The sequence below is a fragment of the Passer montanus genome, unplaced genomic scaffold (genome assembly GCF_014805655.1).
Source record: "Passer montanus isolate IOZ18808 unplaced genomic scaffold, ASM1480565v1 scaffold14, whole genome shotgun sequence".
NCBI classification, from domain to species: Eukaryota; Metazoa; Chordata; class Aves; order Passeriformes; family Passeridae; genus Passer; species Passer montanus.
In genome coordinates, this window is record NW_024360941.1 from 13,916,838 (window position 1) to 13,988,926 (window position 72,089).

Here is a 72,089-nt window from a genome sequence, read left to right on the forward strand (position 1 = left end):
GAACAGAACATCCACAACTTCTCTGGGCAGCCTGTTCCAGGGTCTCACCATCCTCACAGTAAAGAATTTCTTTTCAACTTTTAATCTAAATCCCTCCTTTTTAGTTTCAAATTATTCCTTCTTGTCCTATCACTAACTGGCTGCGTAAAAGGTCCCTATTTTTATGAGCCCTTTTAAAGTACTGGAAGGCCTTAACGAGGTCTCCCTGCAGCCTTCTCTTTTCCACACTGAACAATCCCAGAGCTCTCAGCCTGTGTTCATGAGAGAGGCGTTCCAGTTCCCTGAGCATCTCCATGGCTCTCCTCTGGACCCACTCCAAAGGCCCACATCTTTGTGCTGGGAACTCCAAAGCTGGACCCAGCACTACAGATGGAGTCTTATGAGAGCAGCCCAGAGAGAGAGTCAGACTCACCTCCCTCTGTCCATGCAATTCAGGGTGTGATTGTCTTTCTGGTCTGCAAGTGCGCATTGCTGGTTCATGTCCAGCCTCTCATCTCCAAATCCTTCTCTGCACGACTGCTCACAATGAGTTCTTCCAGTCTGTATTCATGTTTGGGATTGCTCTGGCCCATGTCAATAAAATGGGGTAAAAAACATAAAGAAAAATATTTATATTCATAATGTGATGAGGATTTTAGTCAAGTAAAGGCTGTAGGTCCAAATTTCTATGTAGTCTGGTAGATTAAAAAAAAATTCTACTTGTACCTGTAGAGGACTTATAGTTGCTGGCCACCATATCTGCATTGACCACTAAGGATTTTATTCAGCAGCTAGCCACTAGCATCCAATAGTATTTTAGATGCCTTAGAATATCAGGCTGAGGACTGATTAAGGGACTGGACCCTGTGTTTGTGGAAAGCTCAGATGTTTGAATTAGACACTTTGTAGTTCATGGGATGTTTTGTGTCATTGCAAAAGACAAGAGCTGCCTTTAGTTAGCTATCCAAATTGAGGACAAAAGTGTGAGAAACATTTAACTTTTAAGATAAATGCTGAAAATCTAATTGTTATTTTTATGTCATTGTAAATAAAAGGAATGCACACAATATTTTCTAATGTTCATATTATATAATGGGAGTATAGAGGAAAAAAGGTGATGATAATTATTCTGTAAAAGTTATAAAAGCATTATAGTGAGCACTACTGACAAACTGTAGATCTTTCCAGTTTATTTTCTAAAGCAAAGTTCATTTCAAGTAAAATCACTTCTTTTTCCTGTTTATGAATAATAGCTAGTCAAAATCAAATGAAACTGTTTCCAAATGGATAAAACTGAAGATGGAATTCAAAGTAATCACTCAGAGCTAATAAGATTTGATCTGTAATCTGGGATACTGGCTATTTGCTGCAGATCTTTTCCTCTCATAGGACTAACTACAGCACACTGAAAAAAATAATGTAATCTTGGTTGACCTTTAGAAGGAATGTGTTTCACCCCTGAAAAGTAGCTAAACTTTTTCTGGCATATATTTCTTTCAGACATATACCAGTTTGGATGCTATCAGCAAAAGAATTATTTAATTCAAGGAAAGTTTGTACCTTTTAACTACAACTCAAAGAAACACTTTTCACACTGCCTAAAATATAGGTAAAAAAATAAATGCTGTTTCTAGTAGAGAGGCTATTCTGTCATTGACACAATGCTCTTCAATGACTTTTAGTATTTAACCTTAGCACTAGACATCTCCTTTCCAGTTGCATACATATCATTAACTTTAGTGCCTTTCATTAACCAGTGCACTGGTTTTGCATGGCCAAGCTTTGTTAAACAGGGGGACTACAGGGGTGGCTTCTGTGAGAAGGTGCCAGAAGCTTCCTCCATGTCCAGCAGAGCCAATCCCTGGGAGCTCCAAAGATGGATGAGCTGGTCAAGGCTGGGCCAGCTGGAAACAGTGGCAATGCCTCTGTAATAACACATATAAGAAGAATTAAAAACAGTATTGCACAGGTGTAATTGCAGCCAGAGAAGAGCGAGGTGAGAATAAGCTAGAGGAACAGCTCTGCAGACCCCCGGGGTCAGTGGAGAAGGAGGGTCAGGAGGTGCTCCTGGTGCCAGAGCTGAGATTCCCCTGCATCTCGAGCAGACCATGGTGAGTGAGGCAGTTCCCCCCTGCAGCCCATGGAGATCCCTGGGGATGCAGAGATCCACACTGGAGTGGGTGAATGCCTGAGAGGAGGCTGTGCCCCCATGGGAGAGCTGGGAAGAGAGGACCCCACACTGGATCAGCCTGTCCATGAAGGACTGCACTCCATGGAAAGGTGATCCACACTGCAGATGTTTTGGGAGAACTGCTGGCATGGGATGGATTGACATTGTAGCAGTTCACAGAGAGCTAATGCTCATGAGATGGACTCATGTTACAGAAGTTCATGGAGAGCTATCTCCCATGGGAGAGGACCCCATGATGAAGAAGAGGAAGGATTCCTCTCCCTGAACTGCAGGAGAAACAATGCATGATGAACTGGCCATAACCACCATTCTCTGTCTCCCTATGCCAATGGGGAAGGAGGTAGAGCTGGGAAGGAAGGACGGGTTGAGGGAAGCTGTTTGGAGGTTTTATCTCATCCTGCTTTGATTTTGTCAGCAATAAATTCAGTTAATATCTCTAATTGGAGCCTGTTTTGCTTGTGATGGTATTTGGTGAGTGATCTCTCCATATCTGAACTCATTAACCCTTTGTTTTATTTTCTCTCCCCTCTCCATCTGGAAGAGGGGAGTGAGAACAGCTTTGCACCCAGACAGAGTCAACCCACTACACAGGTAACAGGATAGTGAAGAACATACATATATAGAAGTATGGATAACTCTGAAACAACAGACCATTGCTGCAAAACTCAAAAGTGTCTTATCCCAGAAGAAAATCCTCCTACATGAATGTATCAATCAGACTAACAATTAAAATATGGATAACAGATTTAAAAATAGATTTACTCTGCAAAGGGGAAGGACTGTCTGAAAAGATAAATTCTGTGTATCTGAGCAGTCTTAGAGACAGAAGTTTCAGTACAGTTTAAGCAAATTTCCTATTTACTTTGCTCTAGTCTTCATTGTGAATCTTTCCGAAAAAGAAATAGAAACCAAATTTTTCAACAATTTTTAAATAAAACTGAAGTAGAAGATGCACTCCAGGAGTTGTATAATGTACTCCAGCTGCAAGCAGACATTCAATCCTTGGAACCAGACTACAAGAGGTCTGAAGCTAAAAAATTAAATAAAATGAAAATTCTTACACACAGACACCATACATGTAGGCATGAATTTTAGGAACTGCTAAGGGGCTCTAAGAAAGTTTTTATAAAGTGATATTAAGTTCTAATATTTGAATAATCCTAAAGGCAAGAGGAACTACTGCATTCTTCCTACATGCAAGAAGACATGACTGTATAATATCATCAAACCATTTTTTAACACTGATAGTTGACAAAATGTCAATTCTTGATCTTTATGTTAATATTAACCTGTGACTGAACAGTCTCCCTTGTGCCCAAGATAACTGGGATCACGGGATTCCAGTTGGTGAAGTAGCCCTTTGAGGTAGTAGCTTTAATCAATTATGATTTAAAAGCTGTTCAGGAGCTTGGCATTGTAGAAGTATTTCTATTTTATTGCTCAACAGAGATCCTATCCATCTATTAAAAATGCATGATAATACTTCTCAATTAACTAAAAGGACAAGTCCATCTCTTCTGTTTAACAAATATTTTATGTAATGTAAATATCTTTACATTTGAAGATAAACTGACTACATTTAAAATTAGAAAATAAAGGAATATGCTTCAGTTCTTACCTGAGTATTTTTTTCCTTAGTAACTGAAAAAAATAGTGGAATTAACTTCAGATATGATAAATGAGATTCTAAATAAATAAGAGGTGGGCTTAAAATTCTATCTGATTTTCTGAATTCTTGAGGAACATGAAACATTAATTTTACATATTGATTCAAAGAGGAAGTGCAATTATTCAAAATCTGTAGACCTGCATACATTCAGCTATGTATCTGGCTCACTGTCTTCAAAGCAGTCTGGGGAGCAGTTTCTAACTCTTGGACTAATACTATGAACAGATTTCCAGAAATTGGGCCAGTCTTTACTGGGGAGTCTAAATACCTTCCTGCAAGCCTGCTGGTGATTACCAGTTGTACGCATGTGCATGGAGTAAGCACTCAAAGCCTTATTTATAACTCTAGGGATTCTTCTGAGATTCTTCCATTCACTGTCAAATCTCCTTGCCTTTTATTTTGGAAGCTGTACATGACAGCAAACTGAAGGTCTTGCAAACATGACTTTTATGCATGACAATGAAATAAGTAAAAAAGACTGGAAAATACGTAATATTTCCAGATGTTGCAAAAGCATGAAAAAAAGAAGTCTGTCTTCAAGAACCTTGGTACAAGATCACTTATAAAAATGTACTAGATAGCTCACAAAAATCTGGTAATTGGTAAGTAACTTCCCCTTTCTTTGTTATCAGTGCACTTTTCAACTGGAAATAACCCAGATGAGATGCTGACTCTAGCCCTATTGCTTTAGCATACTTTTTGCACTGATGTAGTGTCACTTTTGAAATTAAGCCAGGCTAAAATAAGCCCCACTTTTCTGGCTTAGAAAATCTGGCTCCCCTAACCTCATCACTACCTGAGCTGGGATTGGTGTAGCCTTTGGCAAGCACAAATGAGACTTTTCACCCAAATACCTGACTATATATTTAAGTCGATCACATGCACACATACATACATTTGCCAAATACTTTTGATTTTAATGGTGTATTATATAAAACTATATTTAAAATTCAGCTTCATATCCTTTTCCTTATTTTCATTCTGTCTGTGTAAAAACTCTACTGTTTAAAAATATTTCTCCCTACAGGAAAAATTATCCGTGAACCTTTTGCTGTCCATCTCCCTTGAGATATAATAAAGACATGATAAAGATACCATACTCATTATTTTCAAATCTGTAGAAATAGTATTAATTTTATACACTTAGTTAAAAATGTTGGTTTAGGATGTTGGAGGGAGTGTTGTTTTTTGGGGTTTTTTTTACTGTTAGAGTACTGCCTAGTGAGAATGCTACACTGGACAAGAGTGAGCTTCCATTCCTTGTTCATACTGATTCATACTGAGTTTCAGCTGCAATATCAAATCTGTGCACTTCATCATTTTAGTATTAGTAATTTCTACACAAACCTAGCCTTCATTTTAGCATCAATATTTTCAAATTATTTATTTTAAAACTGCATTTTATAGTTGCTGGGAGATTCTGGGAAGTATTGATCAAAAAGGGAATGTATAAATCAATGAAAGAAGCTCATATGTAGCAGAAATCATTTCAAATAGTATCTGTTTCAGGCCCACACAGTACCTGACACAGGTGTTGTACTGTGAAACCAGTACAAAACAGGTAAAACAGCATAAAATAAGTACACATAAAAATATTATGAAAGCCTAGAGAACTTTAAGATTTCAAATATCTTATATAAAAAATGTATGAGTTCTAAATTACACATTACAGAACCTGAAATGCAGAACATGCACAGACACATATATGTTGGTATAAAATGTTCTGAACAAAGAGATTCGTGCCACTGAAGAAACAACTGGTCAATTCAGAGCCAGAATTGTGGTTCTGATGAGGGGACTTAGAAAAAGAGAAGGTTGACTACAGAACTGTAGTGTTTTTGCATCACATATTCTGGCAGAGTGGAAACCGAAGGTTATCAACTACTTGTTCAGTTAATACTGGTGTCCCCATTGGATGACCATGTGCAGAGAACACCAAACTTATCAGTGGTACAGAATCACTTTTTAACATTATGTACATCCAACCTTAACAGAGTTTTGGCTGTTGTTATGTCTACTGATAACTGCTGAGGTTTTGGCTTCATCTGCCTTCTAGTGATTTGCTCATTATTTGTAAGTATAATTTACAGGAGGAAAAAGAAAACCTCATCAACACATTTTCATTTTTCAAAGACAGCAACAATGCTGGGTAATGGCAGCTTATTTTCCTTTAAGAATGCTTTGAGATTTGCATTTTTAAATAATTTCACAAAATTTAATAGAACTTTAAAATGTATTCCGTAATTAAGAATTAGGAGAAGAAAATATTGCGAGTGCTGAAAAAAAGAAATCCAAATTAGAGTCAAAACTGAAACATTAATTAATGGAATCACATAAACAGAGAATCATAGAACCATAGGATACTTTGGTGTAAAAGGGACCTCCAAAGATCCTCTAGTCCACCCCTCCTGCAATGGGCAGGGACATCTTCAGTCACCCAGGTTTCTCAGAGTCATGTCGAGTTACTGAGTGATTTGTTTCCAAAAAATAGTGTAGTAGAATGAAAAAGATTCAAACTGTTGGGCCAAAACTTCTGAATGTTTCATGTCATGGGTTCATTAAAAATGGGTTTATTTTCTATTCTGAAGAAAAACTTTTAATTTAATTGGATCCATCGAAGGAAAAGGACAATTCTGTCTTTCTCTCCTTTATTTTAATCTGTTTAGGGCTCGCTTTACATGGTCATCCAACAGAAACACCAGTATTAATTGAACAAGTGGTTGACAGGCCTCATTTTTCATGCTTTCATAATCTGTGATACAAAAATCTGTGATACAAAATTATTTCTAAATCTTCTTCTTTAAAGTCCAAAGAGCTTTACTTTTCAAAGTAATTAAATATTCTTTTTCAGATATTAAAATTTCAAGGAACTTTAGTCAACCTAGGAAACTTATAACCTCCTAAAATACATATGACCCCTTAGAAAAGCTGGATCAGCACAAAGGGCTTGAATGTTAATGATAACATTCTTGATTTTGATGATGACCACATCACCACATTCAGTTTGAAGTATCAAAAAAATCACTTTCTGAGAAGATGTGGCATAATACAGAAAATCATCAGCACCATATAGAGAACTTAAATCCTTTAGATATTCTGGATAACTACCTTTAATCCAATCCTAATTAAGGACAGTGGTTACATTAATCAGGAAAAATGCTGAATGCCACTACATTTCAGATTTGTTTTGTTCATAAAAGGAGAACTAGCAGTACACATAGCAAAGAAAGAAAGGAATGAACACACAGACAAATAACAGAATGAATGGAAGACCAAAGAGAGGAATGAAAGAAAGATATCATTGGGAGAATATTAAGAGCCTGAATTTCCCCACATGGACAATCATAAACATCTTGATAACAGGATGAAATTTGGGTAGAATAAAGATAGAGGTAAATGAATGAAACGGATGGTAACTGGATTCTAAGACTGAACATATCTAGCACATATGAGAGCATTCCACAAAAATTATTCTGTATTTCTTTTCATATTTTCATAATGCCATTGTCTGAATTTGGAAGCAGATACTCTATGGTTCTGTGCAATAATCAGTTGCAACAAACATTGTCAAAATAACAAGAAAACATGTCTCTCCATCAGTAACAGCTGTGGCAGAGATCAAGTATTATCCTCCTAAATTTAGTCCACACACTAGTGCTTTGCACTGCCCCAGCTAGGCAAGCATTTGTGTGTCTGGAGATGCCAGGTTAATGCACAGCTTAGAGTGTGAATTTATCCTGTCTTAGGTGACTGGGAGAGTGAGATGTATTGAGTAGCTGTATTGAGCTTAAAAGCATAGGAGAAGGTGAATGAAAAATAGGAAGGTAAGGAATAAAGTAAGAAATAAGAAAGGCTAGAAAATGAAAGAACTGTATTCATGTGTACTAAACGTGTGCCAAGTCACTTGCCATTAGGCACAGTAAAAATTAGGAAGGACGTCATTGTCCATCTGACTCCATTTATCTGATAATCAACACATTTTATACTCATAGTCCTAAGCTCTCATTTTAAATCCACATTAGTGAGACAATCAGGCTGTTTTATCCTTGCCTTATGGACCTTGCCAAGAGAAGTCATTTTCTCACATCATTTGCTGCAGTATCAGTCTATTGTTTCATACTGATCAGTCTGGTAAAGTACTGCCTCTATCTCACCTGTTACTTTAAATTATACAGATGAATAAACTAAAGTGGTTTGACACTCCAGTATTCACTTTTTGGCTGAGGAATACACTTCTGATTGTCAGTAACCAAAACAAAATATTAACATGGTTTCAAAATACTAATTAATTTAACACAACTATTTTTTTATACTGATCACTTAGTTTCATACCTATCACAGTTTTCTTATGCTCTTCTCTATCTTTTATTATTCCAAGTATTTCAGCTTGTGTGTGAAATGCACATCATTATCATCTTTTTTTTTTAAACAAACACAGTGAGGTCCATTTTGACCTTTAAATCAATGAGAGTTATTCCAGAAGCAGCAGTCTTGTGTGACTTTTTTTGGGGAGACTTGTGTTTCATGCATACAGGGTTTGCTACTGTTGAGCCTCAGACTTCTGGTCTCCATCTCAAGTTTTAAAGCACATTACGGTATGCTGCGTGTGCCGACCCCAGCTAAAACCATGCCAGCATTTCCATAATAAAAGCTCTCATTTCCAGAAGTTCCAACTGTACAGTCAGCTGTAAAAATGTGCAGTTGGCTAAAATTGGATATATGGGATTTCAATCTGGAATTAATACAAATTTTAAAAAAACATTTCACTTGATTCCTGAAGTTCTTTAAAAAGTACCAGTTTGTGAGATCACTTATTGTCCTCTCACCTTGTAAACAAAAAAGCAGTTCAGGCTTTTAAACATAGTTATATAACCCTGACTAGCCTGCATTTTCTTCCACAGAATTCTTGCTTTATATCTTAGACATGAGTATGTCTTTTTCACATACACAACACAGGTGACCATGTGCAGTTTTTTAAAGAATTTAAAATTAACACACTGTCATCCTACCTAAACAGATCACTGCTACTGGTGTTTTTATCTCATCAGAATCATACTACTGCAAAATCAGGGATGTGTACATCAATAGATAATAGATAATTGTTTCATGGCAATGGGCAGACTCACAATGCACTTTCTCTTAAAGCAGTTGTGACAACCTTGTTGTTTTTGCATTGTTTACTGTGTTTTATGCAGTTCTTTTGCTTAGAATAAAGTTAGAATAAAGAATAAAGAATAAAGAAATTTATCTTATAATAAAGAAATAAATAACTCTAAATAATAACCTTAGTTGTGGCAGGTCTTCCTGTTTTGCTGTATAATTCCATGTCTGCCTGCCTCAATGGTCCCATGTCATGCATCTTGCCTGCCTAAATGCCAATTTTTGTCTAAGGCAATGTACTTTCTTTACAAGGATATCATTGTATCTTTGGCAAGGATATCTGTAATTTATCCATCCAAGAATCTAATGTATATAAGTTTCAAAGAATACATTGCATTAATTCTGCTAGCAGACAGATGAGAATGTGCATCCCTTCCATAGCCCTCCCCACAGCCTGTGACTCTTCTGCAGCTGTGGAGCAGATTTAGAAATAAGGGTCTAGTGATACCTGGACCCCACAGTTTGTGCAAAGAAAGCAAAGAGAAACTGTCTGCTTGTTCAGCAACACCAAATCTTAGTCTTTCCACACTACTGTGAAATTAGAAGGAAATGATGGATTTTTTTATCTACATTATGAAAAAGAAAATATGTGAATTAGAAGAATATATGAGTCAGCGAGTGTCCTGGTGTTAATTGTGCTATAATTGTGTGCTGAGTCTGTCACAGAGATTTAAAAACAGGTCATTCCTTCAGCATCAATTGTCATTACACCTGAACACATGTTCCACAATTCTTTCTTGTTGAGAGAAAAAGCACAGTTACATGTGGGAAAAATCAAGGTTAAAGCAATCTAGGTCAGCATAATAAAACTACTTAAAACATCTCTTACTGATAAGGCAAATGAGCTGCAAGCAAAATATTTTTATCTACCAAATAATTTATTTCACTAATGTCAGTGAAAATGTGCAGATATAATGCAGAGAATTTGGAGGTGCCCCTTGTTTCTTCTAAGAATGTTAAAAGGAAAGAAAATTAAAAAAAATATGGGCAAGACCCCTGGTTTACATAATCTTAGTGTATATCTATTAGGGAGTTTCAGATAAAGCAGCCAACCATATAAAACAACAAAGATCAGAACACTGCCCTGCCAAATCAAACTAGCCCATTTACTTACTTTGTGCAAAATACAAAATTGAATTGGGCTGTTACTATAAAAAGAAATTAGTTAAAATTCTGAATCTTTATGATGGCTTCTGATTTCTCTTCCACAAGCTGAAATCTATGAAGCATTTTGCTTCATAGCATCCAAAAAAGTGAATTATACTACAGAGCCTAAAATATAAAATACATGAAGAGGCAAAGCTAGAGATTCCATGCTGGTGAGAGAAAATGTGTTTCATAGCTCAAGTGAAAACTATTTGTCAGTTGTATAATATCAATAGAACACTAAAGCATTTTTTAAGTATGAAGACTGCTCCTGGTTTTCGAGCTCAGTTCAAATACAATGACCATTATCATCTCATTATGTTCCACTTTTTCAGGACTGAGTGAAGGTCCAGAATCCTTAGAGTTATGTGTGTTATTTCCTGTTCTTGGACGTGCAGTCTGTAAGCAAGACTTTGCTTTTCTTTTAGGGAAAAGTGGGAGAAAGGAAAAGGAAAGGCAAACCAAGCATTCTTCAAGAATTTAAATATATGTCTGCTATCCATCTGCTGCTTGTGCAGGGTTAGAGAATGAATAAAAATCGTAGAAATCCATAAAAATCATTACCCTTTGCTTGCCCTTTTGTAAAAGCAAAAATTCTGGGAGAATGGACAACAAGATGTGGAAAAACACTCCTTATGAGCTAGGACCAGCAGAAGATACACTGCTACCCGTGGATAAAGTAGATGTGAGGATTCCACTCCTTGATATTTTAATGAAACAAGAAAGAATTTCATAGGAGAGCAAAACTGGACTTAGACCACATTTTAGTACCCTTGGGGGGAGGTCCCAGAGAGACAGAAGGGATACACATTTTAAATAACATAAAATGTAACAGCATCTTATGTATCTATTGCTGTGTGATAGTTAAACTCTGTGTTTCAGGAAAGAATCACATGGAAATAGGTTTGCAGGCCACTGGTACATCACTAAAAACTAACGGGCATCCATGAGTTAGGAGCTAACGCTGCAGAAAGAATCAGTATCTCCATACACCCTACAGCTATGCCGGAATTATATGTTACTGGACACTGGTACATGGCTAATTCTGCATAAAATACAACCATTTTAATACAATTTCTGCTTGCAATTTGAATCCCTTAGCTGGTGTCTGCAAAATCCTTTATTGGTAGCTAAAGGCAAACAACCATCTCCTCTCAAGCCTATGCATAAAACAGGACTTTTTTGGGGAAAAAAAACCAGTCAGGAAGAAAACAGAAACAATATTTTGTCTTCTAATCTTTTAGTCTGTACAGAAATACATAAAATATCCTATAAAGCACCAATACTCCATGACTATGTGGGTTGGGTGGGAGATTAGGGAGCAACAGTTTTTAAAGAGAAAAACACTGACCCTATTAGAGTTAATTGAGGGAAAACTCATCAGTTTTAAAGGACTCAAGACTTCCCTTGAATTCTCTTACTCTTGCTAGTCAAGTAATTTACTTTTGCAACCTCTAGAGAACTTTGTTATTGTAGTATACATTTTTATATAAATATCCTCCCCAAATATTAATAGCATAGTACTCATTTATGTTGCTACAGAAAACTCTCTTTTTATTGTGTAACATTGATATTTATATTAACTCCTCTTTCTGTACTGTTAGTAGGAGTATAGGGTTGGGCTCTTTCAGGAAAGCTCAAAATAACAAGAAGCAATCTAAGAAAACAGACTCCAGCATTTCAAATATCACCAACAAACAATGGACACATCACTATCAGGAAAGCATGGACAATATCTACGTGTTTTAAAACTGAATGTTAGATTTTGCATAGATTTAGAACATTCTACTTTGTTGTATAAAAGTGTTATTTTGCCCAGCAAGATAAAATTCTAACCAAACAGTCTTTGGAAAAACAGAAGAATCTTTAACATTTGATCAAGCTAAATACATTTTTCTCATGCATAAGCGATCTACAAGTAACTGGATGTGCTAATTTATTTTCAATTGAAATTATGGACATTAAAATAATTTCTTTAGATTATTTTTTATTTTTACTGGTATGTGCATGCAGGAAATTCCAATAACTCTTTTTAACTTTTTGTCTTCTCTTCCCTGTTCTTCCACTGCCTGTTTTTTCTGTTTGAACAGAAAAAAAACATGGGAGTAACAAGTCAGAATAGAAGAGAGAAGGAAGGTTTCTTTGAAAGTCTTTAAGTAGAAGTTTTGCATAATTTGGTATTTTAAATCTCTAAATGTAAAATAATAACCTGAAAGTATGTAAAAGAAATAAATGTTGAGGAACCTGTTGAATGTTTTGAACAGTTACTGTACTTATCAAGTGATATTTGCTGGTAGTAAGTCAAAGATCTTAGTATGGCTGCAGTATTCCCTCAGTGTCTTCACTTGAATGAAGCTCTGTTCACCTCTCACTAATTAGGCAGATTTATTCTCAGGAGTAAAACTAACAGATAAATATATGAACATGAAAAATTGTGTGAGGAAAACCTTTCATTTTCTTTGGAGCTGGGTACCACTGAAAAGGACTGTATTAAATCTCTCAATAGGGAAAAAATGGAACAGTGCAAATCACTGCATGGCAAACAGCTTAGAATCAAACCTCCATTCCTCTGGAACCGAAAATGGAAATTCCCTGGAACTAGACTGGCCAACTGAGCCCCAGTTCAGCAGAGTATTTTTGAGGTGTTGTTACTCCAGTGTAAGCAAAACATAACTGCAGACACTCAGGCCTGTTCTGTGTACTTTATTCTGGTTTGTTGTCTCTCTTACCTGATAACTCTCCTTACAGTGCCTGGCTTTTTCTCCTTCTCAATAAACCTGTCCTGAGTTGGCAGCTGTTTTACCTTTCTCCCTCTTTACTTTCTGCCTGCATTTGAAGACCCTTTGATGTCTGTGCACAAAAGATAAATGTTGATCCCCTGCAACCCAGGAGTAGCAGGCTTCAGTAAGACACACTCTGCACTAGTCTCAGCTGGGAGAGGGAGGAATTCTCTTCTTAAAAACAAGATTTGCTTTAAAAGAGAAAAACATCTCTGGAAATACTTTCCCCTCTAGCCCATCTCTTGTAAGCATACAAGGGCATTTGGCATTTTCTTGTTCTCTAGTTCTGTGTCTTAAAAGAGAAATATTTTTGTTTTCTACTATGTGTGACAACAAACAAAATACCAGCATCAAGAATATTTATTGTCACTATTGTGATTCCTCTCAGTAGGTACATATTAAATAGCATATGTTCTAAATCAATGGACATGAAAGGAATTTAATTTCATTATGGAGGAAAGTCCTGAGAAAGAATTCTGAAATAAATATTTCAGTCTAATTAAGAAATTCTGGTGAAAGAATAGATGTTACTTAAAGGCTTACATTTTCATTAGCTGTAAGAAAATTTCAGTGGAACTCCTGTAACAGTTAATCCTACTCACACTCCCTACCTGTAGGTTATTTTGGAACTTCTGCAATAACAGAAAAAGGGAAATTTTCCTTACTTCTCTGACAAACATGTGTGGTACACAAAGAGGAAAAAAAAGAGCAAAAACCCTACATGTTTGTTTAACTCTTAAGTCCACCAGTCATCATCATTCTGCTTGTTTCAGCTCTTTACTGCATAATTGTTTTTACTGCAAAGCTTTTCCAATAGTAGGGGGGAAATCTGCCAAAACAGACTCTAGTGTGAATCATCCCAGTCAATCAGAAAACACCCAAGAAACTTTTCTTTCTATCTGCCACTGAAATATTAATAATACAAATACGCTACAGGTAAAGGTTAAAAGAAATATAGTTTGCAATTCTTTCAGTGGTTCCATCTATCTATAAGACACGTAGTCTATATTTTGATGAATATTCATTCACAGAAAAAAAAAAGAAAATTATCCAGAAAGTCTGGTTTCAGAAATTAATTTTTAATTTAATTTTTAAATTCTGAAAGTAAACATATCAATAGTAAACAATAATATTCTTAATTATTATATGGAAATATTCACAGTATACTGCACATATGTAATTGCTATGGCGCATTACATACTACAGATATACATGTATATGTGCAAACATATGTACTAGGAATGCATGCATTGTATCTAGAATAAAGATTTTGAAAATAATTGGTCACATCCATTATCATCCCTAAGTGATTAATGCGAGATTTTATTGGTGGGTGTGTTTATTTTCTTATCCTAATAGACAGTATGTATAAAAGTAGTTTATTAGTGTTCACACTGATGTAAAATACCATATTCAGTAAAAAAAGATGGTGTAACAGGACTCTGAATGACAAGGACATTGTTTGCTATCCTAACTGTAATGATCTAATACCTGTCTGCTGGCAACTGGGCTGGTCTTACACTCCTTTTCCCTTTCTTGCCCTCACAGATGGGTTCCATCATTGTTCCTGTATTCATCTACCAGTGTTAGTCTACCTTTCTGGTTGGCTGACCACAGCTAATAGGATAAAACTACATCTTTGACAAGAAGAAAATAAGTTGCAGAAAGAAAGAATAAATGCCAGGACTATGGGGGAGATTTCAGAGAACATGTAGCTTATTAAAGATGATGCAAATGTTCATGAAGTGTTTCTTTCTAATGAAAAAAGCTTGAGCTGTAAGTTATGGGAAAAAGAAGTCTCTGGCAGAGAACTCCCAGCAAGCTGTGTGAGAAGAGAAGACAAAGACCTCTATAGTCTGATTTTAAGGGAAATACACCAGATGCTGTTAATGCAGTTTTTTGGGTTTTTTTCCCCTCAGCATCCAAAGGAGTTTGTCATGGTGACTAAATCCAGTAATTTCTAACATTTCAGGTAAAGTAAAGTAGTAGTTCTCATGCTTCTAAGTGTTTTGATTCAGGTCTAAGCAATATCTGAATGTCCACCTATATGATTTGTGAGTTAATGTTTTTGCTGGCAAAACAACAAAATGAATAATCTTTTCAACTCTGCTTGGCCCATACGTTACAGTATTACATGTACACTATATATGCATACATAAATGTTTAGGTACATAACAGATGGCATACAAATCTGTACAAACACACACAAAAGTATAAATATATTTTAATTCTAAAAATCCCCCCTTATACTCATCCTAATCAGATAAGGACATGTTTGTGATGTACCCATAGGTCCTTCATTAAATGGGTCAAGTTGAGCCTTACATTTCCTGCCACTGTCGACAGCTGCCTCAGGTGTGTCTAAGCCCAGCTTTAGAGAGACTGCAAGTTAGTCTTTATGTCCTTACAGAGGAAAGGCTGAGAACATGAACCCAGTGTAAAACAACACTGACAATTTTCTCAGCTCTGTCATAGGTATAAAAAGGTCTGGAAACCATTTCACTGTAATTGCCTAACTGTGGCTGTTTGGTAGCATCAAGAATTAAGCAGTTTTGCAAAATTCCTGAAAACTTTAACTATTGCAGAGAATTTTGAACATAATTTAAAAGGGTCTGGAGAAGCAGTTGGAGTAGATTTGACCATAATCAATATTTTAAAAATATTTCAGTTTCTCAGGAACTGAAGATTCACAAAAATTCTAATCATCTCAGTTAACATCATCTAAGTTAACAGCATTTTTAAATCAGTTTTTGATAAGAACTACTAAATGGCTTGCCTAACATAGAAAAACTTGTGCTATATGTTTGGTCTCAGTTCTGCCAAAACTTCACTTTTGAGACAACCTTTTATAGTTTCCTTTGTTCAAAACCACAAGAAAATCTGGGGGCAAATCCAATATTTAGAGTCATGTAGTTCTATCTTCTGTACTTCTTTAGCTACATAATATTTTTTTCTATTGTATAGAGCCCACTAATTGCATTTGCTCTTTCAAGAGTGGCTTTTTAGTCTTGCTGTGAAAATGTTGCACAATAGATATCCCAATACATTTCTTGACAGAACATTCTAACTTCAAATTGCTTTTGAAGTTCCTTTGATTTTAATAAATTATACACACTACCATGAAAATAAGGTAGTAAAAGTAATTCCAGTTGGTTTGCATGTGAAGAGTCACTAAAGTCAATTAAAGGACCAATGATTTTTTGATTTTCTATGTAAAGAATGGTGTATAAATGATAATTGTAGGCTTGGGTTTATGTAATGAAAAGTCTAATTTTAGATATAATCCAGTTAAATCAAAGGATCATCATAAATCTCTTTTTTTCTGATTCTTTTGAAACTGACAAAAATACATAAAAAGTTATAAACAAATGCATTCATGGAAGCCTTAAGAAGTACTACATGTTGAAAAAGCTGCAGACATCAGAGGAACATCAACAAAGCATCGTAGGAAAAAATAAACAAAGTGATCCATCCTAAAAATGTAATGTATTTATGAATTCTAAACGTTTTCTGATACTTAACAGAAGGTTAAAGCAGGTTAAATTGTAGAAAACAGGCAGAATTTTTGCAGGAAAAAGAAATGCAATCTTGAAAGGTTATACAGCACAAAAACCCCCAGCATATTTTTTCCGATTATATAAAAATCCTGATAGTCAAATACATAGTTGCTTTACATCATTGAAAAGGAGATAAAGATCTCTTCCTGTATAGCACTGATTCAACACATGATGCACACTTTAGGGCACCTCAACAAAAGAAGCTTGTCAAGAAATTGGAGGAAATGGTTAAGTGACTAGAAGGTTTTACAGTGTATCTGGGCCAATACACAGTAAAGATACAGGTATGAATATCTTATAAACGCTACAGTACATTCATAAATCTTACTAGGCTACTACAGAAGACCGAAGATTGATAACTGTTTGAAAAGAGTGAAATCTTTGCTCATGTCACTCAGATCAATGTCGTTCTCAGAGTAAGACACTTCACAGGAAGCAGCAGAGGTAGAATTGATCTTAACACATATAAAACATTGTAATTGCATTCGTCATTGAAAAAAAAGAAAAAACTAGACAACAGAACATTTAAAAAAAAAATCGTCTGATCGTCCAAGTTAACTTGAGAAAAACAAACAAACCAACCCAAAGCAATATATCATAACTCAAAAAAGTCCTCTGAGATTGACCAAAGGTAGCCTTCCCATAATGAAGTGTTCTGGTGTTTGTACTATATCCTGATCTCAGATTCTCCTTTACCCAGCTTTCTGGTTTTATACCCACTCATAGTTTCTGTGCACATATCATGTACCTTGCTCATTACTTTGACTTGTTCCTTTCTATACACACAGCCAATAGGTTTACTGATTTTCGAAAATATATAGAATACAATTTTTTTTCTCTTTGTAGGCAACCCAAGATGTCACTATCTCAGATTTATTTTATTCACAGACAGACAATGCTTGGAGTCAAATTTCCTTTATTTGTTGTCAGACTAGCTCATGCGTTTCATTTGAAATATTAGGTGGAAACAAATAATGTGTATAAAATATTAATAATCTCACTGCTGTGCATTCATTATTTCAATAAGTAAAAAAATGAAGCATAAAAATCAAATATAATGAGACCATTACGGAAGAAGAAACAAGGTAATCAATTTCTAATATATAACACCACTACAATGATATTAGCTGTAATTTAAACAAAGTAATCTGCTTTTGTTTGATATGCAAAATGCAGATGAGACATTTTAGTAATGCTCCCATCTCACATCAGTGATGTTAATGAGGAGATGATAAGGTTAATAAATATTTTATTTTATTATAGTGGGGTTTTTTAAAATTGCATTTTGGCTTGACAATTCCTTTGCAAACTTGACTTCACAAATGCCACTTCAGATAAAACTAAACTTTTCCTTTCACAGACACAAACAGAAATTTATATTATACTTGCATTTTTCCTGAAGTAGCCATTCAATATCAGAACCACATTTTAGCTCTGAATATATGATAAATCATATAGCTGGAACCTGCTAATACACTTACCAATGCTTGAGAGGTAAATTACTATTAAAATAAGTGGTCAAATGTAAATTCCCATACTAGTAATAATTTATCCTGTATTTGAGTTGCATTTTAGGTCATATTTTATCCTCTGAGGAAAAAAGAATACTGTATGCTAATATCTACAATTAGGCTTGAATTTACAGAATCAAAATTTCAGTAAAAATTAATGAATAGAGCAATACATAAAATACACAGAAATTAAAACAAGAAAGAAAACCCAGGTAAGGAAGTCTTTGCATTCAATTTTTTTATTGTCTTCTAAGACAACCAAATTCTCATCTCTAGCATGGACTAAAATTAAAATAAAATATATGAAATAACATACAATACACCACCTCTATAAATTGTAATGATTATTCTTGGGGATAAGGATCTTTTAAGGAAAAGTTTCAGTAGATTTATAAGAGTTGCAAAGACAAAAATAGGTAACAATAACAGAAGGGTCATTGTGCCCCTGAACACTTGTCAGTGAAAAAAGACAACATCTATGCCCTAACGAGCTGACACAACATATTAAATCTAAAAGGGGCTGCAGTTGGATCTTTTTCTGAAGAATAGCTGTAAAGGAAATTCTGGAGTAAATTTTAATATTTCCATTCTATTTTGAAAAGATATTTCTTTTTAAGGTTTTAATATACTTAGAATGCATATTCAAGTGCATGAATGCACATCTGAACCAAAAATCTGAGGGCAATTTTTATTCAGCAAGAGTTTCATCACTATCTTCAGCAGTGGTAAACAGGAATAGTTTCTAAAGCTTTAGTTCTAAACTTCTGAGGATCAGGCTTCATTTATCAAACTATTTATTCCAGTTTCAAGCCTTCACATTTTCCATGGGAAATTAAATAATATATAATCTAAAACTAAATAATATATAATCTAAATCTAAAACTTTGAGTGACATCTACTATTTTCTTCAAATCAAGCTTCCTGAAGATAAACTGGAAGCTTACGAAGTTATATCAGCTACATCAGCTCAAAACCTCTTAAAATGGTACCTACACTAAACAACATTAAAGTAACAGGTGGTATGGAGTATATCCAAAACACAAATTTAACTGCAAATGAGCTTTTTTCAGTTCATAGCTGACAATAACCATCTGGAATGGCATCATCTGTGATGCTAACTAGTTTTAACACAAAGTCTGCTCTCTGCTTCAATTTGGAATTGGTAATCAGAGAAGCAGTTAAAAGTTTAGTGTTGGTCTGTTGTTATTACAGCTTTCTTCTTGAATCTTAAGAAATATTTAAGGTGTGTTTTAAACAATCTCTTCAATAGTTCTGATAGATACATATAGAGAGATAGAAATAAAGGTAGATAGATAGATAGATAGATAGATAGATAGATAGATAGATAGATATCATAGATACAGAGCTTAATGAATTTCAGAATGATTTTATAGCCATTTCTAGAAGCTTGTTATTCTAGCAATTCAAGCCTAGGCTTTCTGGGCTAAAAATAAACAGGAAGAATTTGTGTTTAAATTTGTCTTTGGTGTCCTTTCTATCTTTTTTCAAGGCCACCCAACGTACTGCTTTGTGTCCACTGCTGGAACTTCATACGTAAATTCACCAAGCACAATTTAGGCTTCTGTGGACTGATGCTGATAACTTCATTCTACCCCTTTTTGACCTCTGGGTTAGACTACCGAAAGCTTTATTTTATTATGCTGTTTGTGTTCCTACTAACACAAAAAGGTGTTGAAAGCATTTTAAGCTACACTAAGCAGCCTCAATTTAGTCTGATAGTCTTTGGGGAGTTAGTTCAATACCTATTGTCAAACATTTATTACATTTTATAATTGCAATAGCTTCCAGCATACTCTGAAACATGTTTATATGACTCACTGACCCCAGATTTTCCTGTTCACAGGGAAAGAGTTTTATGTTCTATACTACAAAGTGGTATCGCACATCTACTTTTAATTTGTGTCTCACTTCCATGCTAGTTGGGAATTCATTCAGAGACAGCATTCATTGCTGGTTCAATAAACTTGGAAATAAGGAAAGCAAAAATCTGAACTCCATTTTCTTTCTTTTCTTTTTTTCCCTTTCTTTTTTTTAACTCTAATTAACCCTAGCTCAAACTGGCAGAGTGATTTTGTCTGTGGCACTTCTTCAGAAGTTAGAGGGAAGCATGAGTTTGCATGAAAGGTACTACAGAAGCTTGGTTAGTATTTTGCTGTCACATGAACACCTTGGCTGTGTATTGCCAGCACAAACACTCAGATGAAAGCGTTTCTTGAACTCAGCTTAACACAGTGTCTGTGATAGCCCCACCACTTAAGCATCACAAAACACAGCACCCATCCTTTGGGGTGGTCAAAGAAATAAATAAGCACAGTACAAATGAATAGTGCTGGTCTAGGCACTACATTTAAAACATAAGTCTGTGAGATAGTAGAAATTGAGGGAAATCCAAGCTAAGCTCTTTTCTTTTACTCTTTCATACTCTCTCTCTCTTTCTCTTAGAAAAAAAGCCTTAAAGTAACTGAAAAAACACTGCTTGACAAGAAAAGTCTAGCTAGACACTTGAACCTCTATTTACCATAAAATGACCCCAAAGGAAAAGAAATAATAACAAAGAATAAAGATCCTTATGTCTCTTTAAAAAGATCTGTCTCCCAAAACAGGCTATGAGGTCCCTAGTAAGGCAACACAGCAATTGCCACTGGCTTACACTTAAAACTCCAGTGTAAAGACCTTTATTGATATAACCTGTTTATAGGTTTATAACCTGTCAATATAACCTGACATTTATCTTCTTATATTAGAAAAATATGAAGATAAATGTCAGACATTTAACAACATTTCTAATTCTGGACCTGATTAAAAAGAATTAATGTCTGTAGAGAAATGCAATAGACCTCTGGTTTATTAAGACCAAACACTTCAGCATGCTGTAGTCTGTGTATTACATTGACACCCATAAAATACCAGTAGCCTGTGGTTTGTGTGACTAATCCAATAATGAGAACAACCAGTCAAATAAGACTTTGAAAATATTCAAAAGAGAGAAAATATGTTCAAGGACAACAGATATTTTTAAAATAAGAGCTACAAAGCTGGATAATTTAAAAACACAATTATAAACATTAAAGGAAATAATAATTTATCATAACAAAACAGAGGAAGGGATTTAGAAGTGGGATCTCAATTTAGGTGCAGAAAATAGTAGAACACAGTTCAGGAATAAAAATTATTTTCTTGTCCAAATAAAAATCATGAGTAATTAAGATATCTGATTTAAGAACTAAATCAGAAAAAAACTATGAACACAGAAGGAAACACCTGCATTATTTTGAGTAAAAAGGACTTTTTATAATTTTAAAAGAGATATATTGGTTTAAAAATTCAAATCCCATTTGATTTAAAGAATCTTTAGGAAAAAAAGTCATTATTTTTATTAAATTTGTCCTTGTATACTTTTGCACTTGTATATTTTATGCACCTTAAGATTTTTTGATACCCTATTGTTGATAGCACTACTTCTCTCTGACACACTGAAAAAAATATCTGTCTGGGTGAATCATCACTAACCTGTTCAGCCTCATTTGGTGGACATCTGAGGTAAAACTACTCAAATTTCCATGATTTACATTTTATTGAAAGTGCCAGTTTCCGTCTCCATTATACTGCTAAATCAATTGACCACGGAAAACTCAGAAGCTGGCAGCTGACTCATGCTCATGGTGAAGCTCCTGTAGTTTCTCGGGGAGACCCATAATGTACAATCTATGTATTGAAAGGAAAACTAAAGTGCTATGAGTCTAAATGATAAATTTGAGCTAGTTGGATTATTTAGTCCTCTTCCTTCATGGGTTTCCAATGGGAGAACCTTTCACTCTCTACATCTGTGTCTAACCTTGCTTCTCCCCTTTGTACTTGCACACACACACACACAGAGAAATACTCATTACAGTTAAAACAGTGTACACTGAAAGCTTTGCTATACCCTGAGTGTAGCTATGTCATTCAGTACATGATATCTTAAGTTACACACTCTGCTGACACCTCTTTTTCTGTGATTAATTTTCTTCGACACTAGGTAAAAACTTTTCACCAATTTTTTTTCTTATTACAGAAAAGCATTTGTTTTTTTCTTCTTCCTTTTTCTATGCCTTGGGCCAGTGGTCTATAGCTAAACCCTTAAAGTGGAGCATCTTGGAGGATTATTTTTCCCTGTATGAATCAAGTTTTCCGTGTCTCATATCACTTATCATTTTTGCCCATATTTTGTCATAAATGTCCCTTCAGAATATTAAGTGAATGCACAATTTCATTTGGGGTATAATTTTTTTTTTTCAAATTAATTCTAGTAACATTATCTACAAGAAAATTAATATTTTTGTGCAAAACTAATGCTCTGGGGCTAAATATCTAGTTAAGAAATTTTAACTGTACATATAATAAAGAGTTTCATGTCTCCACTTCTTATGTTTACTCAAGCTCAAAAAATAATGCCCAACTTAAATGCCAACAAGAAATAGGCTTCTATTATATTTACTCCTTGTATATTTACAGAAACTACTCTTAAAGTCTTGAGAGCTCAAGTTTTTCAAGTTTGCACAGCAGGAACAGGACCTAGAAAAGAAGGAATGACTGCCTGGACTAAAACAGTCTCCTGTTTGTCAGAAGGTGTCCTCTGCCCATGCCTATGTAGGCACACTAGATGTGCATACATCTGTGCAAATTATAACTCCATCTCTGCACAGCTTTCTCATATTACTTTTGTTTAGTTAAAGCTCTACAGATTTGTATGATAAGTGTCTGGGAAATATTAATTATGCAGTCTAAAATACATATGGAGAAAGCAAGGCATTTGAAGAAGCTATAAGGAAATAATAATCTGTGCTATCTCAATTCAAATTGAGTTGCTGTTTCATATTATCATGGGATTGCTAGGATTAATGACCACAGGGATGAGCCACAACATTCAAGGACTAAGGGTTTAAACCACAACCCAAAAAAAATGTAAATGCACAGAAACTGGTATATAAAAGAACAATTAAAAATACAAAAACTATTTATTTAAAAATAAAAAGGTATGCCTTGTTCTTGTATTTTCATGCTGGTTTTTAGTTTGTTTTTGAAAGAAATTTTATATTTTATATTTTTTCAATATTTTAATTTTTTAAATCCATTAAGAGCAGATACTCAGAATATCCAGGCTTTACCAAAGTATATGGTGTACATTAATGTGAACAGATGGAAGGTGGCATGCTTTTAAGCATATCAAGAAAGTATATGCATACACATTCCCTTAAGGAAAGACTCTATGTCAATAAGCTAACAAAAAAGTTGAGTTACAGAAAACTTTTAGTCAGCCACTCAGTGAGTAGTGTACAATCTGTACACCTCGCATAAAGAAGTACTTTCCTTAGTTTAATACTAAGTATACCATAAGTCCTATTTTCTAGAATGACACATGTTCATATTCCAAAATCTATTTGAAGTAAAATGAAGTAATCAGGTGAAAATAAAGCCTAACAACAAATAAAGAATAGTAAGATAGATAAATTGTTACTTGATTTTAAATGAGTTAATAGATTAAACACATGCACATGATTCACTGGACCAGTTTTTTTCTCAGCACTAAAGAAAATAATTTGTCTTGCAAGCTGCTTTGTGCTCACACACATTCCCATCACAGCTGAACTACATCACAGCTTCAAGCAGTGCCACGGAAAGTTCAGATGGGTCCTATTTTAAATTCCATCTCGCCTTATTTAAGCATCTGTTTGCTTCCATATTCTCTGTGTTCCTCCCAGTAGTAGCAGCTGTTTTGTCTCTCATGTCTGTAGTATCTACTTCCTAACATATATTAATCTAAAGGAATAACGGTTTGTAATCTCCACCTTTTTTTAAAAAAAGAAAACCTCTTTGTTTTTCTCCAGAGGAAGAAATTTAATGTATATTTCAGAAAAAAAAAAAAGGTCTAAAGTAATTTATTCTTAAGCATCAAAATTTCAGAGAATGAAAGATTAAAAATGTCTTATGAAAAATATTGCATAAAATATTTATAAAAAACTATATACACAAATGCAATAATTATATATAGTAATGAATAATTACTATAATTATATATAATAGAAATCTCTAATAATTATATGTAGTAGAAACACACATTTATTCATAAATATATTAATAGATAAAACTATTTTCTCTCATTTTTTCATATGAAATATCTTTTTATTTCATCATATTGCAGGAATCTTGCTCTTTACTGCTGTCTTGGAGGCATAATCTCACATTTGGAACACTGGATTTTGAACTGTGCAAGTGCTAAAGGCATGAAGTGAGAAGGAAGATTTCTTTAGGTGGCAAAATACAGAAAGATAAAAGGAGATCTTGGAGAAATAAGAGTTAATAGTCTCAGAGAATAAGTTGAGTACTTGAGAGTTAGAAACAGTAGTAATACTGATACGTTTCTAATTACAAAGCAGCTTTGCTATTACTTAAAAGATATTTTGATGTGTACTGTGCTTCTATTTGGGAATGCAAATTAGCACAAAGAGCCTATATAAAACTTTTTATGGATAAGTCTGCCCAGATATTTCACCACATGAGGAGCAATTGCCAGCAGCGAGTTACTCTCCTTATTGTGCTACCTGGCTGCCCAGGTGGGTGGGCAGAGCAGCCAGGGAAGCAGACCCAGCCCAGCACCAATGTTGTGCCTCAGGACAGTGACCAGCTGTGTGTGCTCAGGAAAGAAAGTCATTGCAGCAGAAAAGTCTTTCCTCCTTGGAAGATAAAAGACACAAGTGGAAGACTGTTAGGGAGAAACAGCTTCTCTGAGCCAAAACAGATACACACTGCACATGGGTAAATTTAAACCTACCTCAAAAAACTGTATATATTATATTCATATACTTGTGGAAGAAGAGAAGAGTGAATCTTAACCACCGAAGTCCTCTAAATAAGAAGACAACTCCAGTATGAAGAGATCTAATAGAGGGTGAAGTACTCACACTGACTGCGTTAGAAGCCTCTGCTTCCACTAGAGTAAATGTAATGAGATAAAGACTGATTTAGAGCATGTTCTACTCTTTGCATGATGTAATTTCAAAGCCTCAGGTGCATCTTATGCAGAATGAAACCTCTAGGCCTTGTGTTCTGGATGCAAACATCAGCTACAGGTAGGTTTGCTTCAGTCTAGTTGAAAACTAAAGATGAGTAATTTCTTTTGAGACCAGCACAGGTGTTAGAAATAAAAGCTTAAAACAAAAAAAGGGCTTGTCTTCAGGTTCAAATTATGTCCTAAAGATACAAAGAAACCTATTTTGATCCTGAATCTGGCCAATTACTTTTTTTAGTTAGTATTTTTAATCATATTTAATTATTTGCTACTAATCTGAAAGAGTCAATTTGTTTTCATTTTAAGCATACTTTTGAAAGTGTCATTAAAACCTATATGGTTACAAGTGATGTATTATTCCTAGGTTTACTATTGTTTTCCTCTAATATTTATCTGATTGATTCATTTCAGCTGAACTTTAGAACCCTTACATTTTTATCTAGTGTGCAATAAAGGCTATGCTCTAGTCTAGGAACCATCTTCTTAAGAAAAAAAAATGGAGCAATACCAAAACCAAAAATGTGGAAAAACTGAAGGGAATACATAATGTTGTATTTACTCTTGGTAGATAGATTTAGAATTAGAAAAATCTGGGGTACGAGGGGGAAAGCCCTGGCTTCTTACATCTATGATTGATGTTTACAGAGTCATAAAACATTTTACTGCAAACCATGTGCCTGGGGAAATTTCAGCAATTTGCCAATTTTCTACGCCCTATCTGCCTCTATTAAGGAATAACATGATTCTTCAGGCTCTTTTGTATAGTGCATTGCACAAACTTATCTCAAAGTACCTCACAAGTCAGTCCAACAAATAAGTAGATACAAAACAAAAGCATGACAGTGAATAGATATTTAAGAAGATTAAAGAGAGACATTTTCAAAGGAACTCTAAAGCTAGTGATAGCCCTTAGTTTCATGAGTTTCTATTTGATTTTACAAAAACATGCAATTTTATTTAGAAATTATACTTTATTTAAAGAAGAGTGTATGAACATTTATGTACTGATTCTATCTGAAAGTATGGTTAAAGGTGATTTTATTTAATATGTGTGTAGCTCATGCATATGTATGTAGTACTCACAAATAATACAATTACTAGCAAGTAGCAACCAGGCTTGCAAAGATTTTTTTGTTTTGTTTGTAGCTTTTTAGTCAACAAAATATCAGGAAACATCTTTGTGAATTCACAGTTTATCATTTTTGTGTACTGAAGTGGAAACTGCAAGTACTTGTCAAATGGATTGATATCATGTCTTAGGATAACTCTATAGCATTTGCTAAATGCTAAATTATAGATTTCCTTAATTTTAATGCTCACAAAAAAATGTCTCTCAAAATAAAAAAACAATTTACTAAATAAATTGAATACTGACTTTCAAGGTATCAAACTGAGTCAACTATTTTTGTTTAATTTCTTCTTCTCCTATTAGGCTGCAAATCACTTTGTATATGGTCCAGTAATTCTATAACACTTCATATTTTCTACTACCCTAAAAACTGACAGATTTTTTTCCTATTTCTTTGACCCCACTGTGCAAAACTGCCATCAGTTGTTTGCAAAATGTCCTCAGCAGAGCACTAAGTATACATATGTAAAAGTCTTTGAGTTTACTACTTCCGTTACTTCTAATGGCCTAAAAGACAGCAAAATACCATGTCCCTGAAACAGAAGAATACCTATGTACCATGTTTCACCTCCCTTGCCCTGATGGTGGTGCAGTGCCTGATGCCCCCGAGGACACAGCTGGCCCTCCTGGCAGCCAGGACACTGCTGACTCATGTTCACCTTGCCATCAACCAGGACGCTCTGGTCCGTTTCCACACTGCTGTGGAAACTTAATATTCCTTTGAGTCCTGTGCCCAGGCTGTTAATGAAGGTGCTGAAGAGAGCTGGGCCTAAGATGGATCCTTGCAGGACCCCGCTGGTGGCAGTTGCCAGCCTGATGTCACCCCATTCACTGTAACCCTTTGTGCTCCACCTGTGAGCCAGCTGCTCGCCCACCGTGTAACACCATTGCCCAGTTGTGTGCTGGATATTTTGTCCAGAAGGACACTGGGTGAGACCATATAAAAATCTTCACAGAAGTCCAAAAATATTACATTTACTAGGTTTCCTAGCTGAGTTCCTGTGTTGTTGAAAAAAAATAAAGCTTGACAAACAGGACCTTCCTATCATGAAGCCACATTGACTGTGACAAATGACTGAGTTGTCCTCCAAGTGTTTTTCAGTACCTCTCAGAACAATATTTGTTGTGGGTTTGTTTTTTTTTTTAATTTAACATGCTCAAAATGAATATATAATTTTATAAACTTAAAGTCTACTTTAGTTTTCCAGTGAAGGCCTTCTTCATGACAAATTCAACTTTTATAATGTATTTTTTCCATATCCATTTAATGATTTTTTTTTTTGTAGAAATAGAAGACTTGTCCTTTTTTGTCTGTGTAGTGGCACATCATTATATGTTTCTTCAGGATCATTTGTATCAACAATTGCGTCTTTCAGCTGAATATACAACATAATGCTTTCTAAAACTCTAAGCATTCTGATATGTTCTATTCTGGAACCCTGTCACTGTTTGTTTGTTGTTTATTTGGTTGGTTTTAAGTGTCTTCCAAAGAAAACTGGACACAGTAGTCCAAGCCAAAATATCACCACTGCCAATTAAAATTCAACTTTTGACAGTGACAAAGTACTGATACAGGGATGAGGGAAGATGGCATAAATCCCCAGATTGATTAGAAAAGAAGGAGACTTAAAGAAGTAGACCATGTTTCCTTTTTTGAAAGAAAATATTAATTATTTGAAATACAAAAAAAATTAGAATTGTCTACATTGATGATAAGGCTTGGTCAACAAAAACTAGGGTAGAAATTAAGAATTCTATTTACAGAATTAGCTACAGATACTCAGAATATATCTAGGACAATATAGACATAGTTTCCCTACCTAAAATTGGAAATAGCGAAAAAGCTTTCAGGGAACACTACACAAAATTGATTGCATTATAGCTCCCAAATTCCTAATCAAACAGAAGGCTAAACAATTTTTCCAGGATGGAAAACCTGCTTACAAATGTAAGAAGGAAAAGAACCAAGTTAATCTAAAATGCTCTTTGACATTATGCAAATAGAATATTTATGTAAATGAAGCCTTTATTTAGAGAGACTCAGATTTTTCTCAATGAGTCAAAGAAAAGGAAAGGAAAATAAAGAGGTAAAGCTATTATTTCATGAACTTGGAGCACTTTTGATACCTCTAAAAGCAACTGCAAAGTTGATATATCTAATCTGCTCATGCACAGAAAGGGAGAGTCGGTAGTGATTCCATGCTAGAGTAGTCCTTCAGCCCCCTTAAAAACTGGCCACTGCTGTCTCAGGAAGGAAGAGTCACTTCATGCGCAGGTCAATGTGCATGTATTTTGGGAAGGAAAAAAAGAAAGGAAAGAAAGAACAGCAGCAACAAAAATATGGGTATGTTGATAGATATGCATGAATTTATTTTTTATAGCATATCCTGAATACATCATCTAATTTTTGAAAGCTACAAACCTGTAACAGCCTCAGTGAAGCAAATGGGCAATGGATTATAAGAGAAATACCCCGTCAAATTGTTTTATTACGGTACAGAGTAGACGCAATAACTACACTATCATATGAGATATTTTCAACTGAACAAAATATTAGAGAGTGATCTAGAAAACTGATTTGACTACAGATCGTGGACTAAAATATGAAGATCATAGACTAAAATACTTCACATATCTTTTTCTTGTATCTAGACCCTAATATTTAATGCTGGCAGTACAGTTTTAAAGGCCAATGCATTCATCTTCTATTGCACATACAAAGAAAGGTTTTGTGTCCAGGTAAGCATATTTCAAACATATAGAACTTACTAAAACTTATTCACTTGTTTTACTGCAAATTACTTGAACTTTATGTTGAAATCAGATGAATACTTGGAACTACTTTTCAGACATAAATATGCATGGCAATGTTAAATGTTAGACAACAAATTTGATGTTAGTCTATAATCTGCATGTTTTATATAACCATAAGTTATTTGCAGTATATGTTACCTGTGTCTTCATATATGTCACAAATTTTTATAATTTGCTACAGATAGTATCTGAAAACAAATCCAAAAGAAAACAAAAGCCCACAAAAAAATCCATGTAAAGAACAGATACTGGGTAAATAGGACTGCATAAAGGAGTGCACATCAAAAAATATGTACCACGAATACTACCAATAAAAAAGATGCACACTATGTGATGAAATATCTCATACCCAGGAATACAAAACAAGTCTCAGTAATCTGGATATGAATTAAGTAATTATTTGCAACAGCCCATTAGCTACACTTTTGATAATTGTGTCCACCAAGCAGTTTGCTTTTACTAAGACTTTCAAATTTTTTTCTTTAGAAAAATGTTAAATTAAAAATAACAATATAATAATTTTGAATCTTTTTCCCTAAGATCAGATTTCCTAAGATTTTTTGGAAATTTGTACTTATTCCTATCTTTCTGAATAAAGTCATGTGAAAATGGTGGAAAATGTCTTTGAAATGAAAAAAAACCAAAATAGTAATAATATTTCTAACTAGCATCATTATGTAATTCCTAACATAAGTGCAAATTTCTGGTGCAGTAACCTTTCTGAGCTATAAGATGAACCACTCTTAATTCCTGATGAGAGGTTGGCAACTTAGCGAAATAACTAAACTGGCACAAAACCCCATTTTTGGATGTTCTTGGTAGCTTCTCTGTCCTAATTTGACATCAGACAAAATTTCAGCTTCTGAGAACTTTCTAAAAGTTGTTATCTCTTTCTTCCCATCAGTTACTATGGATGAATAGAGGATTACAATTTAGGCAGCCTATTAGGGCTCTCACTAATACAATGGGTTTTCAAAAAGCTTGAGGGGTAGCTGTAATTGGGTCTGTGTTGAACTTGACCAGCACATTATACCAGCATGTCTCTGCTCTTGCAAGACTGGGAAATAGGTCCTTACATTGGCTGACTTTATTTACAAACAGAAGCAACAAGCAGACAGAACAAAGAAGTGTGTCTCCTTGTTTGTTAAATACACTTAAAAGCATATTTGGTGCTCTCCTACTCATTTCAATAGCCTCAGTATTAACAAATTTGAAAATGTACCTCTGCCTCAGAGGAAAAACTGATTCCTGAATGTTGTATTTTGTACATATCATGTTTCTAGCATACACTGTTAGGTGGAACTTCAAGAGACAAAAAAAAAAAGAAAAGAAAAGAAAAATTCTTGGGCAAACATTTGCTCACAGTCAACACATTTAAAAATTTAAAGCAGTATAAAGTCTGCTGCATATACCAACCAAATACCATATCATCATGATAGTCATCAAACAGAATAATGTCACACTTTGTTTGAGGTAGAAGCTGACATTGGGTGAATAAATGACATTCTCCACATATCCAGAACAAATACTGTAGAATAGTAATCAAATAGTAAGACAGTGCTTGATTTCTTAGGGGGACAAATCCTTTCAAAGAAGATGTGGTTGTTGAGTAAGAATTTACCTTCTAGTTCGTACTTTTCATCAAGATGAATGAGGAGGAATGATATATAGATTTATTGACTCTAAGAACTGGAAATAGTAAAACTTGTTATTTTTTCAGTAAATTAAACAAAAATTACTCAGAAGACAGAGTACATGTGCAATCCATTTCTTTTGGGGACTTTTCAAACCATAAAGAAATGCTTTGGAACTAAATACTTCTGATTAGCCAGGAGAAAAAGTTTTTTAAATAGAAAATGTAATACTGATTTCCATTTAGCCATTTTCTGAGCCACACTCTTGCAGTTATAACAGTATAACTAAACCAAATAGATGGGTTTCAGAGAGAAAGTGCCTTAAAGCATAAGGCCCTCTGAGCAAGCAGTAATAATGGATAATTATATAAGTGACCAACATTAAGGGAAGAACTTGGGCACAAAAGAAAACAAGGAGAGGTAGTTAATAGTTTTCACAAGGTTTTTTGTTCCTTTTAGTGGTTATTTTCCATTGGGTTTTTAATCTTTTTTTTTTTTTTTTTTTTTTTTTTTTTTTTCTCTGACAGCGCTCTATTTCCTGATCTTTCTAGGAGTGTTAATGTAAATGGAGAGATATCAGAGAAAGGAACACTTCAGAAGACCATGATTTGGTACTGGCTACCAAGGGAAAATGCTGCCACTCAGTGCAATGTGTCAATGCAAGAGGGGAGATGATGGGAAAGGATGAGCGGAAGAAAAACCCAGAATGTTAGGTGGCCCTTTGCACAAATAAAATGGGTCAATGTCCCTTTCATTGGTGTATTTGAAGAAAATTGCTATATGGCAGACCTTACAATTCCAGCACAGACATTTTTGTGTTTATCAGTGTGTGTGTCCACAATACAGTCTGACTGACAGGAAGGGTCTTTCTTCTCTCTTTCCTCTCTTGTTTTTCTTCTGTATATATACAAAAAACTCAAAATTAAGCAAATAACTTTAGAAATATGTACATATTGATGACCAAATTCTAAATAATAAAATGTATTATGCATTTGTTTATTATTAGAAACAGGGCTTTCCGGGACATTTATTGATTAGTATGTGAATGTGTATCCTAAGAACACACAATCCCTTAAAATTAGTTACATGCAAAAGATGAGGGTAGACACAAGCAGTTTGTTTTGGTTTCTTTTTTTAAATTTTTTTCCTGTAAATAAATAAATAAATGATTGTTGAGGAGAAAGAAAAAAAAAAACGTTGTTATTTAGTATATAGTCTGCTGATCTGCTTCAGCTTGGGGTATTTTTATGGTATCACAATAGCCTGTGGCTCTCAATATTTTACATAAATGAAATTTCAATCAGAAAAAATTAAAGGAAAGCAGAAAATGAGCACCTGGTGGCACAGAAATGTGGGTATTCTGTTACTTCATAGGCATGGGTCTTTCATGTGTATGTTTTTATTCAGCATAATCAGCCTCAGAAGGACCATTGAGACCCTGCTGTATTTAGTGATCAAAAAGGGCATCTCTTAACAATTTGATGTTCACATGACATTTAAGTCCAATTTATTTCATTTGTGTTATGATGGAGGACATACTGAGCAACCACAATTAACTTTAAAGTAATTAAAATCCCTTAGAAGACTCTGTTTAGCTACAGCTCACTAAATTAGGAAAGACTTAAGCAAAGTGAAGATGCTATCTAGAGCTTCATATTTGCCTTTGCAATAAAATCTATAGTAAAGCAAAAACTATAGAAGGGCACTCTGTTGTCATTTTTTTTGCAATAGTAAATAAATATTGACACAAGTTATATATAGGAGACATATCAAATTGGCCAATCATTAATAAATTGATTGATGAATAAATATGTCTTTCAAACCTTTTTGCCTTCAACGGTTAGATAGTCATGCAAATAGAGATCATCAGTGATAGATCAGAAGTGGATCATGTGCAAAACTACGAATAGCTTTGTATGCTTTAATGCACAGCTTTCTGTAATTCCTCAGCTCACTCTTTAGTGTGGCAAACAGATTTAGCTGTCAGATTATAACATTTAAGTGACTGAAACCAGCATGCACCCATATATCTTTATAGGTCAGTTTTTTAACAAGAGAATCACCAAATTACTTAGTTACTAAGCTCCTTAACATTCTATTGACTTTATCACACTGAAGACTGAAATGCAGACAAAATTAATTTTCTTCAACAGTTTTGTCCCTGGTGCTTCCTTCTGTTCAACTGCTTGAGGCTTGCTTCTTCGATACAGAAAAATGATGTTGGTATAAACTGCTGTCTTGGGCAAATAGCCTCATCCAGCTCACCTCCAGAGGCAGTAAACGTCAAGGTGCCACTCAAAGTGATGAACTTAATGAGCACATGCCAAGCATGATATTAGCTCTAACGTTGCCAAGGAATGCAGGCTGTTATGAAAGTTTTTTTGGACTTGCATTCCTTGGCCAAGCAAAAAAGCTCTCACTATAATCTATGAACCAGTGTAAATAATAGCCATTGGCCCTCAAAGATGCCTGCATATTAACCCTATTAAGTAGTTATACCTTTTATAACTGCATGATGAAATAGAGCTGTCAGATTCACTTATGTTATGTGCAGACATTAAAGCTTATTTTCCTGTATTTTTTATTTTATATCTCTATAAAAACTGTTGCATAAGCAATTGCATTAGTAAAAGAAAACACATTTTTCAAAATATTTAAATTATACTTGCGTTTCAATTAAACAAACTCATAATAGCTTAATAAACCAATGAGATATGATTCAAAACAAAGTATGAAAAATGCATTTTTACTTTTAGTCCTTAGATGAATCATGAGGTTTTCTCTCTGAATAAGAAGCAGTTAATATAGGTTTTGAGGTGCACTATGTAATACTAGTGTTACTTCCAAAACTGATTATTTTATTGAATTAACTTGTATCAGCTGAGACATAATTACCTCATATCAGAATTTTTTGATGGGAATGCTAGATTTATATATTTCGTTCTAAATAACTACTATATTGAATATGCAGTTTAATGAATAATAAATGTATTTAAGTTTATATATGTGTCTAAAAATATCAATTCATATTATTTAGACTAAAAATTTCATGCTTAGTCTTTTTAAAGCTTTCAGAAACATTAAATATCTATGTGGACTTTCCTTTATCTGTCAATCTTCTAGTATAATAGATGATGTAACAGTTATTAAAGTTAACAATATTTTGTTTATAAAAATTATAGTTAGCACTGATTAGAGATGTAACTAATTCCTGGGGGAATCAAAATTCATATTTTGTTGGCAAACATCACTGGCTGTTCTTAGTATTTATGCACAGTCAAGGAGAGAACTAGGTTTTTTTTTTAAATGAAAAGTCAGTATTATTTCATATGCGGAGGGCTATAATCTGCTGTGAGAATTTACATGGAATTGCATGTCTTTCCTTGTAAAGTAATAATATTTTAAACCTATTCCTTGTCATAATTATAATTGTATTTAAATACTGTACTACTTTGTAAATAGATCCCATAAATCTCTTGCATACACTTTTGTCTTTCCCTTGTGTTTGCTTCTAAACTCCTCTTGAATGTAATGCCATACTCTAGCATAATGGACACCAAAACTTCATCAGGGCAGAAACCAGAGTGCAGTTGCATTTCTGGGGCACTGTAGCCCATTGGTGATCTTATGCCCATCAGGCTGGATCTACCCAGTTCACCAGCTGGAGCCTGAGAATCCATTACCAAATACACATCCAGGCCTCCGGTGTTGCAGGCTGCTCAGAGGGTGTCTAGGTGAGTGATTCCAAGAAGCAACACGGAACACATGGTTATTTTTGTATTCTGAATGAAAAGATCATCTCTGCAGCTTGACAGTTATCATGTCACCCAAAACTATGTGTTCTTTCACTGTCTTTGCTAGTAGATTGTCACTGTCACTATGTTTTTCTCACTATGCTAGGGTTAGGGTTTTAAAAACCACAAACAGGCACACTGCAGCTGCAGAAGGCATGCCAAGGGGAACACAAAACTGTCACAACATGCCTTGCTCCACAGCTTTTTCCTTGGAGCCAGCCTTAGCTGGCTCTACACATATCTTTCTTTTTCTCTGTTCCTGAATTTAAAAACTCCTGATAGTGGAAGGATGGGAAAAGAAAAGGTTCAGATTTGAATGAGAAATGTCTGAATCATGTCATAACAAAGCAACTCATTAGGGAAATTATATTGTGTGATTTCCAAAATGTATTTTGAGGATAGTTAGCAAATGTCCTATTGACCCATAATAGTTAATCTCTCAAAAATTTGTTAATATGTGTTTAATTATACACCAAGACTTCTGAGTCTGAATTTTTTAAAATTATATTTCTGCTTTGGGTTTCACATGCAAATATATGCATGAGTAGACATTAGACAAATTTGTTACAGTAACTGAGAACCAAGAGAGCTATCTGATTGATGCACACTGCATCGAAAGGGAAAAAAATATTCAGTAGAGAATAAGCCAAGGAAACTATTAGTAATGCCTTGACTTGAGAACAAATTAAATTATATAGGCATTTATCATATGAATGGACACAAGATAGACTCTGTTATATCCTATGCTATGACAGTTCAAACTACTTGGATTACATCTGATTAGCAATATGAGAATAAGCAATGGGAAATGGTCTCCCTAGAAAAGTTTTCACTGTATGTTCTCTTCTGAAATTACTTCTTGATGTTCCAAAATGGACATAATTATCCATTGCCATACAATTAAGTCATTTGTGCTCTTAAAGATCTTTAGACATTTCATATTCCAGAATTCTAATCATTTCCCAATAAAGCCCTGGCAGTTTACCTTGTAAACAAAGTACTTCCCATCTTAGATTAGAAAAGTGCAAGTTTATAGGTTGGTCATTTGAGAGTACCAATATATTTAACCTATCATTAATATTGTAGTGGAAGATTCAAATAAAAATTAATGTCCTTTTCTACAATGCAACAAATATGAAAGGTGTAATTTGTCCTATTGTAGTTGATTTATTACTATGCAGCAAGGAGAAATTAAATATGAGGTAAGATATATTTTTATTTTATTTGTTTTGGAGTTTATTATATTATGCTCACCACAGAAAAGGTAGAGATTCACAATTAGGAAAGAACACCAATTAAAATCCATGAATGAGATGAATTCTAGACAGCTATTTGGGGAAAGAAGAGCAGCTGCATGTGGGAATGGGGAAATGCATTGCAATTTATGTAATTTTGTGTTGTGCACTGAAATGATTAGAGATGCTGAACCTACCAAAGGGAACTCTGCTTGAGATAAGGCTAAGGAAAAGAAGTACTTTTTGTATGTCAATTAGAAGTTAAAGACTTTTAGCAGTTACCATTGTCCTAGGAAAGAACGATCTGGTAAAATTGATGCGTGATTCAAACAGAAGTTTTCAATAAATATTCTGTGTTACATTTGCAAAGTGGAATGACAAGATTAACGCTTTGGGGCATGTACTTGAAAAAACGTAGAATAGAATAGGAATATTACTTAGAGAGCAAAATATTACATCCATTAATCTGTAGAGATCTAAGGAATATTTATATCATAGAAGAGGTTACCCCAGTGTTTTATGACCTACAGTTCATTTTAAATAAATCCCAGGGAATTCAGAATTGAGCTATTATTTTGCCTAATTAAATTAATGCAGAGGTATTTCTCTACAACATATTTTGACTGATATGAGGGAGTTTTATTACTACTGAATTAAAATAGCCCAGAATATCAGAATCCAAATGATGGAATGGGTAGGGTTGGAAGAGATTTCTGATGGTTATGTTGTTCAGTCATGCCTTGTTCAAGTAAGGCCACCTAGAGGTAATTGCCCCTGACCATGGTCCCTGCTTTTCAAGAGTATCTGGCTGACTAAAAACACCTAACAGGAAGCAGGTTTCATGATGAAAATTTCCAAAATAAACTGATTTGATTTCCAATGAAGCCTAGACTGAACAATCATTTATAATTGGAATTATTTCTCCTCCCTATCAAAATTGTGAGTTGTTCTTTTGACATGCCTTATTTTTGTTGAAATCTGTGACAAGTGACATTCCTTGGGGGTCAGTATTGAAACTGCCATTGTCTAATGTCTTTGTCTTTGAATGGTGGGATTGAATTCACTCTCAGTGAGCATGCTGACACCAAGCTGTGCTGTCCAGCTGACACACCAGAGGGAAGGTATTGAAACTGCCATTGTCTAATGAATGAGCATGCTGACACCAAGCTGTGCTGTCCAGCTGACACACCAGAGGGAAGAGATGCCAGCCTTGATACGCTTGAGAGGTGACCCTGTCCCAGCATCATGAACCAGGCCACATGCAAGGTCCTACATCTGGGTCAGGAAAATCCCTAGTACAAATATAGGCAAAAAATGGATTGAGAATAGCCCTGAGGGTGTTGGTGGATGAGAACCTTGATATGACATGGCAATCATACCCTGGCCTTCAGGAAAACCATGTCCAGGAGATGGAGGGAGGTGGTTCTGCTTCCCTGGCCTTGTAAGACCCCACCTGGAACATTATGTCCAGTTCTGCTGGGACTAAGTGATCTTTAAGGTCCCTTTCTACCCAAACTATTTTATGATTCTATGATTTCAGTTCATACTTGATTTCATGTCAGGGAAAAAGACATTTTTTTCATTTTGAAAATGCAAATGTTTTTTGTTTTTTGGGTTTTTTTCTCAAAAGAACGTAATCCTTTAGCTCAAATAACTGCAATGTCATCAGAGTGGCATTTCCCAGGGAAGAAAAGCCACACCTACCTCCACTGTTCAAAAGAAAGTAATCCTTTAGCTCAAACAACTGCAATGTCATCAGAGTGGCATTTCCCAGGGAAGAAAAGCCACACCTACCTCCACTGTTTAGTTGTAGATACACGCTATTAACACAAAATTCAACACATCCAGATGTCTTGCATTCTTTCTTTTTGGAAGATTGTTTGAGAGAAGTTATCAGATCCAATGTAAAGACAACTTTGTGAAATTACCTGAGATATACAGACAGTCAGGCTGTATGATCTAGTGGTCTCTTCTGGCTTCAGATTCCCTAAAAGTCTATCAATCTTTTATACCCAGGGCTAGTGCAAATTTAGCCATTAGACCAAGATTTATTTGCAACAGATCACCACAGGGAAAATAGAAGATTCATTTGAAATTATTTTTCAATTCTGAAGTTCAGTTTGTCCACTGTCTCATGTATTTTAACCTCTAGATATGTCTTTCTTAATCCAAAAGAGGAATCTCAGCAGACAGAGAAAGGCAAAACAGCAAACACTGACTTTTATACTGATGAACATATTCTGTCCTCTCTGGGCCAGCAACAAAACATGCAACCAGGATCAGTTCAGAGTCCACCTCCTAATAACATGCAAGACAATCCTTTTACACTGAAGGGAGTACCAGGCAGAAGCAGATTACCAGTGGATAAGACAAGTTCAATGCAAGCAATGTGCTGCCCACACAGGTAAACTCTGTTCAAATACACTTCTTTTCTTGTGCCTTGAAATGTGAAAAAAAAAAATCAGCATCTTTTTGGCTTAAATGAACCTGAACTACTTTATTAAAAGGTTCTGCCAGCCAAGTGTATTTATGCTAGTAATCAGATTCAAATTAGCTGGGCATGCTGCCAATGGCTTACATACACTGAAGAAAGACCACAGCAAATCTCTAAGTCTCTTGCCATATATTGGGTTGATGAGGCACACTATGAAGTCTCAGCACATTATTCCTAAAGCTCTTTTTTGAGAAAAGAATCTGTACTAAATGTTGCACTGTGAGCAGAGCTAACAAACTGAAGTTAGTAAGGATAGGTAACTGAGGGTTTGGAATTTTATTTTTCTTTACTCTTCCCTTATGGCTGTTTTATAAGTAATTTTGAGAAACATGATTGTAGACAGTAATTCAGTAACCATGAAAGTATAATATTTATAAATGCAAATAGCACATGTTACATTACATGATATTCATGCTATTGAATATTTATTTTAGAGTGGATCTGAATTCACAAAGCAACAAAGTAAAGCTTTTCCTCTGGAGAAAACTAGTATTGCAAATCATATCATTCTTTCTATCAGGTCAAAGGTATGAATAGGACTGCTACTGTGCATACTGGAACATCAAGAAGCTCACAGAAGAGCCCTTGCAGATGCCCACTATAAGGTGGTACATCAGGCCAACTGAAACAGCTCTTTGACAATAAAATGCTGCCACCACACAGCCTCTATCTTAATAGAAAAGAAGGTGGGAGGAGGCACTTACTCCAAGGTTTCTTGGATTTATGTACATAACTTCCAATATTTAGTCTGAAGAAGTTAGACTGTAAAAGTCAGTGTTAGGGAGGGGATTAGTTTTTTCTTTACTTCCTTAAATCACAGACTCATGCTATCAAGCCAGACACCACTCCATCTATTCAACTGCTGAGGTGATTCAGCTTCAGATTCTAAATCACAGACTCATGCTATCAAGCTGCTGTTGCTCCCAGCCAGACACCACTCCATCTATTCAACTGCTGAGGTGATTCAGCTTCAGATTGCTGTCTGTTGGGTAGCTTAAGGGGAAAAATCAGCAATAAACTCTCAATCCTGGAGATGAGTTTGCCTCACTTAACATTCTCAAAGATAACTTTCCAGTGGAAGCAAAGTTTTAAGGTAAACCTAGTCAGCTCCTTTTCAGTCTTTCATGCTCTAAGTGAGGACGTTGACTCTGGATGTTTTGATGACATGGAAGGAGAACTAGTTTTGCTACCAGCCAGGTGAGAAGGATCCTCAAGTGACAAATTGAGTAAGAGGCACATTGTCTTTTTTCGTTTTATTGTCATCTCTCAGTGAAGTAAAACATGTGTGAAGGTAAGATCATGCTAACACATCTTAACTGAATTAAATAATGTTTTATTTATATGTATGTCATTAATTAGTTCTTCATAATTTCAAATACAACAAATTATATGAAACATCGAGCATATATATCTAGAAAGAATACTGCCTGGTTAAATGTTTCAGAGATTTCATATGATAGGGACAAAGCAACATATTATCACAGGCATATAGCAGTAGAGATCTTTTGGCTTTCAAATCCCTCTGTTCAAGCAAGAAATGATAAATAGCACAATTGAGTTAAGTTTCTGTTAAGAGATTTAACAAATCAGGAGAAAAGAATCAACAGCTAAAAAAATAGTCCTAAAGCATGATTGTCAGAAATGACTTTGTTTTCATATGATTCATCTGTGAAGACCTTCTTTACCTCATTAATTATCTGTAGAAGCCCTGATCTTTCTTTTGTGTGCTACTTATATTATTATTTTTTCTGTAAGAAGTTCAGAGATCTCTCTCACTCTTCTCCATACTTTATTATTATTTCTGCCTATATCTCTCTTTTTATCTCCTTCTACTCCTCAGAATATTTCTTGTTTTTGTTCATCTCCTCTCTTTTTACTTTGAGGGAAGACTTGTTTGAAAAAAATTCTGTGTAAACAAACTCTTGCAAGAAAGTTTGTTTCTTAACACAGATACTGGACTGACTGTGAAATTGTTTTCAGAAAAGGAATTTATTTCCATTTGTCACACATAAGGCATATATAGCTCTATGCCATGAACATAAAAGGATAAATGACTCATGTCATGGACTGTGAAATAGGTCATGTCATTTTCCTGAAGCTGTGTTTTTGAAAACAGTGCCACCAAAGGTGGCACCCTGCTGATTTACCTTTGAGGATGGGCATCTGTGCAGATCATTCATGCCTGAACTGTTACCTGTATATCCACAAATGCATTTTAATGTAAGGTGTTTTATTTACTAGCTTACTTCGTTTTATATTCTCTGATGGAAAGTCTATGAAGTCTTTGTTTATAAGCAGAGTATCCATGATAGAGAATTGTATTCCTTCTCTGCCTGAAGGATCTTAACTAATAAACATTGAACACATAAATCAAAGTGATAAGTCAATGATTTAATCTGTAATGAATAGGTCTACATGAATACGTATGTATATGTATCTGTATATGCACATGCATACATTTACATAACTTTCAAAAATTTAGAATACCACTCTGACACCAGTCTGACCTCACATACATACAGTAGCACCCCTCACCTGAAGAATCAGGATATATATATATATATATATATATATATGAATATTTTTTCCTATAAAGTATTTCCTATATCTTTCCCATAAAAAATAAGGCTTAGTTAAATCAATAGTCTATCATAATTTTCTTTTAAACGAGTGTGTCCTTAAAACAAAGTGTACAGCATATACAAGATAAATCTTATTGATATTTTCCATAGAAGATATAAGCTATATCTTGCATATATGGGGGATATAAAACCAGCCCCTCAGCACCTACAGGGCAGCTACTGGGAAGACCAAGTCAGGTTCTACACACTGGTGCATGGCAGCAGAACTACTGTTTTTCATTTCACCAAAGCTATTTTTTCCTTCTTTTAGCATACTTATAAATGACAGGGAACGCTGAAAAATCTTTATTCAGGACAAGCATAAAAATAGAAAATCATAGCAAAGAGATCTTTGTGTAGAGGAAGAAGTGGTGGATATAGAAAGGAAGAAGTGATGGATAAGGAAAGAAAGAGATGGCTTCTTGGACAAGGGTAAATACTCATGAAACATCGACATTACTGTGAGGCTTCCCTCAAAGTTGCAAGTCTGTATACTCCTAAGGCTTGCCCATCTCAAACTGTTTTTCATCATTAAGTGTCAGCATACAAACTGTGGTTGCTATTTTTCTTTCCATATGCCAATTTACTACTGAATCCTCCATAAAATTGTTTTCTTAGTGTGCCATCTAAATCACATTAAGTCTTACTATCTTGTTTTTGGTTATCAGTATGTGCTGAAAATTTGCTTTATCCAGTGCACCTGGATTTCTAGAAATATATTTCTTTGAAGATTTTATTTTTGTGTGGTTTATGTTTTGACGGGATTTTTTTTCTTTAATTTACTGAAGTAAATGATGAATCATGCTAGAAAAAAAAGAAAAAAATAAAACAACAAGCAAATAAATAAAAACCCAAAACAAACAAAAACCCTCAGAGAATGTAAATAAAATGTATATACTCCACATATAGGAATACTAATCATGGTATTGATGACCATTCTTGTTTACTCCTTCATTTCCAGCACTTAGCTAAGACCAAAATAGACATGAAAAATAGTTAGCTTCCTATACAGCCATAAGCCTTCATGGCTTTAGAAATCCTTAACATGTGAAAAATGAAAAAAAGATTAAAGCTAGTGGCAGTATGATAATTTACACCATTGAGGCATACTCTGTGACTCCAGAAGAGGTGTGGAGGAACACTGCTGGCTACTTTGTTCTTCTCATTAATCTTTATTTTGCTACTACTACTTTTCTTATGCATAAACGAAAAGAAGCTTGTTGTTGTAATGGATAAATTTCTCTCTTTAAGTCTATTTGGACTATTTTCAGGATAGTTTTACCCCTTGTACTTTACCAGGCTGTTATTGATCCAGTCTCCTACTACTTTTCTTACTTATGCATAAACGAAAAGAAGCTTGTTGTTGCAATGGATAAATTTCTCTCTTTAAGACTATTTTCAGGATAGTTTTACCCCTTGTACTTTACCAGGCTGTTATTGATCCAGTCTGTAATAACCTCTAGTAGCCCAAAACTCAGCACCATACTTCTCACTAAATCAGTTGCCTTTGGCAATGGTCGTCTTCCTGAAATCTGATTATCCACTCACTGAAGTTGATGGCTCTTAATTCCTTTTGAACACCTCTTCTTATTTTTGGGTGTTATCTTCTGAGCTGTATTGTTATCCATCATTCAAAGCTTTTAAGCAGTTACATTGTTATCTCACCGGTTTTATTCTTCTTACATAAAAATTATGCATCATGCCACTTTTCTGCAGAGGACAAAACAAGAGATGTACTCCTAATTGATGCACATTTTCTCATGTTTTACTTTTACCAGTAACATCTTCTATCTTTACTTACAACCCAAACTATAGCCAAAGCTTAGTCTGAAATTCAAGATTCCCTCTGAGTTATCATATCCAAGAAATTTTCGAAAATGTGGTTTGCCTTATTGCCATTCAGGTGGTGAAATCTCTCATCTAGGTATTTATCACCTCAAATCTCCATTTCTGTCATTTGTTCTACAAAATACAGCTCTACTCCACTCATGAATATTGCAAGCGCTCAGAGAACTTGTCTGTGTGGAAACTTGCAGACTGATATGACTGATCTGTGTCAAATATGAGCTGATCAAAACTGGATGTGTAACAGCTGCCCAGCAAGAATTACAAGTTTGAGACAATCAGCCTTGTGACTGATTCAGGTCACTGCTCACCCCTGTCTACCAAATGCCACGTTGTCACAACCAGAATAGCGTGGTGATGGTACACTGGACACAACACATCAAGGAGAAACGAGTTGGGAAGACTTTCAACAACAGTCCAAGATGAAAGCAACCTACACTGTAAGTATTAATAAGACTATAACCTAGGTTGGAAGGGACCTTAAAAGATCATCTGGTCCAACCTTTAATGGGAAAGGGAGCCCATAGGAGACTATCCAGCACTACGTCCAATCATATTTTTAAAGTGTCCAGTCATGGGGATTGTGCCATATCTCTGGGAAGATTGTTCAAATAAATGGCTACTTTCTCTGTAAAAAAATTCCTTTCTTATGATTACTTTTGAAACCTCTTATGCTGTACCTTGTACCTCTTGACTTTTGCTTCTCCATATGGCTTCTTGTGAAGAGAGAACTTCCATCCTTCTTTAGTTCTAAGTGCTTTCCTAAAAATGGAAGTTCAGTCAAGTTAAAATTCGGTATCCAAACTATGGATTAGTGCAGAAATTACAGAAAGTGACCTTAAATTGACCCATAGATAAGTAATTTTGATAAAGACTTTCTTGTGAAGATTCTCAGATTATGAAGAGTCAGAAGTCTTAAAAGCTTCTCTATGTGAAGATGAACATCCTTGTATAAAAAAAAAATCAAGGTTTTTGTAAAAATATTAAGCCTCTTGCATAAGGCCTGAAGTAGTGTGATTGCAGAAAGACTCTTATGTGTTGCTTCTGAAAATTCAGTAAGGGAAGGAAATGCTGACATTGACATTAAAAAATTACCTTTTAGCATAGTGCTGTTCATAAGTAGTAGTCATGTCCTTACGTGCACTCTTTGCAATGCCAAAAAAGAATTAATCACTGTATAGTACTGAGTTCAACTCTAATTGGCATTAATTAGGAACATGAATCATGTGTGTAAGAAAGGAAGATATAGTTAAATTAGAATTATGTCTTAATCCTTTCTTGTTATGCTCTTCTTCTGCTTTAAAAGATAGTCCTCCATCACAGTGACAGCAAATGACAACCAGTCTTGCTCTGAATCCTTGGAGAAGACTATGAAGACATCAGTCCTTTGAATCTGTCAACCTTTGTGGTTGCTTGTGCTGCCTAGTGTGTTGTTCATCTTCACAATTATCTTTCATTCCCTTAAATTAGACCTTTCCATATGATGTTTTCTTTAAATATGAACTATAATCATGTCTGAAAATTATGCTCTTAGGAGATTTATTTTTCTCCAACTAGTTTCTTTCTATGTTTTGTAACATAGTGCAAATATGTTTTTGCTTCTCTGTGGAAAAGATAAATATGCCCTCAGGAAAGATTAAAGACAAAAGAAAATTAACTTCTGTAAAATTACACAGAGCTACTATATTTAGGTAAAGGGTATTTGTTCCTAAAAAACAAAAGCATTACAGTAGTGTAGGCAGAAAAAGGCCTGGGACAATTTATCCAAGTCTTCATTATTTTATATTGTAAGTTCACATCTATATGTAATTCTAGCTTCAATTCTAAAAGCAAAAGCACTAGTGATGTTCAATATAGAATCTTAATTCATAGACATTTTGTGGTAATGAAATTTGTGCACCTTGATAATTGTATGAGTTTGTGTATTAGGTAACATTAATAAAATGGCACTTATTATTCAATTTCATGACATTACAGAACAAATGAAACAGGTTTATTTCTAATATCCCAACTTTAAGATTATACACTCTATGAGTGATATTCTTTATATTTTGAGTTTCATTGTATTGTTTTTTCTTAGGTCTTCATCATATTAATATAATTTAATATATTCTTTGTTGTTTATAGAAAAAATTATGTCAGTCAAGGCCAAAGTAGGTGAAGTATGTGTACTTAGGATTTAAAAATGGTGAGAAATTTAGTATGTGTAGATGAACATGATTGGAATGTATAACAGGGTAACTGAATTTTGTTTCTATCTGTAGGCTAAAAGGATACACATGCATCATATAAAGAAGGGACATAGCTGGCAGTGCCATTCTGTTTGCCTTGGCTAGGTCCCTTTCCACATTTAGTTCTCACTTTTGCATCAGCACCAGTCCTTGTATACATAATTTTTCTTAACATTTCAGACAAATGCATACCCACAGAGAGCCTTCTTTTTCCCTAAAATAACATAGTCCTGTGAACCTCATCAGATTTTAAATATTCAGAGCTTCTACAATGTCCAGCAAAGGAAAAGCAAAGTCAAAGTAGGTTTTAAGGTGTGCTGCAATAATCCTGTAAAACTGCTAGACCAGATAAGGGCCCAATTTGGACTTGGCTGCAGTGAAGAGCCAAGGAAAAATAATGCAGCAGTTTGCTGCTGTTTCAAGAGGTGACACAGATAGCAGACGGACAACTTTATAAATTGTTTTATATAGAAGTTTTTTCCTGTTTGCTTTTTTCATTATTATTCTTTGTATAATTTAAAAGTTGAGGCCTTTTCAAGCTCCCTCCCTTACGTTCTAGTAATTCCTTCCACACCATAGAGTCAGCTTTTTGTAGAGGCAGTAGTGTTTTATATTTCTGCTTTGACCAGAGAGCAAATGATGATTCCCATGGTAGCTTAGGGGTTGAGGAGGAGGATCACTTTTTGAATGACATCTGTATGACTGGCAGGTAAAATCACTTGCCCAAAAGGCAACCTGTCTTCCCCAGAGGGGGGGTTAAAACTTGCATTAGAAATTATTGACCATTTCACTCTGTTACTTAAATAATCTCTCCCTCATATACTCTGAAAGATAATTTCCAGAGGTCTAGTTATTTAAAAGCTGTTTAAAAAGTATAAGCTGACATATTTAAAGCAATTACACAGCCTAAAAAGCCACTGGAAGTTCAAGCTTTGTGTAACTTCCTGTTCAGAAATCTGTTTATATATATATATATATATATATATATATATATATAAATTTGCATATGCTTTTATTGGACCTTTTATTAGAACAGGTGAAGAAATTTTACAAGTACAGGCAACTATCTTCATTACACTTGCGGGTCCTAGCCTCACTTCCCAGCTAATAAAAGGGAATAGTTTACCAAATCTAGGAAGTTCATATACGAGCTGGGAATCAAACTGTGCAGTTTCAGTTCTTGTTTCTAACAAAAAGTGTTTATGTCACAGTGTTTCCAACAAACCCATCAATTTGTAGGGCTGTATCACAGGCCAGTTGCAATTCTGACCTCTCTGATTGTGAAAGTGATGGCAAAAGGGCAGAGATATGCCAGCCCCTTACTTCCCCAGACACATCAGTCAATAGATACCAGGAGCTGAGGGTAGATTGACATGGGCTAGGAATAGCACTGTTTCCTTTATAGCCACAGTAATTCCCACCCTTCACAGAAAGAGCATATACAGGATCTATGAAGACTCTGCTTCCAGAAGCAACCCTGTGCTCTAACATTTCTCTGATGGCTGTTGCAGGGAGTACAGAGCAGCTTTTACCTCTCCCAGAATGACTATAGCCTGACAATTAAAATACAGGAATGAAGGTTTCAACCACACTACAAAAGTTTCATACTTCATTTCCAACATGGATAAAATATTACTTTAACATTTATGAAATATAATATTATTAAAAAACTTTGAAACCCCGTAACATTGATTTCAACATCTTCAAACTACTGAGACTTGTGAGATAAGCAAGTTCATGCCTCTTTGGGCACAAAATTCTGCTTCAAAGTTGGATTAAATACTTCATTCCTCTCAGGTCTTAGTCTTTGGTTTTACATGGGATTTAGCAGCAACAAAAAGAAATAAGAAGAAAATTGCTTTCCATTTTTTTCTCCTATGTAAGCAGGTTTTTCAAGCAATTTAGAGAAATGTTATTAACAAGAGAACAGGAGATCCCTGAGAGTGTAGTTTTTAGTAAATTGCAGTCCACGTGGAAAAAAAATAATTGAGAACCATTCTGCTAAGCTCTTTTATTAGTTAAGGGCTAGTAGCTCTGATAGCAACGTGCAGAACAATTTCAGCAACTTAGTGCTGCAAATTTCTTTAAAGTAGTCAATCAATTAACAAGAGTGCATCTGTCATCACATAACTTCATTTACTTAACCTTTTTGCATTAGGGCTATCTAAGAGTACATACCTGTCATAAATGTTATAATTATCTCAATCCAAAATAACCAGTCATTTCAGAAATGATACATCCTTTTTGTAGGAGAGGATGGCCAGCAAAAGCATGAATGTTTTATATTCGTGTGTAATTACTATCTTGGATGATGGATTTCCAGCCTTACAGAGACAGAAATATTGTTTTTATCATGTCTGAAAATATAAATCAAGCTGTGCCCCAGAAGAGATGCATGGCAAACTGCACAAGCACTGAAGAGCAGATGTCAGAGCCAGCTAGCAGTTAGCCCACAGACAGGAGACAACAAGCTAAAGCTCTCAGCAAACTTGTTTTCCTGATCATCAGAAGAGTTGTTTCAGAATCATGCAACAAGTAAATTCTTAGTAACAGCTTTGAAAATTATGAATTACATTGTATAAAAATACATGTGTAGCCAAAGTTTCTCTGATTTTATTACCTTCTTGAAAAGGAATATAAAAATCAGTTTTTAAGGACACCAGCTATAAAACAACCTGTGTCATGTCAAAGACTAGTTTTCTGATAAACCTGGAAAATTTAAAGGCATGGTGCTGGCATAAAGACCAGAGAAACGTTCCATAATGAAAATGTTTTGGAGCTGTATCTATGGTTTAGGCTTTTGGTGTGATCACCAAAATCTGCCAAATCAAAGTTTGATTAAAAATTGAAGCAGGGTGTGAGCTGATAAAAGGACAAGAGAGAAGGATTTCCTGGATGCTTGACATATATTATTAGTTATTTCTTTTTAAGACAATTTTTGTGCAGCATTTCAAACAATGAAATCAATATTCACATTCATTGAAATAGGTAACTAGTAGGAGATATTTATTGTTTGTGTAATTTTTTTTGCTGTGGATCAATAACAAATGAAAACTCTAAATTGTCTGTACTGTATAAATAAACAAAGTGTTCTGCAAAGTGTGTTTAACATCTATGCAATTCATTCTTTTTTATTCAGTGGCATTGCTGAAAGAGCAGAAGGGGGTTTTATAGCAATTTTCTGTGCTTTCTGCTTGAGAAAGTCTGCAGCCTCAGTCATTTGTATTTGATGTTGATTAGAATGAAGTCAGAGTACTTGCATTTATTTTAGCAGCTTCAGAGAGTCTTTAGCTGAGGAGCAGGAAGAAGAAAAACAAACATTCCTTACAAATCTTGTGCCTTGAAAGCATTTACCTAAAAGTACAACTGTATGTGTGGCCAGATGGAAAAGGGCTGCTCAAGTCTATTGACAGACACACTTTCACGCACCTGGTAGTTAATGAGTGCAGTCCTTGATAGAATAAAATGTGTCTAGCTGAGAATTTAAACTTATGTAGCATGTAGCAACTTATAACTTGTTTTCCAGAAGTTAGAAACTTTCTAAGCAATACAGATGAGAAACTAAGTCTAAAAATTAAACAAATCACCACTACTTTCCAAGGGGTTTTATCCATTTAAACAAAATGTGTTCTCAAATCACAGTGTAGCAGAGATGTCTCTGGCTATTGGTACCAGCAGGGGTGGATAAAGTATGCTATCACTGACAATAATTGTAGTTTCAGTTTGCCCTGGGAATTACCTAAACTAAACTCCTGTTGTCTGTGTCCAGGACTGTGATATTAAAGTAAAACTTGAAACTGGATTAATTTGTTGTACATTATGCTCATCTAGAAGCAAATGCTCGTCCAGCAGGTGCAAGGCTGATTGTGCTCTTCAAAAAGATCAGCATGGAGGCACTTTCAGACAAAGGAAAAGAAACCCATGACCAGTTCATGAGAGGAACATATGGACTTCTTCATTAACAGACTCTAAAATGAAAATATCCAGCTCAAGGTTGCAAGTGTTCTTTGCACTTTAAGAGAAACTCAAGGAAGTCTTTACATTTAGCTTCTCTTCTGTTAATTCCTATAACACCAAGTATATTCAAAATAGTTCAGCTGGGAAAGACATATTCTGTAATAATAAATATATAGAAACATAGGAAATTAAATTTCTCAAGTGCTTTAATTCTGGAAATTTCCCCTTTTTTATCTCATGGCATGATACTGAAAATCACAGTTTTGACTTTTTTCCAGCTTCTTTTGACTTCTGTGTCACAAGGGTGGACAATATTCATCATTAAATTTACAGTAACTTGAAATTTTTAATATGTACGATTACTATTATTTTAGAGTCTATAAGACTGAAATCTATTTGAATTACTTCACATTGTCACTTTATCATAAAAACAAAAAGTTCAATTTCAATCAAAAAGAAGCCTGAGCAAAGTGGTGTCCTTCGTGTATATTATGTATATTTTTATTCATGTTTTGTGCATCAAAGATAGAATAAAAATATGTCACAAATAAATTATATTCTGGCATATCCTGGAATAAATTCTTGCATATACCACACAACATACCATTAGAAAATCATTTCCCCTATATAAATTCATTTACCAATTCAACAGTAGTGCATTTTCATTTTCTGCTGTTGATATATTTCTAGCAATCTGATACGTGTCATGACTAATATGTCATTTTGAAGACTGAGTGTTTATGAAAGTAAAAATTTGATAGTGTATTGGCCTGTTTTGTGGCTATACAAGGCAGCAGAGAAAGCAGCCTCAGGTTCTCTTGACAATGTGGGCAAAATGAGATTATGTTCTAATTATATGTATGAACTAGAAACTTAACTGTAGTGGAATGAGCATTATAAATCTGACTACACACAGCTATGTATTGAAAGTGGTTATCTTCAAAACAAAAGAAACTCACAAATTTGTAAATTTTCACTTTTGTTGCATTTACTACTTAAACAAAGGACTCTTGTTAATCACTGTGATATATGTAGGTTGGTACCAGCAGCATTTGCATTTATTGTTATATGTCTACTAATTGCACAGCTGTCACTGTCTTTTATGGTCTGAGACATATTGTTTGTGTTATTTATATCAACTAAACATTTTGTCTTTTTTAAAAGGGAAAAAAGAAATCTTTTATACTAAGATACCACATCTTCAAAGCTCTCTACTTACATATGGAAATTGTCCAGAGTAGGACTAAGGTGATCGCAGCCAATTCAGTAGTATGCTGAGGCATTTAACCAAAGTTTAAATAAAACTGAAGCACATAAATCTGAATGTGTGACCTTACCAAACACTGTGTCACAAAAGCACATACATCTCTTCCCTCTTAGCTTCCAACACAGCCTTCTCTCACAGGGCATCCTCTCTTTTACACAGTGCTACGAAAACTCAAGAGTCCTGAATGTTTACAGGTGTAAAAATCACCCACCCTGAGCAAGTCCCCACATTCCTCATACAAAAGGCTTATGTGGAACACGGAAGGAGCCATAATGCTGCTGGTGTTCTCATGGGTGTTCAACAAGTGTTCTTCAAAACATTTTACAACTGTAAAATTGGCTTGACAGCAATGACAGCAGTAACTGATTAAAAGTGAAACCAGGAAGATTGTGTGTACCCTTTAATCACTTAGGAATGGAAGTCCTTTCTGTGAGAAACCTGAATTCAGTGTCTCTTTTGGCCTGAATGTCTCCTGGAAAATTGCACTGATTAGCACTGCAGGAATATTTCAGTTCAGTTCTTCACTTGTGTCGGAGGAAATGGACAGCTTTATGTGAACAAAGTTACTTAAAGCAGTTTTAAAACTAAAAATCAAAAACATAAAATAAGACTGTGATTTCAAAAATTGAAGTCAGCAGCAAAAAAAAATTAAAAATGGCAATTATATACTGAAGTTGTCAATTTAGTTTAAAAAGGGATTTTTTTTCCTTATAAGTTCTTTGCATAAAGATGAGATCGTATTATACATTTTTTTTAGCTCTGGTATCAAACTGAATTTCTCCAAAAATACTACTAGATAAATAACAATAGTGTAATCTGAGTATACAAATTGACAGTTGGGTTGTCAGCATTATAGTGGAATTGAACCTACAAAAAACCTTGAAACATATATGATTATTTCTATTTTTATAAAATACCAGTGAATTATTGATTTAATCTGAATTGTGTTTCCTTTATCATAGTGGGGGTTTTGTGTGTATGTGTGTGCATTGGGCATCTTGTAAGAAAAATTTTTTGAATCTACAATTGCTATAAATACTTTTATTAGTATAGTGACAAAGAGGCCTTAGTTTGCCTTATTTAAAACTAGTCAAATTTTGACTAGTATTATCACTCATCCTTAGATCAAGAGTCTTCTCTTTTCAAATGGAATGACTTAACACCTTGATTCTACTGACATATAAACGCAGTCTTCAGTTTTTCCTTTTCCTGAAAATCTTGCGATTTTAGTTTTCAACATCTATTTATTTTTTTGTTTGTCCAAAATATTCAAAAGATGTTCTCATTAATGACATTTTAATTTCATGCAAACGACAGAAAATAGCATACTTATAATGATGCTTAAAAAAAAAAAGTAAGTGGGGTACACTATGTTTTCTTTAGTTTTCTTTAGTGGTTTGGGGTTTTTTTGCTTTTCCTTTACTCAATTTAAATAAACTAATAAGTCCATTTACTTTCTGTCTTCTTCCTATTGCAAAATAAATGATGTGGCATACAGCTATCATATCCATCACCTGCTGATAGCCATTCCTACCTAACCCTGCATTTGATCTTTTCTCATTGGTACCATACAAATGGTACCTGGTAAACCTCACTGTAGAAACATCTTCTCTGGCTTGTTTCAGTCTGTGTTCTACCTGGGCCACAAATATTTCACACACCTTTTGCAACACAAGCATAACTACTATGTCTTCCCCTACCTCCCTCTTTGCTTATTTATGAGCAAACTTTCTGATTCACCAGCTGAAACATTCATCAAGTCTTTTCCACACAGGACATCAACAACAATTTTACCACTTGCTTTTGAGATTCCTGTTCCATACAGGTTTAGGAAATATATTGGTCCCTTCACAATTTTTATGTCAATTTTTATATGGTCCCATTTGACACCAGCAGGCACTTTTATTTCATTGCAATCTTCTATCAGATGCTTCTAAAACCTAACTTCATATATATCTTTGTATTGAAAACTTTTTTTTTCCCTTGGAAACTTTTCTTGAAATTAAAACTAAATAAATCAAAGCTTCTATTTATGTCTATTTATGATTTTTCTATCCATTCAGCATATGTAATCATTCAGGAATTTTTTTTCAAGGCAAGAAGTTAATGAAGTGATTTTAAATTTTCACTTAATTGTTTTTCCTAGTAGCTGGGCATCCAAAGCACCTGAAAATTTTTCTTACAATACTTACATTTGACACAATTAAATGTAGAAACAAAGTGAATGTCAATTAATGCTAGAATATTGTCACTATGCTTCGTTTTTTTCATAGTATTATTTGTGCATGGAGACATTGAAAGAGAAAGGATCCAAGTGGATCCTTTGAAATCATGCATCATACTAAACCAAATGTTTTATCTGTAATGGTCTTGAATTTTATAATTTCAAAAGTTTTCATTCCCAAAGGATACTGTGCTGACTGAAGGTAAAAAGTGTAATCTGAGTATACAAATTGACAGTTGGGTTGTCAGCATTATAGTGGAATTGAACCTACAAAAAACCTTGAAACATATATGATTATTTCTATTTTTATAAAATACCAGTGAATTATTGATTTAATCTGAATTGTGTTTCCTTTATCATAGTGGGGTTTTTGTGTGTACGTGTGTGCATTGGACATCTTGTAAGAAAAATTTTTTGAATCTACAATTGCTATAAATACTTTTATTAGTATAGTGACAAAGAGGCCTTAGTTTGCCTTATTTAAAACTAGTCAAATTTTGACTAGTATTATCACTCATCCTTAGATCAAGAGTCTTCTCTTTTCAAATGGAATGACTTAACACCTTGATTCTACTGACATATAAACGCAGTCTTCAGTTTTTCCTTTTCCTGAAAATCTTGCTATTTTAGTTGTTACCATCTATTTATTTTTTTGTTTGTCCAAAATATTCAAAAGATGTTCTCATTAATGACATTTTAATTTCATGCAAACGACAGAAAATAGCATACTTATAATGATGCTTAAAAAAAAAAAGTAAGTGGGGTACACTACGTTTTCTTTAGTTTTCTTTAGTGGTTTGGGGTTTTTTTACTTTTCCTTTACTCAGTTTAAAAAAAACTAATAAGTCCATTTACTTTCTGTCTTCTTCCTATTGCAAAATAAATGATGTGGCATACAGCTATCATATCCATCACCTGCTGATAGCCATTCCTACCTAACCCTGCATTTGATCTTTTCTCATTGGTACCATACAAATGGTACCTGGTAAACCTCACTGTAGAAACATCTTCTCTGGCTTGTTTCAGTCTGTGTTCTACCTGGGCCACAAATATTTCACACACCTTTTGCAACACAAGCATAACTACTATGTCTTCCCCTACCTCCCTCTTTTCTTATTTATGAGCAAACTTTCTGATTCACCAGCTGAAACATTCATCAAGTCTTTTCCACACAGGACATCAACAACAATTTTACCACTTGCTTTTGAGATTCCTGTTCCATACAGGTTTAGGAAATATATTGGTCCCTTCACAATTTTTATGTCAATTTTTATATGGTCCCATTTGACACCAGCAGGCACTTTTATTTCATTGCAATCTTCTATCAGATGCTTCTAAAACCTAACTTCATATATATCTTTGTATTGAAAACTTTTTTTTTCCCTTGGAAACTTTTCTTGAAATTAAAACTAAATAAATCAAAGCTTCTATTTATGTCTATTTATGATTTTTCTATCCATTCAGCATATGTAATCATTCAGGAATTTTTTTTCAAGGCAAGAAGTTAATGAAGTGATTTTAAATTTTCACTTAATTGTTTTTCCTAGTAGCTGGGCATCCAAAGCACCTGAAAATTTTTCTTACAATACTTACATTTGACACAATTAAATGTAGAAACAAAGTGAATGTCAATTAATGCTAGAATATTGTCACTATGCTTCGTTTTTTTCATAGTATTATTTGTGCATGGAGACATTGAAAGAGAAAGGATCCAAGTGGATCCTTTGAAATCATGCATCATACTAAACCAAATGTTTTATCTGTAATGGTCTTGAATTTTATAATTTCAAAAGTTTTCATTCCCAAAGGATACTGTGCTGACTGAAGGTAAAAAGAAGGATAATTCAGTGCTATCCAACTCCTGCTGCACCATAGAGATGTGAATCACAGCCTATTTTGACTGTTCTTTGTTTTGACATTGGGCTAACTATTTCTGACAGTAGAAGAAACAAAATCAATATGGGACTCTAGTGGTTCACTCAGAATAAGTGCATTTTTTAGGCAGGAAAATGTATATGAAACAATAGGATTGCATCTAAATTCTAGTAACCTTCAGACTAATTAGTGTACTGCTGCTATATCTACATGTGAAATAAGCTAGAGCATTAATTGTCTCTGTATTTAAAAAAAAAGCTGTGAATTTAATGTAATTTGGAAAATTAAAAACAATTTAAAAGACCATTTCAAAGAGGATGTGCATGAGTAAAGAAATTCAGTGACTTTTTCATACATACTGCAACAATTACTTTCTCTATTTCCAATCCCATTACTTTAAAGGGCCATTCAAATATGATAATGATGAGACCAACTAAATACCCTGGAGCTGTAAATCATCTTAAAATTTCTGATTCAGCTGAATTATACAATAAAGTGTTCTATTTTCTACTTAAATTCCCAGCTACTTTTTATGAACATTTTGTTAAATGTCTTCAGTGGTAATGAATCAAACAGTATTCTTATCTTTGTAGCTGTTGAGGACTAACATGAATTAGGTAGCTCTCAAAAATCAGATACAAAGAATTAAGTAATTTTTTGCTTAGAAATATCTTTACCAGGAGTTAGAGCTAGTCTAGAAAAGCCAAAAAAAGTCAGATACAACAGGATGCAGACCTTGACAATGCAATCAGCATCAGAACTGAAAGTGTAAATGTCTTCAATATATATATATTTTTTTTCTCACCTGTATGACAAAGTTAGTATGGCCAAAATAATTCTTTATATATTTTTCTCTTCTATTTTCATTTTTTTTTCTAGCCTGTATGACAAAGTTAGTATGGCCAAAATAATTCTTTATGTAATGTCATAGAGATATCAAGAAAATTGTTTCAAATTATCTCAGCAACCCAAATCCCTGACTTGAAAATCATGAAAACAAATTTCCTGACAACACATACAAAAAGGTGTATGAGTACTCAAAGGTTATATAAGAGTGCTGAATGAGTGAAGAACATTTCAGCAGCCCCAGAATCTGTGTCAACTGCAGACTAGAAAACACCTCTGAGAGCCTACTGACTTCTCTATAAAAATCCCACTAGGTGCTCTGCTAACTTTAAAATTTGAAACTTATCTCTAAAGTATTTAGCCCAGATTTCACAGGTATTTTCCTGTTCTTGTGTCTTCTGGTCAGAAAATTTTAAGCTTTCACAGTTCCCAAAAGATTGACAGGCTGCCCAAAGAAGTAATGGAATTTCCTGCTCTGGCGATATTTAAAATTCACCTGTTTGTGACCTGTATGTGACCCTGTGCAACCTTTTGTAGATGAATCTGGACTACATGACTTCCAGAAGTCCCTCCCAACCCCAGCCATTCTTTTATTCTGTGGTTGACACGGAATTGACTGAAGTTAAACTAAGATAGCTCAGTGAAATATTTTTGATGTAGAAACCCCACACTGAAGAAGCCCCTATACTGATTTTCTGTATCATACTTCCAGATACAACATACACTCCTTTTCCTGGACATTGTTTCTAATGTGCTGACTGAAGACAAAATGTAATAATAGAGACTTTGTGCAGGCAAAGGAATTTGTCATTTAGCATATTAAAATTACACATTGTTAAAAGTCAAGCTCTGCTATGATATCTCAGTGCCTGACTGCCTTAAAGGAAGGCTGAAACCTTACACCAGTGGAGGCTGCAGCCAGAAGTCTAGGCTTGTACTGAAAAAAATATCGGCCAAAAAACACTGGGAAAAATTCTTCATTGCCATGTCTTGCTGAGGGGAAAAGAATTACTAAGAGTGAGAGAAATTTATCAACTCTACTATCTTGTTGATTTTCTCTTTCTTTAACTGGAAAGAAGTGCTTCTTGCTACTTCTAATTACTTAGCATAAAACCTAATACTAAGCTGATGGAATTTGCATCTTTTACCTTACCCTCACCAACAGAATCAGAAGACAATCATGAGGCATCTATGCCCATAGATATAGGTATTAATGTAGGGGTTAAACCAGTTTCAGGCAAAATATTTAATATTTCTAACTTGCACTCTTCTTCTTACAATTCTGTTGCCTCACACTCTTCATACAAGATTTATCCATTAAAAACATTTGTAAGTCACAAGGAAGTAACTGTTGAAACATTCCTGAGGATCACAACTCCCTCCCACCTACACACACTCAAAACATTGATGAAAGATTCTGTCTGTGCCAGGGTGCCACTTCATTAAAATGTTAATGTCCGTTTTTTAATGAAAGGGTGTGAAAAAGAAAATATCTGCTAAGGTGGAGGTGAGTAGGCAGTGGCAGATTTCCCAAGGTATGTAATAATATCCAAATAAAATCTAGGAAAAAAATGCAGACAGGGAACTTTGATTTAAACATTTATTACCTTGCAAGAATATTAGAGGTATTAAACATTTTTAATGGCCTAAGATATTAATTTTCTCTATTTAAAGTTACAAGAAAAGTAAACTTCTGAAGATATAATATTTCACACTTCAAGTACCAAGTTAGTTTTTTCTCTATAGGAGAATCTGGTCCTTTTTTCCAGAAAAGATGAAAATGCACATCACTAGAGCATCACTTGTTTCACTCAAACTTTGCTCAGACACACTTAATTAAAAACCTAGTAATGCATGGGAATTTTCAAAGCAATTCTTCCCCTCTACAGTCTTCTGTCTATTGCACAGTAAGTCACCTCCATCTAGGTCATCCTTCTTCAATAAGACCAACTTGAAAAGACACACAAATGGAATTCTGGTGAAAATGGAAACAATTTAGCCCTAATACCCATTGTGCTAGAAACCTGCCATTGTTACTTTCATAAACGATTGTAAGTGTGCTGTTGTTTTTTATTGCTACTGTCGAGTTTCATTTTAGAGATGCTTCTTGAAAAAAAAAAACCCAACATTTCCCAAATCCAAACCTTAAAATACAATTTGGAATTTAACTTTTATTAAAGCTTTGGGAAATAATACCCTAATCAAGAACTAAACTAAAGTGTTGATACATTTGAATTTTTTTCCCCAAAATTTTGCCAATTAGTCAGGCAACATCAAGTCTTGCAATAGAAATCAGAAGCTACATTACTCCTGATACAAACAGAAGCAAAGGACTCAAAACTCAGTGCTGGGATTAGAACTCCACCATGCATGAAATTGGTTTTCCAGAAAACCCATAACTTGGGATAGTTGCATACCAACTTCTTTGCCTCAATGGCAAAGTACTGAAGGGTTGATTTTGCAGCATCCACACTAAGAACAGAATGCACATCCTCTCTGTGCATGCCCACATTTGTTAAAGAACACTGAAGCTGCAAGAGCAACACTTCAATACAACTTAAATTTTAGTACTGCTTTAGTAATCTAAAGAATTTTCATAACATGCAATTTCCATTCCAGCTTCAACTTCAGTGCAACAGGCCAATAAATTCAGGTGCACATGAGAAGCTTATTTTGACTGTCTTCCTTCTGCTATGTTAATATAGTCAGGCTCTTCAGGGTTTTGATATGGTTATAAAGTAAAAAAGTTTCCTGTTCCTATAGGATACTAAACACATATAAGAAACACACATTATTAAAACTGAAAAAATCCTCATTTATTAACACAATCCAGATCTAGTTTCTCTTCTAAATTATGCAGCTAGCAACAAGAATCTTTTAAGACATTTTCTAAACAAGCCTCATTTCTGAAAAATCTTTAAGCTAGTTTTTAAAATTAATTGTTATTGATCAGTGGCATTGTAATGAATAAAGGCCCAAAAAGCAATTATTTTCAAGATAACTTTACAAAATACTGAAGTAGGGCAAAATTCTACAAACACAAGCATAAAAAAGGGAAGCATATGAACGGAAATTACAATTCGGCATTTTTACAGTAAAGTAAGGTAATTCTGTTTCTTGTATAAACATTTAAAATAAATTAGACAGCCTTGTTCAGTCTTCCCAAAGAAGAGTATTGTTATCCCAGCAAAAAATGTGAACTGAAAGACATGAATGCAGAGCATTGATAAGCAACTTAACCCTAGCCAGAAGCTATGAAGTAGGGGCACAATTAGCTTTGCGTCTCACATCCCAGCTCAATTAGAAGAATAGTTAAGGATTTCAAAAGCCAAGATGCTTGCGCTGTGCTCATGAGCCCATAAACATTTTTACAAAGATAATACTAGAAACTGTAGAACATACCAGACTTGCAACCAGCATGAAAAAGGCTTATTAGCCACATGTATCCAGTCTGTGAGCAGAGACCAGTGCTAGAAGCAGCATGCTGGTAAGGTTTTCACTTCACAAAGTTCAACTGAGAACAGATAGTACTGTTTTATAACAGCAGCTCTGCATGGGTACACTGCTTACAAAGCAAGATGGACTAAAAGTGTCTTCTGAAGATTTCACTGTACACAGGCAGATTTGAGATAAAGAAACTAAAAAGCACCTCTGGTTCTCACTAGATTGATATATTTGAGAATTTTTTTCTTTAAAGCAACTGAATTAGACAAAGCAGGTTTTTTTGGTTTTTTTTTAGCCAGTGTTAAGAGAGTGAGAGAGTGTGGAATCAAGCCAGGAAATCTAGGGTTTATTTTTTTTTTTAGCCAGTGTTAAGAGAGTGAGTATGGAATCAAGCCAGGAAATCTAGGGCTTTTCACAAACTATAAACTTTATTTCCTGATTTTCAAAACTGAAAATGTGAGAGTGTGGAATCAAGCCAGGAAATCTAGGGTTTTTCACAAACTATAAACTTTATTTCCTGATTTTCAAAACTGAAAATGTGTCCTCAGTAGAGAATTCTGAGAGCAAACACATCACTACCTTCAAATCAAGTAGGTGCAAAACTCTGCAGGATTGACACTTTATTGGTGATACAGAGGATGCAAAATCATCTCAAAATTGACTTGCAATTTTTCTATCAAAGGCATAACTGTCAGACTGACATAGCATTTAGGGAATCCCTGGATGTGTAAATCAGAATATTTAACTGGAAATTAACAGAAGTGAGGGTAATTTTTTTTTTTTAATAACAGGTTTAGTTTGTATATGATATTATAAATCAGTGGGATTTCTCTGACAAAGTGGACTGTAATTCCTTTGGACTAAATGGGTAACTGCTATAGTTCAACTCAATGCCAAGTCCAAGTCATAGGATCAGAAGGAACAACTGGTCTGTATATAATATTATCAAATTGCGTTAAGGATAATGATCCTGTCAGACACCATACTCAGTTTCCTAGTGTATTATATTCTCATGCTATAGTTCAACTCAATGCCACGTCATAGGATCAGAAGGAACAACTGGTCTGTATATAATATTATCAAATTGCGTTAAGGATAATGATCCTGTCAGACACCATACTCAGTTTCCTAGTGTATTATATTCTCTAAACTCTTGGAGAGGTGACCTTCTCCATATTCAAGGGTTCTAATCTGTTCTTTAATGAAAAACCAATGCTCTGCTTACATACAAATGGTGTATTAATGTCCAGTTTCAGACCACTGATGTACACACTTCTAGTGGAAGGAAAGTACAAGAAAATCGTAGCTTTCAGTGAATAAATAATTTTTAATAGGAAATGGGATAATAAAACTAAAAAATTACCTGGATGACTGAATGAAATTGCCTAATATTCTGGGTAAGAATTCATTTAATAAGTGCAGCCAATACTATGTAGAGACACCAACACCATAGTCTCTCTAAAAACATCTGAGCTTTGTATTGGTGTCTTTAATTTTTTATGGCCATCTATACTCATTACTTATCATGCCAGAAATATTATTTAGGTTCCTCCCTAGTGCTTTCCTTCTCATTGAGTTTACTGACAGCAATTATTCTAGTTGTCACTTCAGTTTTAATATCACTAAGCTCAATGTTAGAAACTTTTTCAATCCCTCCTGTTCCTTCAGTCAATCATTTTGTACATATGTTTCAGACTCTATTAATTTTTGCTGAGTGTAGGGAACGAGTTATATGCATGTAGGGAACAAGAGTTACACACATATTTAAATCATGAACTTAAACAGAGGTAGTAGTATAGAAATTAAATTGTCACTACATTTTTCATTTCTTTTTTCATGTGCAAGACAGTGCAGAGCTTCAGAAAATTGCACCTATCCTTCAGTGGGACTGAATACCATTCCCTGTATTCTACACAAAAACCATCACTTGCTCATTGATGAGGATAAATGATGAAGGACAGTAGCACATTACAATTCTTGTAATTGAGTGAATTGACATTGGATATGGAATGTTGTAGAAATCTGTAGAAGTGATATTGTAGATGAGGAATGACTGGACAAAATTCTTTATTTCCGATTTTCATCACTCTAAAGGATACCCTAAAAGAATAGTTTATTTAATTCATGAATCATTATCATATAGGATTAGTGGAGTTCCTCATTTTCACTAAGAGTCTTGTCCTTTAAGACTGGGTCTGGTAGATGAGATACCAGCATCCTCTTTTCCTACAGGCAGCAGGAACAGCTTACTGGTTTTAGCACACTCCTCATAGTCTTTACTTACACTGTGACTCATTTGCACAATATGTTCTGATCTTGAATATAAGGAACCAGTGAAATTGTGCATCTGGAGTTACCACAGAATGTGGGTACAGGTGAAGGGAATAAATTGGTACTAACTGGGTTTTTTCTGCATCAGGGTACACTCTTGGCATTGAGTCATAGCCAGAAAGTTAATTTCATCACAGCTTCACGTAGCTCTTATGTTGTTCCAACATCTGGGATTGATGTGACCTCAAACACATTCCCTTCAAGTAAAATAATTTTCATCTGTAAACCGCTTTTATATTACTCTAGGAAAATTATATTAAACTAATTTTAATAGTTCACTTTTCCACTAAGAAACATATGGATGGATAATATCTGTGTGAATTAGACACAAATGACATCCAGAACACAGCTATATTTTAGACTGATCTGAGTAGACACAGCTCTGCAGAAGGTAAATTACTTTTTTGTCTAAATGCTTCAGCAAATTATTTGCACTCAAATATTTTGTAACAAGGCAAGTGTTTTAGGGAAATGGAGAAGAAGAAATATTTATTTCCACAGCAGGGATATAATTTTTTTCAAGCACAATGTGTTTACTCAATCATCACAAAATTTTTCTCATTTTGGTTTTCTGAAAGAGTAATTTTAAAAATACACAATTAATGGGGATTAGCTGCATCACTTTCCAAATTACATATAGCACACAAGAATTCTGAAAAGTAAAATACAAAAATATTTATTTATATTTATAAAAATATTCTTTTTGTCTAAAAATTAGTTAATATTCTTTAGGGAATTTTCAGCACAGAGAAGGTATTGTTGAATAACTACTTCAATACGGATCAAGAAAGTGAAGCTACAGTATAAAACTTTATATTGAGTAGTGGAAGATTTATGTTTAAGTGTCAGTTGTTTGACACTTAAGTAGCTTAAGAACAATGCTTCCAGGCAATCTCTTTAAAGATCATTTTAGAGTCAATATATTCTTGTAAAATCCAAAGATATATTAGTCTCTTTCCTCAAAACTTAGTTTTATCATTTTAAGGAGCTTGAAAAACAACAGTGGAGAACAATTTCATACCTCATTTCCCCATATATGCTATTGATGGATCCAGCTAAAAAACTGATGAATGCATGAATTCAGTTTAAAAGTTTCTTTTCACACTGTGTGTTTTTCTTTTTCCTGTCCTTTTAACAGGAATTATTGAAATGTAGATCCCTTATATTTTGTTACTGTGAAAATAATCTATGTCATTACATGTCTTTATAATTTCATGGACAAGCAGAAGAATAAAGGCAGAACTCCTAAACACTAAAAAATAATCCTTCTAAGAATGTGATCATGCACTTTGATAAAATTTGTACAATCACCTTACACTTAATTGAATTTCTCAGATTCAGTAGCCAAATTTCCTCTTTCCTTAACCTGATAAAATCTTTCTAATAGCTTTTGCTTTTGTAAAGTCAAAGGAGAGCTCATAAATTTGATTCTGAGGTGAAAAATCAAATTTTTCTGTCAACATTGTTAGTTATTCATAAATTGCAATACTGTATGTATTGCTCCATATTTTTCTTAGTGTTCTTTAGTTAAAAGTTATCTGCTTTGAATATTTACCACATTGGAAATTCTTGTATTATTTAATAATTTTTCTTTCTGGAAAATAAGTGAGGAGTTTTTTCCTTAAAAGTAAAAACAATAATTAAAAACAAAACAAGGAAGCAACAACAACAACAACAACAACAACAAATGAGAAACACACAGGAAAATAAAAAAGCAACATGATCTTTTAATATGTGACTTAACTTTTAGTTGAACTAGTTACCTGTCATTTCTACTTATTGCTTTTTTTTACAGATTCATGTAACATTGATATAAGGTTTATCTAAGGATAACAAAACCGCCTTCATTTTTTAGTTATCTTCCTTGCTTGTGTCATTTAAATATGGTGAACAGAATAGAACTGCTGAATCAATACTTCAGGAAGAGAAGTCATTCAGCAGATATTCATTCATCTGCTATTCCCACAGAGACACAAATTCATCAGAAGAACCAGGAAAAGTAAGGAAATAGAGTTAACTGCAGCCTAAGTGATATATGACTTGGACTGCAAGAAAGAAAAAGGGCTGAAAAGTGTTGCTGATGATTAAAATAGTACTCATTTTGTTTTGTTTTCCTCTTCCTTTAGTGCTTGATGGTGCATTTTGTGGGCTAATAGGTAACATCAATAATGTACACTGGAGCTTGAACTCTCATATTTGTTTTTAAAATAACAGAGAATATTTGCTATAGACAATATTCAGAATAGGCTTAACAACTTTTTGGTGCTCACTGGAAGAGGTTTTCTTCATTCAGATGACTTGTAACCAGGGTCTACCAGTATTTCAAAAGCACTATTGTTATAGACATTATCCTCTCTACAGTGCCATTCGTAGGAGAATTTGGTCTACTATAATATCTACACTCTTAGGGTATTTAGTGTTTTCATTTATACATAAACTTTACACAAACTGTTTTAATTTTGTATTGATATATACATGATACACACTTTAACTCTGAACCTTTCTTTACCATAATTCTGGTTTTCTCCTTAGCCCTGAATTTTATTTTTCTGTTCAAGGTTTGAAAAAAATAGAAAAAGAACAGAGAATATGTGGAAAAAAGGCATAAAAAGACAGGCAAATCTCATTTTTTACATTAGTGGCTTGTCTACAGTGAAAAACCCTTTCATTATTAATTATGTAGGGAACTTTATCTCTGAACAGTACAGGAAGCACATTTCTGTGTAGTTTTGTATGTCTACTATGTCTGGTTGTCCCTGAGAATTTTCATATTGATCTTCTACTGCATTGGCAAGCCAAAAACCAACATTTTACAAAACATTAAGTGTCTGGGCGTGTCTTCAGGTAACAGGTTCAGCCACAGTAAATTTTTCAAAATAGACGAAGGGAATCAGGAAATTGTTTTCAAAGTGCTGACAGGAGTGCTATTTCCCCTTGATGCTTTAAAAACATTAGTCTGAGAACTTCCTGAATTTCTTTACGGTGTCTGGGGCTCAGTTGTTAAATTTGGGCTCGGTCTTTTTCTGTTCTGCTGATACGGATAGCAAAGTTTCACATTACAACTGGCTTGCTACTTCAGCAGCTGTGAGGGACCTGTGGCCAGCTGCAGGGCATTCTCATACCACAGCAGCACTGATTGGATTTTAAGAAAAAAGAAAAAAGTTTTCCTGTCTTAAGGCAGGAGAGTATGACTATATCTTAGTTACGATGAGTGAGTTTTAGTGTACAGACTGAAAAAAGTTAATATTTCCCACAAATAAGCTTTAAGGAATTTCATAAATTAATCTATAAAATATTCAAATATGCTGCCCCATTAGCCAAGACTGTCTCCTAATAGAGAAGCAAGTGCTGCTTCTTCAAACCCTTTCCTTGCAGCAGGAAAAATTAGCATTTAGTATAAATCAGCAAAATGAGGACAGAATGGTGCTTCAACTGTAAATAATTCCAGGACTGACACAATGCTTGCATCCTGCTCTTAGATGCAGGAAGGTTTTCATCAGATGTTGAGACTCAAACATGCAAAAAGCAGCAGTTTATGGAGCTGAAGGATGGATGCTGGAGTACAGAGGTAGTAAAGCGGGTCTGCAGGTGCTTTGGGCTCCAGCCTTGGCACTATTCATTTCCAGTCTAGTGCACTGTGCAAGGCTATTCTGTCTCTAAAATCTGGGCCAACTTCAAGTATCCTATGTAAGACCCTATGCAGTTTGAATCTGCATAAGAAAAGCTGTATTACTTAGGTTATCATTGATGTATTAACAAAGCAAACCTGAAATAAGATAGGAGTTTTGTAAAAAAAAAAAACACATGAAAGGATAAGAAGGTAAAAGATTATTTCTGTGTATAACAACTCTAACTTGTACTTCACTTTAGAGGAAAAAAAACCCATGTCATTTAAGTTACAATAGCTGACAGTTATTTTTCAACCATTTTTCAGCTACATTCTCCCACTTAACCTTGATGAGGTAAGAAAACCTTGATGAGGTAAGAAAACCTTGATCTAGTAGAGATAAGTGGATAATCTCTAATCCATTACTGTAGGATTTGTGGGTAATATGGGAAACATTTGATTGCATTGCATACAAAACTGTTACTTGGGTAACATACATGATGCAGATGAAATTCAACAGCCAGCAAGCTTCTTGGGATTTAATTTAGCCAGGTTTTTACTTTAACCAAGCAGGAGCTGATGGGTGAGAAAGCACTCCTACTAAAGTGCAAATGACACAAGTGGAAGTTGCATGATATAGTGAAATATGATGATTTTGAAAGTCTATATTTGACTTCAACTCACCCGGTGAATTTCCAGAAGTGACTAATAGAAAGAATTTCATAGTACCAAAGGGAATAATTGCTGCTTAAAGTCAAAGGGGTTTGCATTGGCTACTGGTTTAGTCTTTATGTTGGGTTTAGCTTTTTCTTGCTTTTTATCCAGTTCTCTTACACATGTGACAAATTAATTAAATTTCAAATAAAACATTGAATATCCATACTAATATCTCAGTACATGTAATATTGTTTTCTGTTGTTCCCTCAGACTATATGCATTTCCTGCTCTGCAAAGCTATTTTGATTGTTACAGAATTATAATCTAAGTATTTCCACACAGCCTTCCTCATTCATGGTGTGTTCTTAAAGCTTCCTGCCATTGGTCTGCCAATGTTTCTTCTCCATTTTATCAGTCTTAGATAAGATGCCCCTGGCTTTAAGATTTATTGAGTTTGTAACAAACTTGGCTCTAAATTACACTAGATCATTAATCACTAACTTCCTGCTGTGATCCTATCTGGGCTGCGGACCTCCCTGGTATGTGGTCAGAGTTTATCTTTTGCACGTACCAATTCTGGGTATGTTACTTAAATACAAACCTTTATCATGTGATGGTACAAAGTTCTTTCTTGTTCTCTTCTGAAAATCAGCTGAAGGTTTAATGTTGGGCATGACTATCCCAGCAATTCAGACTAGAAAGACAAGAATGATACAAAAAGTTGACTATCATCTCAGTTTTATAGGTTTTGAACTGTAGAGTTCACATACTTTAATGACAGTGTAAAACTTCAATAAAAAAATTAGGAAGCTACTTTCCAGAACTCACATAAAATTCAAGTCTTAACAAGTATTCAGATAGACAAATTTCAGTCATCAGCTGAACTTCATCATTGTACTTTCCCAATTTTATTTTTGCTTGCATGCATCTGAATAAAATTGCTCAACATGATGGTCCTTTATTTAGCACTTTACCAGAGAATACATTTACACATTATCATATATCTTCCAGTATTCTACTTCACTGAAGTAAAATATCTCTTGCAAAAATGTTGTCAAATTCATGTTTTATAACTGCTCTGTGATGACCTCTCTAGAAAAAGGAAAAGGATATACAGATATATACCCACCATTATACACACAGAAGGGACCAGATGTTGTCTAGCATGTTTGTAACTCCTGAATCAAAGACAACAGAAAGCAGATTAATTTTCCCCACTTGTACTATTTGTTTCAGGAAGAAGCAAAGATATTTTATAACAGCAATACTCATGGAGGAAAATAAGAAGAATTCCTTACTGCAAAGCCAGACAAAGTGATGTAAGTTTTAGCAGAAGAATGAGTCGATGACTATTGTCTTTCCTACCAAAAATGCCAACATGAATGTACTTCAAGCTCTTCCTGACACCATGGAAGCTCAGCACACCTCAGAGGAACTCTAGTTGAGACGTATGAAAGGCAGGAAGAGAAACATTCTTAGAGGAGCAAGTTTAGGGGTATCTGTTGGTAGCTATTTGGTAAGACAAAGGATTGATTCTGGGAAAAAATAATCCCATAGATGTAAAAAGGGATTGAATATTCAAACAGACTCCAGGATCATTGGTTCAAATACATTTTTATTATACTTTGCCTAGACAAATCTCTCCTTATAAGACTCTCAGCATAATTTTTCTACAAACTTTTCCTATATGCTACAGATATCATCAAATTCACCTGTTTTAATATTAATATAAACATATTATAAACTTGAACTAAGACATTCCTGTGAATTAATTTCTGGGTATTTTTTATGAAAACATTTTAAAACTTCCCCAATGGTCCACTATCAGATTTATAGAGTAGGTTGCAGTAACAGATTTGTCTACCTTTTTCCTGAGCCAGCCCATGCCATCTTCCAGCATGCTTTTCTCTGCTATGTAAACACTAATGAAACAAATTAGAAAAATGAGGATGTTTTAAGATAGCTAGATAATGTGTTTGTATTGTTTGCAGAAAGGATAGTCCTTTAATTCTTATTCTACTGATAAATAATTGATAATTTGGCATAGCTCACATTGCTTCCTAAAAAGAGTATAAATTAAACACTGTTGTATCTGTGCAAGAGAAGACACTGCTGAACAAAATACATCTGTTCTAGCCTAGCAAGGTATTCAACACATGGCTGTTTAGTTCCTGCTTTGTGGCAGGACTGTTAATGCAGTCCAATTATATAATATAAAACCAGTACTACAAAGCACAGAATCAAGATGATAATCTATATAAACGTACTATTCATTTATAGTATTGTAATTTGTATTCTCCATGGGAAAAAGATAAGGAGCAAATATTCATTTGGAAAACTTCTGTACCTAAATTCTGTACCTATTACATACTCATTTCACACTGGTGTAAATTAAAAGTCTCAGTGAGAACAGGGGGAAGACTCCCACAGAAAAGTTCACACCCTGAAGCATTGCAGCACCACATGCCTTGTCTCCCAAAAGACATTTTGTCCCTGAGGCCCATTCACCCGCTCCTCTTCATCTCCCTGCCCCTTTGGGAAACCAAGCATAAGCATCCCACTGTATTGTAGCAAGGGACAGGTTATCTACAGGATAGAAGGGGCTCTGCAATATCCTTGTATTCAAAATATTGAGAGAAAGTAGCTACGTCATATGTGTATGCTTAGCTTGTAACAAGGTTTCTAGTAGAATTCTAATTTTTAGAACTAGTGGAAGAAATATAGAGGAATTTAGATCTCTGACCAAAGCAAAATACTGCTTTCTTGAATAATTAATATAAACTGGTTTTTTTTCCTGTTGAAAGATGGAATGCCACTAGTTTTCTTAAGTTTACTTTGAAAAAATAATATTAAAATCATGTTTATATATTGAAAAGAGAGGACATGTCTGACTGTTAATTAGTAATGTTGACAGCATGTGAATTTTATTTATAAAAACCAAAATATTTTTTGTAGAAAATTCCCGTTGTAGAAAAAGAATATGTCAAGTTCCAAGCCGGACTATGAAACATTAACATAACAGCAACCAGGTTTTGTTTGGGGTTTTAACAGTTTGTTTCCAATTCTTTTTCCTACTTCTTTTTTTCACATATGGTTTATTAAAACACCAACAGATGTCCTTTGGCAAACAACTATGTCCACTGAATTTGTTAAAACTTTCCAAATCATCTCTCAGCTTTTTTCACATCTTCTTGCAATGCGTCCAAATTTGTATGTAGGCTAAGAATTCTTAAGCTGTTTAGAAAATCAGACAAGATACATTTAATGTTTGTTATTATTTTTTAAAAAATCATTAAGAAAACCAGATTCTCCTTATCCTGTCATTTGAACTAAAATATTATGATCACTTTTTTTTTAGCACAAAAATTTATTTCTCTGTCTCTTGAAAATTCTGTAATATACGATGACATTATTTTCTGAATTTTAAAAATTTCATACTTAAGAAATATTTGCTATCTGTATTTCAGAACAGATTTTCTATATCTTTAAACAGAATAACTTATTATATAGCAGTTTCAAAATAGAGTATAGGTGGAGCTAAAATAATTTCCTATCATGGTAGTTAAAAACAAATCAATGAAGATATGGAATCCCATGAAAATCCCACTGCAGGAGCTCAAATAATGCTTAGGACTTTCTGGGTATTGCTTGATTTTGGAAAAAAAAAATTAAAAAAATCAAATGAGATAAAGGTTTACTGCATGGAAAGTGCAGATTCTGTGAACATGGACTGATAATCTTATTTATAATCAGACTGGAAGGAGATTAGATTTGGCATTCTGGTCAAAACCAAACAGTAACTTGTCAGAACATGCCATTCTCTTTCAGGGTTCCCTTTTGTTGCTTGATGCGTATTATTTCTTTTGCTCTTGCTCATAAATGCTAGACATATACATACAATTACACATTGTAATTACAGATGTATCAAATGTCTAAAATTATGGGTCTGAACATTTCTCAAATAAATACTTAAATACTGGCTTCACTGACAGAGTGTTCATTCACTAGCTTGGTGTGGAAAACCAGCAGTTAGGTTCGATTATACAGAATGAGTACATGGCATGAGCTTTCAAATTAGAAATGCATAATGTAAAATGTGATGACTATTTCTAACATGGGACTAAGTTAAATAAAAAAGGCTTTGCTGATCTGGAACAGATCTTAGTGTTGTATGACCTGGGTTGGCCTGATCTTTTTTCCATCTAGGCTTGTAAGTCTTGTGAAAAATAACAATCTGCTCACTTTGTTGCTAAAAATCAGGCAGCAAGCTACTTTTTACATACCAGACATTGTTTATTTTGTGTCAATACATAAAGCAGAAGCAGATGCAAGTAGAGCAGAGAGCTGAATTATCTAACAAATATTTTTGTGCCACAACATTTTAATATTGGAACTTGCTGAAAATATACATCCAATACAAAATTTGATAAAGTTATTCCTGTACTTTTTTGCATTAGATTAGAAATAGCTTAGATGAAAAACCAGAACAAATACACAATAGGATTAAGATTCTGATACAAACTGGGAGGAGCTAAGTGCATCCATTTTCATTTTGTATTTTCATCTCTTTTTGTCACTTTTTCATTCTGTCTGGAGCTATTATATATATAAAGGGGGAAAAAACCCACCTGAATATAAGACCATTAACTATGAACACTTTTAGACTTATTTCTATCTGAAATTTATGATTTAAAGCGAAAAGAAAAGATCAAAGTTTTTAGGGGAAAAAAAGTATGAAGAGTTCATCTAAATCTGATCATCTGCTGCATTCTAACTCATTTTGTATAGATATGCACATAGAATATGCACATATAGAATGCACATTATTTTGTATACTTTTATTTCCTCAATAATCAACAAGGTAATTCACTCACTTTTGTATGTATGGGATATAGAATTAAAGCACTTTAAAAAATATGTAGCTGTGTATCCTTACTCTTGAGAATGCTCTATAGAATTTGAACTGTACTTGCCAGGTTTGTCAGATGAGGCCCTTTAAAAGCTTTCCCATAATATTTTTTTTCCATAGACACAGCCAGTAGTGCCACCTACAGTTAAGGTTGCTTGAGGCTTTTTATTACAAGCCCATTTTGGTTAACTGTAATATTGTAAAGCTGATGGTCTTGGTAGCGGCTTTCTCTTAGAATACTTGTCAGTATTTTCTGTTTCACCACAAATATGTTTAACAGTTCTGATGGTATGACAGGAGGTGTATTCACTTCCTTGCCATTGAGAAGAGGAAAGAAATGAAAGCACCACAAACCACACACAATAACTTTGATGAAAACCTCCAGCTCTCTCCTGTTTCATGTCAAATATGAAGAGCCTGGCTGCAGTGAAGCACCAGGGAGGGACTTAAGAGGGACAGAAGTCAATGGTAATGTGAGAATTATGAAGTGGGAAGGGGAAGAAATTGACTGAAAAATTAGAAGCAGCTCTGGATGGAGAAGACATTAGCTAGAGAATGGAAGCAGAGAAGGACTAGTAGAGGACTAGAGATAAAATGGTCATAGTGAAATTTTTTGGTAGGTACTAATTTCTCTGAAATCTGAAATGGAGCATACACTTATTAAAACTTTGATAATTTTCTTTCAGATATAAAAGATCACATTTTTTAAATCACAGTGCAAGACACCTAGACTCAAGTAATCCTAGATTCAAGTAGTCACTGAAGAGAGATATGTTTAATTCTTTAACAATAATTTAGCATTTACTTCTTCTGAGTTTATATATATACAGTTATTTGCTGTGAAATTCAAGTTGTTGAATTGAAAACTTTCTTCATCTTTTATGCTGTAATTTGCCTCTGTTTCTTTTGCTATTTTTGGTGCAGAGGTGAATCTGAGTAACTGTGATATTTGGTATATGAAGGAAGAGCTGAAAGAAAACATGATTTATACAGTTGTTATAGCTCCTTTCTATTAACAGGAAAACCAAGATTTTTTTCCTTTCCTTTCCTAAAAGGTTCTAGTACCTTTTATCAATTGATGTTAATAACACCTTCAGCTCATTTCACCTTACTTAATGCCTTACATCATACCTCTAATTGTTTTAAGTCTTTTAATTGGAATTTCTCAGAGCATCTTGAAATTGACTGCTGCCTAATTATTTTTTTTATTATTACTCTTTTTTGTTCAATCTCTTTCTTAAGGCAGCAGTTCTGGTATATTAGTTTTTAATAGGTGTAATTTAAAACCACTCCACAATATGAATAATTCTTAAAAAATATTATTCAAACTTCAGAATGTATTATAAATATCATTGACCTTTTGTCCTCTGATTGTCTCTTTCAGTTTTCTTTCTGAAATTACCAGATATGTTAATTCAGCAATTAATATAAATCCTATACTCACAAATTTTTCTCAATACTTTTTTAACCACCTGTACTATCAGATGACTTCACTGTATTGAACATAAGAAACCTGAGGGTTTTTTGTATTTAATCACAGGCTTTTCAATGGGAAAGATTACACCAATGAAAGGAAATATGAAAGAGATACAACTTAAACTATTCTGAAGTGTATGTAAGCAGTGTTTTCTAAACCTATAAGACGTTATTTGGCTAACAAAATATGATACTTTGAATTGTAAAGTACCTTGTGACTAGACTTACCATATGTTATGATAACATGTACTTCCTTTTGCAACTAAAAACATGCTCCCTTTAATTAGAATTTTTTCCATGATTGAAATTTTCTGATTAGTTTCTATTACTTATTTTTCTATTCCTATGCATTCATGTGTAAGGGAGTTGATGATCATCTTTTTTCTGAACTGGTGTCTTAGATAAAGGATGTTTACACACTTTTTTTAAAAATATTATTCTAAAGGGACTGTAGCCATCTTTCACAATATAATTCTGCCTTTCAGTTATAGACCTCTAACTCATTTATGTAGAATGTGATCATTTCATATCACAGCCATTTATTATTGTATAACTCTTTTAAGGAATAGCATAGAGGAAAGGATTAGAGGAAGACCAAAACGCTGCTTTCAAGAGCTTCTACTTTATGGAAAAGTGG